This window comes from Pezoporus wallicus, unplaced genomic scaffold, assembly GCF_028554395.1.
Source record: "Pezoporus wallicus isolate ANWC-B61680 ecotype Strahan unplaced genomic scaffold, APGP_CSIRO_Pwel_v1 contig_6488, whole genome shotgun sequence".
NCBI lineage: Eukaryota > Metazoa > Chordata > Aves > Psittaciformes > Psittacidae > Pezoporus > Pezoporus wallicus.
Genome location: NW_026641738.1, coordinates 4,044 through 76,132, shown reverse-complemented (window position 1 = coordinate 76,132; position 72,089 = coordinate 4,044). Strand labels below are relative to the sequence as shown.

The following is a 72,089-nucleotide window of genomic DNA, read 5'->3' as shown; positions in this document are numbered from 1 at the left end:
AACAGGCATTCACTTTGAGCGTGCCATTGACTGCTGACAAATATACTCTAAATTATGCAGAGAGCAGTAATCCTTCTTTACATAAATGTTCATAACTAGAATTGCTTTTATAGCAGTAACTCTTACAGAAACTGTGTTAACAAAACCAATGCCATATTAAAAATTGGTTGACTACCAAATTGTGTTGAACAGAGTTGCTTGTGGCTGGGGATGCTGCATTTCTGTGAACAGAGGGTAAAACATACGTTTAGTCTAAATTTACTCTTATTTTATAGAAAGGAAAAAGACGAACAGAGGGACGACTCTGTATCTGGGAGCATGTCACCATCTAGTGATGGAGCCCAGAAATGACTGTGAATCAGAACTGTGAGTTTTAACATGTAAGATGAATAAAGCACATTCCTGATGGCTGCACAAAGCATGTTCACACAAGGACACATCACACAAAACCACCAGGTGATGGTTTCAGTCCTTCCTCAGATATTGGCTTTGGCTCCTACAGGACTGAAAAATCCCTCAGAGAAGTTATGTTTGCTGGATAAATTGGTGTTGCCCCTTCCCCCATCCTTCAGAGGTTCTGCAGAAGTTGCTGTTGGTGTTAAAGATGTGTCTTTTCCTGTGTGATGAGAGTGTTAAAGTGCAATTCAACAGCCAGGTGGCTGGGTAACAGCTTTGTTCCCCAGCTGAAATAGTGAAACAATCACTGAAACTCACAGGAAACTGCAAGCAGTGTAGCATGAAGGCTGATAGCATGCAAAGGGAGGGTGAATGTCCTGCTGCCCAGTGCCTGCTGCTGGCTTGCTGGTGAGTTGGGAAAGTCACAGGCAAAATGGAAAACTCAGCCACAACTAGGAAAAAAAAAAAAGACCAAAGCCAGCTTCTGTACTTCCCCCATTAGTCCTCTGGGGTCATTTGCCTGAGGTGAAGGGACCCACTCCTGTGCTACAGGGGTTAGCAGGGGGCACAAGTTTCTGAGCCCCTTGCAGGGGGCTGGACCTCTCTGCACAGCCACTTTTTGGGGTGGCAGATCGTGATCAGCCACAGCAGAGCCACAGTACCCCTGTGCCTCCCCCAGCCTGTCCAGCACTTCCCCACTCAATGCCCTCTCCACTGGTGGCTGGTGCCCAGGTCTGCCCCAGAGCGCTGGCTGCTCCCCACCTGGCACTCATGCTGTCCCCCACACTGCTGCCTCTGTTGTGACTCAGAACAAGCGGCAGTGCTAAGTTCTAACACAGAGCCTCCATCCTGGTTCCTTTGTTATTTCAGCCAGTTTTAGCTGTGAACTGTTTTTCTCACTCTGTGAACATTATTCTCACTCTAAATGTTAAGGTAACAAAAATCAAAAGAAGAGGAGCAATTACCAACTGTCATATCCCTGACCCACAGCAAACCTGAAAAGGCAGCTTCACACTAGTCCCACCATATGTCAGCCCAAACAAGAGTCACCTCCACACTTGTCCTACAGTGTTCAGTCTTCTCAAACTGAGCTCTGCCCTCTCCCAGCTTCAGGTGCCCCATTCTGCACTGGTGAACACAGCAGGCAGAGTTGCTGGGGCTTCCTAAGACCCTGGTTCCCACTCAATGGCTCCTGACTGCCAGTGGGTTGTGCTGGGAGATAGTAGGTACACATGGGCCAGCAAGCCCCTCTGGAGCAAGGTGCCTTCTCTAAAGACTGCTAGAAGGAATGGTTTCTTTTTATCTTTCTAAAATATTCAAAGTCCTCTTCCAGAGATGATTTCCTAACAGACCACAAAACCCCACTCTGGTTTTTATCCCAGCACATTTGCTTCCCAGCAAATCCCTCTTACCTGAGAGTGCCAGGGGTGCCAAATCCATTCACCTGTGTGTCTGGGAGACTAGGCAGAGGAGCCACAAAATCCAGCTTTCAGAGAGAGCCGTCTGGGCACGTCCTCTCCAGTGGGACCCCAGAGCTGTGCTTGGCACGCAGGTGATGAGGTGCAGGGGGGACTCAGCTGCTTTTATTGCTCCTGTCCGCCCGCTCACGCACCTCTCGGCAGCAGCACCGGGGGAGCTGTGGGATGAAGGAGCTCTTGCCAACAAAGCCCATCCTCATTAGTTTCCCCACTCCCACGGCTGGCTGGAGCCACAGCCCACCCTGTGCCGCTGCCGGGTGTCAGCAGGGGGAAGCAAAGGACCCTACGCATTTGTGACTGTACCACAGGAAGGAAAATAGAAATTTCTTTTAGAGAGTCTTTTATTTTGGAAACGAAAATAATTCATTTATTCAGAAATCAGTGCTGAGTGCAAAGTACTTGGTTCTTTCTTCACGCAGTTTCCCCCGTTCTTATCCGTGTAGCTGATAGAGCTCTTTGCAAAGTGCCACATATGTAACGTCAATTGTTGTCTAGCGTATATGTCTTATGTCACCCTGGCAGAGATCTCTTAGGTGGTTACTTGCTAGGTCACCAGCCCATCGGCAGGTGACAATTTGGTACCTCAGGTCTAATTATAGGTGTGACATCAATTTTTGGAAAGCCCTTGCTCTGAACTGGGTGAAGTGGGTTTGAGGGAGAGCTCCTCTGTGGGAGGAGTGACAGCATTAATAAAGACTGATGTATGCTTTGAATCCTTTTGGAAAGGCCCCACACAGAAAGAAAAGGTTATATGCTGTGTTAGTCATCGGCAGGGAGCTGACAAAGTGCCTGCTCCAGCTCAGGAGGAACAACTCTGCCTTCAGCTGTCAGGTTTGCACAGTTCAGTGCCAGTATCATTCCCAGTGCTAAAGGTCTTGCGTTAAGAAAAGAGCATCCACACTGGGGTCAGCCAAGGGAAAGAAATGATAGTGTCTGATGACTAACTGCGTGCCACCGGCTAAGCAAAATGTATGTGCGTGTGCACAGACACAAGCACATGCTGGTTTTTGTACTCTCCACGCTTTTCCCTGCTGCATGGTCATCTGCACTGGAAAAAGCACTGACCACATGGTTATGTGACTGCCTGTTTTCCATAGCCTAGCAGAGTGACAGAGGTGAAATACTAACTCATCCCTGCTGTTGCATCCCTTGGATGCTCCTATTCTGAGCACAGGTAGCACCAGGGTCAGCAGAGAAGCTTGTACCACACCTGCAGTGCTGCCTGTTCAATCCCTACTCAGTCCAAACTAAGGTTTTAATGTATAAACCATATCACAGTCAAAGTCTTTGCTCTTCTGGTTTGATTCTTTAGGTCACCTTTCACACACAATGTGAGGCTTCAGAGGTGGCTCTGTGGCTCAAGGAGATGCACTGCAGGGCATGGCACTGTGAGAATGCCACCAGATACTGTTAGATCTTTTGGATAAAATGGTGAGAAACATCATTGAGCACTGAAAGCAATGGATCAGAAAAGAGGTCCAGCCTCCCACACCAATGGCTTGGCACTTTCATGAGCCTTCAGCTCCATGGAAGAGGTAGCAGTAGCTCACAGGGAAGGTGTCAGATGCAGAATGTGAGGTGGCAGCAAACACTGAACAGGGTAAAATCTCAACTGTGCCCACAGGTTTTTTCTACAGGAAGCCAGGCTAAAACAAAACCCTGGTGCGTGAAAAGTTACTAATGAAACTATTTATTTTCTTAGGGATGTTTGCTGTTTCTTACAGGGAAAAAAAAAAAGGCAAAAAAAAGAAAAGCTTTATTTAATTTCTATTGAATGTCATTAATCAGAGATTGTCTCCCACTGGTAATTCAGAGGTGACCCTGTGTGTGCTTCTGTGTAAAAAGAATTTTCCTTGAAATAATAATACATTGATTTAAACCCAGTCCTCTGTTTCCTTACTTACCCACTAAAGTGACAAATTGCCCAAATTAAAGTGAGCAAAATTTATCCATAAACCCAGAATATTGACCAGGAAATTCCAGTGCTCATGAAACTTGTGATAAGAGAAAGTGGAATTACTAAAAGTATAAAAGCCAAAGCCCCCATTGAGGTCTATGTATTCTTCGTTTATGCCACTACAGAGTGTGCTGGGCAAACACGTAGAGTTTGTAAAATCCTTTGGGAATCCCTGAAAAATTAAGTGGGGATTAGCTCCCCACACAAGGGCATAATAAAACTACTGAACATTTCTGTCTTAATTGTGTTTTGTGCTAGAGTAAAGGGAAAGTTATCACAGAGGAATAAAATGCTGAACACTCCTAGCAGCAAAATGCCTCCTTTAATGTAATAGCAGGAATAAACCTCTCACTTCTAAAACACAGTTGACAAAAAAGGCTAATAACTTGTAAGGTTTTACATACAATAAGAAAAGTCAAAGTGTATAAAGTTACTATAATGAAATATGATAATCTAAATCAGCAGTTTAATTTGCACTTCTGCAGACTAGAGCTAATACTCCCATTGCACACAGCCATAATAAAATTCATTGTTCTACTAACAACAGAAGGAAACATTGTGTGTTTTCATTTATTTATTTCATTTTCTCACTCATAAAATACGCCTTTTGCAACCTGTCAATGCATTTATCCTCTGCTGGAGAATAGCAACCCACACATGACATGGTATCTGTTCAACAGAACTGAAGATACGAATACTCCAAATGTGAGGACCAAAATCCCTACTTGTAGCCTTAACTCATGGGAAACAGAACCATACATTTAGTGTAGAGTAATTGTGGTAAGTGATAATGGGAAAAGCTGCAGAGGGGATTTCAAAGCAGGAATTCTGCAGTACAGTGAAGTGACCGCGGATGGGTTAGGATGGAGTTCAGAGCAATACTGACATGCTTGGAGTTAGGAGTTGTCTACCCATGAACTACCTATGTCATCCTAATGCAAAGAGCTTTTTCCCTTTGCTTCACTAGACAGTGGATCAGGTTCCAAGTTTTCCATCATCAGTGTGCAAATCTACTATTTGAGAACATGAATTGTAATATGTACTGAGCTTATATTTAATGAATGTAAAGCTTTGCTGGTCAGTCTTGCACAGTGACATATCAGTCATTTAATAGCTGTGAAGCCACTTCTCATCTGTTCTTTGATTCTGAGCTGTAAAATAGAGGTGTGGTGCACTTTTCCCCTCTATTGAATGTCTGTTTAGTTTGTTTTGGCTAAATTCTCCAGGGTGGTCACTGTCCTGTTTAGTACAAGCAACACTCAGCCTGAGCTCCAAGGCTGGTGGGGCCCCTGTGGGTCACTGTCATGAATAATAGTAATATTATGTGATGGCTTGATTAGTTCCCTAAATGCTGTAGGTATCCTGCCTGGCCTGCAGCCACCAGACCAGGAGGGTGTTTGTCTCCTGTAGGTCTTGTCTCATATCTCCTAGCCCTGGATAGATGTTCAGGGTAATCGAAGCACCTCTAGAAGCCTATATTTATCAGAACAGCTCTTGTATTGGCTAGGTCTGCACTAATGTGATGTGTGGCAGGGCACCTGCATTGTGTGTGTAGTTGCCCATATCACTGACAGCCTCTTTCAGTTATCTGCAGTCTGGATCACAATGCCACCTTTGTAGTCTGTGTAGACAGGAAACGCAGGATTTGGTTAAGTTTGTGGTTATTTCTTCTGTAGGGCTGTGTCGGGAAGTATGTGCTAGAGCCCCCCATGCACGGAGAAATAACCCTCCCCTCTATGCATCTGTATATATGTACGTTTATGTAACACATTCAAATCTCTGTTTTGGGAGATGAAATCTTGCCTCATGCAGTGCATCCCATAAATTAGGACACACCCCACTGGTTCCTGATCCCCATCACCTGCTCAAAGGGACCAGGTTGTAGCTGAGAGGTTTGAGGTGGGAGCCCAGACTCATGGGATGCTTATGAGAAAGGAGGCTGTGAGTGATGTGACATTTGGCTGCACGAGTGTCTCAAATCTCACCAGATGGCACTATGTTCAAAGGTTGACTCTGGATGGCTCAGGGGAGGACAAGGTGTCCAAGCAGGAGGGGTAGAGGTGTTCATATGGAGTGTAGATATACAAGCAAGTTCCCAGGACCTGCCTTGTGAACTGCAGCTCTTGGTGCTCAATCTTAGCATGCCCCACATGAAACTCCACTCATAAGAAAGCATCAAAGCTAAGTCATGTTCCCTTGCAGGTGGGGTGGGCTCCAAGTGCTTCCAGCCCAACATTTAGGGGAAGCACCAGGTCCTGTGCACTGAGCACCATAGATGGCAACCCCATTCACAAGGTGTCTTGTGTTTTCCTACTATCTCATTGGGGCAGTATGTCCAGAAGACCTCTTCAGCTGAAATGAGCAGTAAGGCTCACACAGGTTAACACATGAGGTGCAGTGGCTTAGTGCTGTCAGAGCACTGCCACAGAGCTCTGCTCACAGCCGTGCCCCTTGGGGTAAATGGGTATGAGAGGTCTGAACAGAAGTCTCTGCACTGGTGACAGTGCTTGTCCCAGTAGATGGTGCTTGTAGGCACCATCGGGAGATTGCCTGTCCTGCACCGCAGTGGCATTGGCCAGCTGGCTGCAACTGTGCTGTAACTGCCTGGCCATGAAGCTGTATCCAGCAGGCCCCTGGTTGTAACCAGCCATATCCAGATGCCCTCTGAAAGACTTAGGAAATGAGGAGAAGGCTGAGAAGGAGGGGATGGGACTGAGGAAATGCTGTGCTGAGGATCTACAGTGATGCTGAAACAACAGTGCGTGTTTGATGTCAGATGGCAGAGCACTTACCCATCCCTGTGCTGCCCCAGCTTTCTGCACATTCCCCTCTGCAATGAGAGTTTTGAGAGCCTTCATTCCCTTTCCCGCATGGCACAAACAGAACAGCTATCTCAAGAGTGGTGATTCTCATTAAGGAAGAAGAAATCAATCATTTCAAAATTCAGCAGGATCCTTAATTTGTATGGAGAAATAAAAGGTGAGAAGAAGGAATGGGAGAAAGAGCAGAAGAGATGGGGGCATGAAGAAGAGGTGCTGGACATGTTGCTGTTAATACTGCTGTTCTCTGTAGCTGCTTGTGGTTTGCTTTTTGTTTTGGTTTGAGAGTAAGTAGAAGACTGAAATAGCTAAGGTGTTAATATATCTTGGTCCTTATTTATGCTTGGAAAAGAGAAAAGCTGCAAAGAAGATACTTGATATACCTGCTAGTGACTGCAAATAGCACAGTCAAAGCCAGTTTTAAGGGTTACCAGGTTTGATACAAGCTTCAAGTAAGGTCACCAACCATAACCCAGCACAGAAAGATGATTTCAGTGTGCTTTTGCTCTGAGACAGGATAGAACCAAATTTTTCTATTCTATTCGGTATTACTCCCTAGACTTCAAAAAGAGCGTGCAAGTGAGGCCTGAAGTGTTGATTTGCAGGAAATTGTATGTTCCATGCCATTCCTTTGAATTACAGTTGGGGTTACAGGATCCTCAGATCTGAAAGACCAGGACCTGGCAATCTGAGAATTAGCTAAAAATAATTTAGGACTAGAGTTTCCATTGCCTGTAGCCAAATCAGTTAAGAAAGCATGTCACAATATGGACTTACTATCGCTGGGGGATAGGAAAGGTGCACCAAAGACAAAGTGTGATACTTTTGCTGGCTCTGCTTATCTCTGTGTAGTAGAGAGATGCAAGCAGTAATTGAAAGAAGAGGTCTTTGTGCTTTTTGGAGTCTGCTCAGCTCGAACCCTTCCTTGTGTATAACAGGTACCTGGCTGACCTCAGCCTAAAATGATGTGTGGGGTTTTTTAAATCTTATCATTCTGTGTGTTCACCTTTGAGGTGTTACAGCAGAGCAACTGCTTTGGAAGATGTTCACAAGGATGGTCTCATGTGGTGGGTCACTGTCTGCAGCCTGAGGTCATTTTAGTGATCTTCTCCTGCAGTTCATTGATCACCTCAGGTTACTTACAGCCTAACAGTTAATACTTTATTTCTAGGACAGCTCACCCATGTTTTACTGGACATTTCTTCTGCAGGATGTACTGATTGCTGATGCTTTTCTTTCACGTGTGCCCAGTTCATTAAGCCATGCAAGGTGCTTCTTGCTGGCAGCAACAGAAAAGGCCAAGACAGACGTCACAGCATCCTGCTCTGAGCAGGACAAGACAGCTCTCTCCACTTAGTGTCTCCTCTTCCACACATATTTAGCACTTGCTGGTGGAAGAGAGGATGATGATAAAATTTAAAGATGCCCATCACTTTTGCAGACTATTTGGAACAAATCAAGGGTTTTACGCTAGGGGGAAGAATGCAAAGAGCTTTTTCCCTTTGCTTCACTAGACAGTGGATCAGGTTCCAAATTTTCCATCATCAGCGTGCAAATCTACTATTTGAGAACATGAATTGTAATATGTACTGAGCTTATATTTAATGAATGTAAAGCTTTGCTGGTCAGTCTTGCACAGTGACATATCAGTCATTTAATAGCTGTGAAGCCACTTCTCATCTGATCTTTGATTCTGAGCTGTGAAATAGAGATGTGATGCACTATTCTTTTCTATTGAATGTCTGTTTAGGCTAAATTCTCCAGGGTGGTCACTGTTCTGTTTTGTGTAAGCAACACTCAGTCTGAACTCCAAGGCTGGTGGGGCCCCTGTGGGTCACTGTCATGAATAATAGTAAGAAAAACATGTGGTGAATGTTTTAGTAAACACTGATTACTTGAATTTATTCATCATTAGGAAAATAACAATATTGATATTTGCTGGAAGGTGGAACAGATTTTGCAAATCTGTTTTACTATAGAAACAGTAAAGAAGAAGAAACTGAAAAAAATGGGAGAAAAGCCATTAGAGAAGACAGAGATATGGGGAATCTGTTTTTTTTAGATGAATTTACAGCATTCAGCTAGCTTAGCCTACTAAGGCCTATATACCAGGGATATATTTACCAAGAAAATAATTACATATACAAAATAAATTTAAATTAAAAAAAAAAGAACAAATCAGTATAAAGGGGCTATGAGATAAAAGTTGTTTTCTAACCATCAGAGCAACAAGGGTCAGAAACATCTCCTCACTGTCTACAGAAAATGCCTTTTACTAAGCAGGAGAACTATCAGACACTCTTCATCTGATCTGAAACCAGTCTGAAAATTCAGACTATTTACAGTTTCTCTGAGCTTAAATTCTTTAAATGAATCAACTGAAGGTCTTTTGGTGAGGGGGGGTTAGGTTTTTTGCTGTGTTTGGGGTAGGTTTGTTAAGATGATCCCTCACTATTTCTGGACATGCATGGCTGTACAGCATAGGCAGGGCTGAGTGCAGTGGTCAGAAGGCTGCCATGGAAAGGCCTCTGCACCATATTACTGCTTTTATAAGGTGATGACACGATGGAGTATCTGTGATTGAAGAACACTGAAACAGAGAAGTCCAGAGAGCTTTATTTTTTGCTAAAGCTGAGTCTTACAGAACGGAATTGTAACCAAAACTTGGCTTGATTCACTGGAAGGTGCCACAAAACATATGGTATATATCTCATATGCAGAGCTTTGCTTCAAGTTGATAAAGATATTTTGTGATTCTGTAACTCCTGCCATCTCATTTTCTCTCTAAAAATGCCTACTTCCCTCAGCACTTGCAGCAATAACAGATGGTCCCTTCTGTGCATAGTAACATTTCCAGGAACACAGATTCTCCCTTAACAATTTATCTCCACGTGGGCAGAAATTAAAGCCTTTGGACAGGTGAGGAAACCTGGCCAGACAGCTGCAGCATTGGTCAGAAAGTGATTGCTGCTATTTAGTGACAGATGAAGGACCACTGGGGCAGAGTACTTAGCAACCCACTTTGAAGACCCTGCTCATTGGTACACAGTGGAAATGGCAGTGTCACCACAGAGCAAAGCCTTTCCTCTCTCTGGGACAGCACACACACATGCGCACATACAAGTTTAACTGTTGCCATTTAATGAGTGGCATCTAATGATATATGTAGGGCATGGGCTCAAGTCCCACCTCTGCTGGACTTCTCTGGGAATCGCATCCAGATTGCAGGCACCAAAATGATGCTGCTCAGTGTCCCACCTCTCATTAAGGCCAGCGGAGAGCTGCTCAGTGGGGTCTGTGGTGGGATTCAAGTCACTGTAAAGTAGCACATGCCTTTGCCCAGCTGAATTGCTCTCCAGACGTTGCTGGCATGTAGACAGCAGCACTCAGACATCTACATGCAGTCTGAACCTGAACTGCACCCCCATCTCAGAACTTTGGAGGTTGTTACTGGCAGGAGTGATGCTGAAAGCACTTTTGAATAAAATCCATCTCCACATTTTACCAGGAAATTTGTATTGAATGGCAAAGGATGGGGAATTGAAAGCTTTGACCTCTTTGGCAAGAGAATTTACTTTGTGAGGAGGAAAGAGGCTATTGAAGAAAATCAGAAGAGAAAGAAATAATATATCCTGTTGTTGCAACTCCATGGATTAGTGGAAAGAGCTGGAATGTCAAATTTATACCCAAAGGTTTCACCATATCAGTGCTTCACACAGTGTTTATTGTGCTGTTTGCTGCAGTTACATCACAAAAACTTCTTGTTGAGAAAAACAGTGTTTTCCTTAAAATTCAGAAAGCACTTGACTAAATAGTATTCTTTCCATCATCAGTGTTTTACAGCTATAGTGTCAAATAGGGAGCTATAGCAGGAACATATAGCACATAAAAACATTCTGGAAAGAAGAAACAGCCCCTGGAGGTAGGGATGAACCAAACTGAGAGAAGGAAAAACCTTTCTACAACCCAAGGCAAAACCTTTCTACAAACCCATTTGCAAAGAGGGAAATATCTCATCTAAGAATAAAAGGCTCCCCGGGCAGGAAGACCTTCCTGCTGAACGGGATTGTATCTATCTGAACTATTCCTATTAAAAAAACAAACAAACAGTAATTTCTGAACTTCAGACAAAAATGTCAGAGCCATCCCACAAGGAAGAAGTGCTTTGGTAGAAGCTCCTTCTGGCTATAGCACCGTGACCTTTGAAGGTCTGAAAAAGCCTTGAAACAAAAAAAGCTGGAACAGATTTCCAAGGGTTATCTCCTACCAGTCATGGTGCTTTTTAGTGTTGGTTTCTCCTACATTCCTCTCAAAGTATCTCATTCTTTCTGCCTGTCCTCAGTTGCTAGCTGAATGGTTGTTTTTTACCATCAAGCAAGCTGGGTTGCTGAGGCGAATTTGCATCAAGGCCTCGCAAACAGAAGTCGCTGGGACAGCGCTCTACAGCCAAACAGAAATCAAGAAACCTCTAAATTTTAATACAATTTACTTTGTATTACAGTACAATACAACTTTGTCTGTCAGTAAAGCACCTCTTTCATATCCTGCAGTGTCAGTGGCTAACTTGCACTAATGCATTTCCAGTGTATATAATTAAACACTTCCACAGAGTAGAATTTTGACTGACCAAAATTTCAAAGACTAGGAACAAAAATCCGTGTTAAAATGCCTATTATAAAGGCAGACCTGATTTTCAAATACAGTCATCCACCACTTGATCCTGATGACTTTAGGAGGAGCATCCCATTTAAAAGTCAAACACCTCTTCTAAAGCAAGCTTTCAGGTAGATTTAGGATCACAGATTCACTTCTGAAAACCATCTGGTCTTGGCTGTATCTGTGCTCAGCTTTAGCTTCATCACTTGCACAACACAAGATACAGTGGCACTTACCTTGAGTGCCAAATTTAGGCATACAATCATAACAACATAATTTAAGCGTCTGCCTGATGCTCAGTGTAAGGACTATTCATGTTTTTCAGACAGTAACCAGGAGGGGGGCTGGTGAGGGTGGTATAATCCACAGACCGGTGTTCCTCAGAAACAAGCATCATGAAAATGAAACAAGCACCAGTTGTGGCTCATACTCTGCCAGGAGCCCAGGGACTCCTTCCAGCGTCACTTGACTTTCATTCAATGGTTTCAGGCTTTGTGAAGTTATGTCACTGCAGGTGACCAGTGGATCACAGTCACCAGTGGGCATCAGAGACCCAGCTGCCATAAGGACTGCACTTCTTTAAGTATTGCATGTCTCTGTGACAGAGTTTTACAAATGCTGACTTTTCCAGTAGCATGACCACAATTACTAGATCGCTTTGTTTTTTTTTTTTCTTTCTGATGGTAGAGATGGTAAGAGCAAGAAGAATACCAAGAACTGTACCAAGCAAAGACACAATTTTTTCAGTTTCATTTTATGTCTATACATAAGACCTCACTCTAGTAAGAGAACAGACCTAAACCAGCATCAGTCTTGTTGGCCATTAGTTCTTCACTCCGAGATATATCTGCAGAAACCCAATGACTATTATTTTGATGACAGTTGAAAGAGTGTTTGCAGACTTGTGGAACAAAATGATACAATTTAGTCATTTTCTGTGAGCTAGTAATGATGTTCTAATTGAAAACCATACTCTGGTATAATTATCCTACATCTTTATAAGCCTGCCACAGGAGCGCGGTAAAAGAACAAATGGGAATATTTCTACCGTGCCATGTGAGAAGAGGCTCTCAAAGTTTTATTTGTATCACTTGATGCACATTCAGGAGACAGAAGACTCATAAAAGCAAAATGAGTTTCTGATTTGGTCTGGTAACCTCTTGAGGCAGGATCCAGAGGAAGCTTTAGCCACATAAATCAGAGACAGATTTGAGGTGGGCCTCTATGGGTGCCCCGTGCCCTGGTATACATTGGGATATCTCCCCCAGCTTCCACCCGCAGCTCCTCAAAGTCTCCTGTGTGTTATCTTCCGCCAGACCATCTGCAGATAGGTTATATATTCACGAGTGTCTCAAGTGCCTACCCTGTCACATTGCCCTGAAGGCATCACGCAGGCACGGGACACTCCCTGCTCTCGCCTTCCTCACGCAGAGCAGAACAATGTTGCCACTAGCAGCATTGCATTCGCAAAACCCTCTGGGGCCTTTTCTGACTACAGCAAGGGATAGGCAAGCTTGTAATATATTAATAATCAAGAGGTTTTTATTTATAAGACAACCTGCTCCCTGCTGTGGAGCTGGAGGCACTGTGTAGTAAGTCATAATAAATGTAATAAAACTGTATAAATAAGTAACCAGCTTTAATCCTAGCTGTGGAATTATCAGGTAGATTAGTGAACGGAAAATTAGGTTCTTGTTTTCTCTTCATTGCTGAAGATTTGCATGATTCTGGAAGCTGTACATTTCAGGGGGGATCTGTGAAGGGGCAAGAGACTCAGCCAAGGGTCAAATTGATGAGAGCGCCTCGAGCACCGGGGCAAAAGGGCAGAGTTTGTCCTCAGATTGGCACCTGCTGACTGGGGCTGGTGGAAGCAGTACAGTGCCAAAGGCTGGTCCTGGCAGAGCCACTCTCCAAACCAGCAGCACCCAGAGTCACACTGGGAAATGACTTAGGGAAATGCTGTCCTTTGGCCTGCATGGCACAGGCTGACATTCAGGTGCCATTGCAGTTCACGCTGGCTGAGTCCTGGGCAAGGGTTTTCTGGTTTTCTGGCCACCTCCACAGGAGTCATTGGAAAAGCCATGAGAAAGTGAGGGCTTGCTGGCTGCTCAGAGCAGAAGATAATCTAACTCTGCAGTTTCTGACAACTCAGTCAGTGCCCAGTAACGCACTGATAAATCAACCCCTCAGATCCCCCATTTTTTAAGAGTGACACTTAATATTCCTGAGTCTTAATGAGACAACTGGTGCTGTTCCACCAGGTTTGGGCTTTGACTTCCCATTTTACTTCCTGCTGCTCTTGGAAGCATGAGGGGAGCATTTACCTGCTTGGGGGAGCCCCCTGCATCCACTGTGTGTCTGAAAGCAGTTTTGACCTCAGCCTTGCTGACATGGGCAGAAGATGGGGAAAGAAGTGGGAAGGATTACAGAAGTCAGCAACATGTGGGAAAAGATGCATGATGGAGGGAAAGTTGGCAGCAAGTCCCTCAGCAAGGGGGAAATAAACTTAGCAGTGTGGGTGTGGGGGTGTGTGTGTGTGTGTGTGTGTGAGAAGAGCAATGGAGGGCTCACACAGGGACTTGGATTATTATTCACCTGCTGAGGTCCCATTGCAGGCGCAGTTACAGGAGCTTCTAACAGAAAACTTGATAACTGCAGTGCAACAGGTGGTCAATATTCAGCAATATTTTATGGAAGTGCAGAGCTGGTTCCCTCTGCTGAGCTGTGCCAGAGGAGCTGCAGATTTTCTCCCATCTTGTGGAACTGAGCTCAGATGCATCACGTTTTTCAAGGCTGAGCTGTAAAGGCTGATCTAGAGGCAAATCTACATTTGACCCTCTGAACCATCCAGGAGTGTGGGGGGAGAGGAGCATAGTGAGAGGCATTCATCTGAGTCAAACCAGGCACTGAATTTTCCTGTGGTATGCTAGCATTAGTAACTCATTCTCCTTCAATACAGGATTTTAACATTGAAAAGGCTCAAGGACACAATGTAAGAAGCCTTTACAATTGCTGTTGAAGAGTCTGATGACTTTTGCAACTGTCAGGCATACTTAGGCTGTCACTCAAGCCTGTCACTCAAATTCAGTCCTTTGTGATCTGCTGTAGGATAAGTCTGCCTGTCCTGTTTAATTTCGCTCAAGTGAAATTATGTACCATGTCTTTTCTAAAAAACTCCATGAATATTTATTGCTCAGTGAATAACCAGTTCATAAAAAAAGCCAGATGATTCAGACGGGGTAGGAATGCTTTGCAACCTCTGTTATCATTATTCTATTATTACCATGTAAGCCAGAGATGAGAATGACCTATTAGACCATTCAGTGCAACTTCCTGCAAATTCAGGACTCTTACCCATTAGAGCTTTATCATTAGATGATAAAGAGAAAAGAACCTTTCAGAAAATAACAGTATGCAAAAAGCAGTCGTCACTTACTATATTTTAATGTCAAAAAGCCAATAATGTATCCCAGTTATTCAAATCCACATGTCAAATTAACATTCATTTAAACTAAAATTAGGTGCTCTTTCTCTTTCAAAGAACTTGAAGCACATGAAATGCTCTTAGGAGAGCTCCTAGTCTTTTCTTCTCTCACAGCAGAGCAGAACAGTGTTTCCCTGGTGAGAGTGCTGTCAGTATAACACAACTGTGAAATTAAAGCATTACAGGATGCAGCACAGAGGAGCCAGAAGTTTAGCCAGAGAAATGCCTGTGCCAATATGGGTTTAGACTGTTGGCAACTCCCTTGAAAATACTCCATTCACTTAGTAGCTTCATAATGGTCCCTGCTTGGGTGCACTGCTGGAGAGAAACCACATGCAAAAGGCTTTACTGAGGCTGGTGGAAGATTAGAGGGCACCTGCTCTGCATCCAGCAGCTCTGGACCAAGGATGAATCCCAGTGACAAAGCAAATCTCTGCAAACTCTCTGTAGCAGTAAAGTAACGAGGAGAACAAATAAACCTCTGTAAGGAAAAGCTGGGTTACGTTTATCCCTTCTGCAACATGCACATGGTGGCTTTTGAGACATGAAATTCAGAGTGAAAAAATATATAAATACATCTACTGGAAAAGCAGGTCTGCTGATCTGGTGTAGGTTGTCTGTCGGGACCAGGAAACAATAGGGCATCACTGAAGAGCTAAAGGGTTTTGAAGCATGGATTCACCTGGAGCTGGAAGACCTAAAGAAGCTGCTAAGGCCATGTGTGCCTCAAAAGCATCCATAGCTGTAACGCTTAGTGCAAACACTCCTCTGAGCTGTTCTGATTAATTCCTAGCACTGTTGTTGCACAGCCACCACTTTCTATCTAGGGCTTTACTTATATTGGGATTTTTTTTGTGATGTCTGAGGTGAACCTCCCTAACTGCAGTTTTGAACTATGTGTAGTCCTATCCACAGTGGAGACAGTGAATAGCTCTTCCATCTGCCACGTGTGTGTCTGTCTGAAGCTCCACATTATCTTTAACCAAGTCTCCCTGGACTACCCCACCCCAACTCCTTTTAGCCTCCTTCACTGGCCGAGTGCTTTAGGTATCTGAAGGCTTCTGTCCTCCCTTCTGGTCCCCCTCAAAAAGATTGAAAAATCAGGGCAATTTGCAGCATCCAGACACAATCCCTGAAGATGCCAGAAGTCCAGGTTGCAGTGCTTGTTTCTCAAAAGAGATTCAGCCGGGAGTGAGGCAGTTGAGCCCTTCAGACACTTAGTATCAGTGCTGAACTGCACTGTTGCCTGTGTGTTCTTCTGCAGACCAACGCCACCACAAGAGCTCTGTTGTGGGCCCAAGAGCGTCTCAGCCCCATGTGCATGGAGAGCGAACGTGGAACTTAGTGGCACAAAGTCAAGCAGAACAGGCACCGTTGCAGCTTTATACCACAATCAAACTTCCTGTGGTTGCTAGTCAAATGAAGAAGCATTAAAGCAGAACAATTAGTGTAATTTCAGAGTAAACACAGGGATAAAACCCAAATACAGGGAAACGTGGTGAACCTGAACAAACGTTATATGTTGGCAGTGCAATTAATTTAAAGTCAATGAGGTATGTGTGTTCAGTAAAGTTTTGAACACTTAGCAAGTCCTGCACAGAGTGATCTGACAAAGGGACACAGAAATCTGATGGACTGGCTGTGCTGCACACCCAGAGATTACCCACTTTCTGCTGCAGGCAATGCACTCCTTGCACTCCTTCCCTGGGCAACATTACAGAAAATGTCTGTTACGGCAGAAGGGTCCCACTTTATCTATAGTGAAAGGCAGCCCTGGCCTCAGGCACAAGCCAGTGAAGATGCCAATCAATCTGATACTCATATTTCTAGGTGATACTTAGGAGTCTTTTCTCTCCAAGTTTCTGCTCAAGCGACTCACAGCAGGCTATTTTCTGCTCAAGGCCACAACAAAGGTGGAAATTATGGACTGCAGCTTTGTACTAGAAACATGTAACAGCCCAAAGCCCAATGTGTCTTACACTTGCAAGTGTAAGTGGCAACTCCCACGCAGAGCAATAAAGAGATTGAGTCAGTCATGCCAAATCAGCATAAACATTTGAGTGGGAGAAAGAATTAGCTCCTGAGCTCACCTGCACATATTTAAAATGCAGCATTGTCATCAGAAAGCATTCCCAGGGCAGCCATGGAGCTAACTCGTGGGAGAGGCAGAACATGGAAAATGGTAGAGTCATTTAAGTCAACTAAACATGTCTACGTGTGTCATAAACCGGAATGGTAAGAGTGACAGGAGGAAATCTAATTTACTCAGTATGTGTATGTGTATGTGTGTGTGTATATATAGCTGTAATTTCCTATTCTGTGTGTCAGTCATTGCATAGGAGGCATGTCAAGAAGCTGGGAGGCAGGACTGTGACTCATGCAAATTGGAGGTGAGGAGAGCATGCAGCCACAAATGCCGATGCTGATGCTGTTCTCCCAGGAAGTTTGGCTGAATTCTTGAGAAGTTAGTACAGAGGGTTCTGTGGAAATTGAAGAAGGAGATAGAATCTGTGACTGAAAATATCAGATGGGGGTAAACAACCACACTTTCACCCATCAGATTAGTGTCTAATGAGGGTCAAAGGAGAGAGGAACCGCAAAGAAACTGTATTTTTAAAACAATTCTAGAATCACATAAATCCACTAGACCAGATTGCTCAAAGCCCTGTCCAACCTGGCCGTGAACAGTGCCAGGGATGGGGCAGCCACAGCTTCTCTGGGCAACCTGTGCCAGGGCCTCACCACCGTCACAGGAAAGAACTTCTTCCAAATATCTAATCTGAATCTACTTTCAGTTTAAGCCCATTCCCCCTTGTCCTGTGACTACTTGGTCTTATAAAAAGTCCCTCCTGAGATTTCTTGTAAGACCCTTTACACACTGGAAGCTGCTCTAAGGTCTCCCCAAAGCCTTCTCTTCTCCAGGCTGAACAAGCCCAACTAATAGTGTTGAAAATCAATCTGTTTCTCCCTTTCTCTCTCTGTCTCTGCCTTCTTTTCTTCTTTTCATTCCTTTCTTTTTTCATCTTCTTGTATTTATTGATTAACCAGCAGCATGATCTGCAGAAAGGGAGGGAATTCCAGATTCTTGACATTTGTGGATTTGGTGGAAGGTTTTGGTCCTGATCCAGCAAATTTTTTCACTCTGTGCTGTCCCTCAGAGTACTAGAAATGTTTCAAAGTCCCATAGAAACCCATGTTTAGAATGAAAAGAGGGATTCCACTATCATGGTTCACAGGCAGTATGAGAAGCAGGCAAGGGGAGCACTCAGATGGTGAAGTTGAGCACAAGCTGACACGGTTGATGATGTGGGCTTTGTCAAAATAAAATGAAGATTTGTGGCTGGGATCTTCAGAAACCCTGGTGGCAGTGCTGGAGTTGTGAAGATAAACACAGCTTGTATTTTGGATCTTTGGGTTTGCAACACAGGACACAGGACCACCACGCAAGCAACCAGCTTGGCTGCAAATTGTCCTCTTTTTGTGATATCCATGTGTGTGCCAGTGCATGTGTATGTTCACACTGACACGTACTGAGAGAGAAAAGGTGGCCAGGAACCGGTCCGTGTGTGCAGTGTAGGCAGAACACTGTGCCCCTGCCCTAGCCATCCCCTGCGCTGCCTCTGCTATTAGAAACATTGCTTCAATCACTAACAGCAGGAGCCATGCAGTAGCAGGCTTACCACAGTGTTAATGCTGTGGAAGCAAGTGCCCTCACCGTGGGGCTGTGATAACATACTTCTTATGCCATCACCTGCATCAGCATCTCGTGCCTTGCCATGCTGCTCAAGAATAGGATGGGAAAATTAATTAAAGAGCATACTTCTTTGGTCTGAATGGAAACACAACTGTCCACCCTCCACATTTTTAACGTGAGTTAAAGCACCATGATGTTGTTATCCCTCAGCACAGCTTTCTGAGTGCTTTGGTGTGGGAGCTTTGCAAGCAGAATTACCATTGTTATTATTATGATTCTTCGTGTGAAAGCCACATTTCCAGAGCTCTGGCTCTTAGCTAGCCTGAGAACACTGAAATAGAAATTGGGTTGAAAAGCTGTTATTTGGCTGCTCACCCTGCCAGTAAATTTCCAATTTACATATGGGTTTTCTTCCCTGTTCTTCCAGATCACTCCGAGTGTTTGTGGCCTGACTGCTGTACTGCAGGTGGGAGGGAAGACTGTGAACCAAAGTAGCATCTTGCTGGGAGCACAGCGGGTGCCGCTTTTGTGAACGTGCTCTCTCCCTGCTGACTCACAAAAAGCAGCTTTCCCTTCAGACTCTGTCTCAATTTCAAGATGCAACCCAAACACGTGAAGTCCCACTGAAGACAGGGATACATCCCCTGGTTTCTACTTACCTGTCATACATGCACTTAATTTTTGAAGTGACCTACACTGGCTTTACATCATATCACGGTACACAAAATCTTCTTCTTCTCAGTGGCACTCAGATTTGAACCTATGCAATTAGCAGCAATGTTTGATTTAAAAAGCCAGCACGAACAGCAGCCTGATGGGAGTCGTTAACACTGTGAAATAATTGAGAGGTGAAGAAGAGATTCTATGACCTGACCCTTTGTGCTGATCAACTGGGGAGCAGCGTTTCCTTGGGAGCAGATGCAATCAAGGACTGATAGAGGTGGAACTGATTAATTGGGCAGATATCGCTTGAAGCACCCAAGGATGAAGAGAGGGAATTTGTGTAAACCGACCTTCTTTCTAATGAAAGCATACATAACAGAGCCTGAAAGCATCCCTCCACAGGGAACCATCAGCCCTGCAGCAGCCTGCTGAAACCCAGCAGCAGCAGGGTTCTTTGCACTTCTGTGGTACTTCTATATTTATGTGGTATACATATATGGTGTATGGTGAATAGGTTCCACAGGTCAATAGGTTCCACCTCCCTCCTTAGTCTCATGCTTAGACATTAATTATGGCATATACTTAATTTCCATTTAAATAGGCCAGTTTCTTGCTAATTCAGCTTTTTCATGAGACTGAATCAGTTTTTCAACACCTGGAATTTTCTCTTGCCAGTCCAAGGGTGCCAGATAACTGTAGCCCACACTGGAGTCATGGTCCATGGCTTTCCCTGAGGAGTCTTTTGCAGAGCCCTGCTCTCCAGAGCACAGATCTCTTGATCCTGAGGGAGTAGTGATGCTTTCCTCCTGCAAGCCCAGCTCTGGAGAGGACTGTAGGGTTTTTCATGTGCATCCATGGCTGGGTGGGTTCGGGGTGGTGAGAAACAGCTCCTGGTGCTTTTTTTCAGGTCTTCACGCTTAACTTGCCCCACAGAACATACAAAAAATGTGCTACTCACCTCTTGGGTTGTGTTCCAGGGGATCTTAATTGTCATTTCAAGACCCCAGCCCTTGCACTGAATCTACACTATAAACCTTAGGTCTGGACTGAGGTCCAGAGCTTTAACTGTTGATATTCAGGCACCAGTGTGGTTAATGTCACTGTGCATGAAACTCCTACACATGTCCACAGGTCTGGGCTGGGGTGGCCTGTCTGACAGCAGACAAATGTCTCTCAGAGGCATTTTGGAGGCATTTCTCAGGGCATGACCATGGTCACCTCCACTCCTTGGATGCAGTCACAGTGGAAGCCACAGAAACAGCAGTAAGAGCAAAGCAGTGCTGTACAAACCTCTTAAACATGACACAGTGATTTCCGATTTCCAGGCTCATGTCTGACCAAGTGATAACCCCTGACTTCAGACACCTACACACCATTAAACCATACACTTAACACGTTCACACATGACGTGCTCATGTTCTTACTGCCAGCAACGGGGCCAACGTCTCTCGTGACAACCGTGACAAGAGGAATGCTATTTTTAACCCCATTACTGTTGATAGCACACTGTTGATTCCCATGTTATGGGAAACCTGTGGGCTGGACTTCCTACAGAGCAGCTCAGTCATCAGGCAGAGGGCTGTGCTCCAGCAGCAGGATAATCTGCTCTCACCCCTCTGAGACCCACTTTGGCAGCAGGAGCCACCAGCTTCACCCCCATGGACCCCCTGCTATACTTTGTGTCCTGTCCCTGTCCCATCTCCTCCCCTTGCTGGAGCTGCCCAGCCTAGCTCAATTGCAACCTTCCTCCTCAATGCATGGCAGGCTGCCTGGAGGCAGCAGCAGGTTATCATACAACCTATAGATACATGCTTTGAGAAACAGAGATTAAAAAAAACAACAAAATGAAGCAGGCAGAAGTGCTGGCTGGAAAGGGAGGACACTGCAAGGAAAACCCAAATGGGTGTCAGCTACGGTCAGTACAGCCTTCCTCACTGTGTGCCTATTTCCCACTGAACATCAAACAACAGTGACAAAAACATGTGATGTTTCATTGCTAGAATGGCTTGTGTTTTAGGTAGAGACGTTGGACTCAGTTTAATGCTGGCATGTGAAATTACCAGCTTGCAGCCTCGAGAACAGAGACAATAACTGGTGCGGCACGCATTGCCAGTGCTGCTTATTTTTAGACTCTTGTAGGCGTTTGCAGTCATTTCAAAGTGCTTGATGATTTTTCACGTGTTTTCCCAGCAGGAATGAAGCTTGCTTCCTGACGTGGGGTGTAGTAACCAGTGTGCAAAAAAAAATGACCAAGTGACTGTGTTTTCCCCCCAAGTCAGGGCAGATTCTGGGGACACAAGAGCAATTCTGAAGCTGCACAGCCATTTCTTCTGCTTTCTCTCTGAAGGGCTTTGTGATATCAGACAGAAATACTCTGCCCATTTTACCATGTTCTCAAGCAGGGACATGCTCCTCGGGGGTTGCAGGAAGGTTTCACTCTCAGATGTTGAGGCAGGGGCTGGTTTACTCCCTTGCGTTCCTTGAAGGCGTGATGTCACCGGGACAGCATCGATTGAACCCAGATGCTTTAATTTCACTGAATAAGAAAACCTGTGAAATAATGCTTTTAGTGGGTAGCAGGCTCACAGCTCCTATGAGATCTGTGCTGGGTGGTTCATGGAATGATGCTGGTCTTCCACAGGACTGTGGCAGGGCTGAGCCAAACTCTGAAGGGACCGAGGAGCCGTGTGAGAGCTGGAGTGTATAATCACACTCACAATCAGATTCAGACCTGCCTGACACATATGCTTTGAAAAGTGCTTTTTACTCAAAGGTCTCTAAAATATGGATGAAATTCCTAGCACCATCTCCTGCAGTGCTTGGATGCTTTTCGTGGCCTGAATTTGGGCTCCTTTAATGGGACGGGGGGAGAGTTCAGGAGATACAGAGGGAAAAAACAAATCATCTTTTAATAGAGTAAATCAATTCTTAGACCAAACATGCGTACCTGGCTGTGAATGCACATTGTCCATATTTATTTTTGTCTGGTGCATAGAGAGCCCTGGGCTTTAGGAAGAGCAAGATTTCAGGTGCCTAAATTGGCCTGTGCAGAGCAGCTGGCACTATAAAGATGGAAACATGTATGTGCACAGGGTTACAAGCACTGCATTTTCACTGCATTGTAATTTGATGGCTCCAAAAGGTGTGGCGGCATCATTTAACTCTAATCAACACTCCCCACCCAGCCTGTCAGTCCACCTCATTTTTGGCTCTCTTGGGAGAGAGGGCTGCCAGCAATATGGTTCTGATCACTTCTGTCAAGGTGGTTTTACTGATATGAAGTAAATGTGCCCTGTGATGCTTGGAAAGGGCTTGGACATTGTCTGTATTGGGTTTGGGTGGCAAAATTTTGGTAGCAAGGAGGTTACAGGGGTGGCTTCTGTGGGAAGCTGCTTGAAGCTTCCCCATATCTCATAGAGCCAGTGCCAGCTGTCTCCAACATGGACCCACTGCTGGCCAAGGCTGAGAACACCAATGACAGTGGTACCACCTCTGGGATAACTGATTTAAGAAGGGGGAAGAAACCTGTGCAACAACCTCCAGTGGGAGAGAGGAGTGAGAATATGTGAGAGAAACATCCTGCAGACACCAAGGGCAATGCAGAAGGAGGGTGGGAGGTGCTCCAGAGCAGAGATCGCCCTGCACCCCATAGTGAAATTAAAGAGGTCTGTGAAGTCTTGAGGGGCACAGATGTAGCAGTTGCCACTACCACAAAATTCAGGCATGAGCAGTATTCCCTGGTTTAAGTGGTTAGCATTTCCTGGCTTCCAGAAATCTAGTTTTAATCAGTAGCCCTTTCCAAGTCTTCAGATGTTTGAAGTATGTGACCATGAACACAATGTACCAGAGAAAACCTTAATTCCCCTTTACCCAAGCTCTGCTGCAGGGTTTTGCTCTGAGTGCCATCCCACCGGCCGCTTCCAAGAGACTGGAAGTACCTTTTAGGTTACTGTACTGTGAAAATCCTCCCACACTAAGGGATCATTTCTGTAACTGTGAGGGACATCAAACACCACAACCAGCTCCACTGTATGCCCACAAAAAGAAAAGCCAGCACAAAACAGGAAAAGAAGGAAGCATCCACACAAAATCATGCTACTGCTGTGCAGTACTGTGGCCACATCACAGCCCCAAGGCTGGCATGAGTCACCGCCATGCAAGGACATTGAATACAAGAAACACAAGAAACTCATTATGGAATCTGAGTGTCCAGTATTGCATTTGTAATCAAAGGTAGAGATCATCCGTAGCATGATTTTTCTCTCATTATCCAGGGTCAGCCAAAAGAAAACATCAATGAGAGACAAAATCACCCTCTTGCTGGTTTTAAACATCAGCCACAGCCTCCACAAGGAGCTGGAGAAGCAGAGCTCTCTTTATTAAACTGTAAATTGCTGGTGCCATCTCTAAGGGATGACATTGGGCTGTTTACATTTCACTATATTAGATTGGCATTATCCTTTTCTTTTTTTCACCCAGTTTGACTAAAGAGCTGGATCTGGACTGCTTGTACCAGTTAAAGTCTTCAGCACATGAGGAGAATGCCCAATCAGCCATGCTCACCTGTCTCTGCATGATAAGGAATCGCTGCAGAGGTGGGATCCCTTCCCTACCACAAAGCACTCTCTAGAAGCCAGGCTGGAAGCTGGTTACTACCCTAACTAGTACTGGTAGCTTCTGCTGTTGTTGAAGAGCTCATAGATGTTTTTGTTTGTAGTGAGGGTTAGGAGGGAAGTGCTTACAAGTACTTACTGTGTGGGAAGGTCCAGATTGCAAAATACTACATCAGCTATAAAGCCTCAGGTGCAACATGGCTATCCCATAACACAGTTAACAATACAGTGGAACTGGGATCTTACGTTTTATGGGTTTTCTCAAATACCTGAGAATAGTAACTATGGGCACAGATAAAGATTCTAGCAGGGTTTAGATATGACCTTAACCTACTGTTTTTTTCTCATTATTATATTCATTCTTAAAAAGGACTTCTAGAGGATTTCAGGAATACTTAAGTGTTTTCAACACATGCACCATCTGCCTGCAGAAGATGCCCTGAAAATCTGCAGCAGGCATCCTGCTGTTCTGGCTGTGCTATCTCAAGATGATGCCATCCCAGAGTTGTTCTAGTGGGAAAGACCAGGGGAAGAGACCATTCAAAAAGGGAAAAGCTGCCTAAACACTTTCTAAAGCAAAGTGTGTGGTTGCCTAGAAAAAACATTTCTTTGCTAAGCTGGTGAGTGTTAAAAGAAAGCCTGCACTGCTCATCATGGCAGTGTCACCTCATGTGCCTCTACATTGTGGTGGTCAAAGCCCAAGCCCTTCTGGGTTCTGAAACAAGGATGCAGCTGGGTGATGTGGCAGAAAGTGGGCTGAACTGCACTGTTTAAAGGCAAACCAGCACATTCAGGCAGCCCTTAAGTAATGCCCGGGAATCCAGATGAAGACTGAGGGGCTGCACACTCCTCCTGGTGGGAGAAGCATGGCTAAGCTCTACCATTACCAAGCTTTCAGGAAGCAGGTGTCTCTGCTAGAAGTGTGAGGCCTCCAAGTGTGCTGGAAAGAGCAGAGACAAGCAGGTCTGTATCACTGAGTGCTCCCTCCCACCACTGTGGTGTCTTAACACATTACTCTTTCTCATTAGATCTTTCTTAGCAATGAACTGACATGGAGGAAAGCTGGTAAATGTTGGTTGACATTCATGACCTTTTGTCAGTTCTCAACTTCTGGAGGCAGGGACAAGCAGCACATTCCTGTATGGCAACAGAAGTGGCTTTGGGAAATGCTTATTCCCAACACAGTGCCACACAGTCCCAGGCACAGGACCAGTCATGATGATAATAGCACATCTGATGTGAACAGAAAGACATGATGTCCACATGAGCTTTTGTGGCTGAAACACATTCCCCAGCTTTCTGAGGCCATGGGGAATGTTGGTTCCTGCCTCTGCCTGTAGCCAAACCAATGGAATAGCCATCTCACACCTCCCTGGTAACTGCTTTTGTGGTAAATAAAGTTGGGGCTGAATAACAGTGATAAGGATAGCTTTCCTCAATTAATTACCTTCAAAATGAACTGGGATTCAGCCAAATGTTAAAGTCAGAGGGAAACTGGAGCTGGGCCATGAAGCAATGGAAAAGCTTTATCAGCACTTTAAGAGCTATATCATTTTCTTCACCAGATGTAACCAGATGGATACATCTTTCTGCAGCCATTTGCAGTCATTTCTCACACCTGAGCCCTCTATTTCTTCTGCAATTGGTATCACCTAAATCCTGCAATGGTATTTTAAATAGAAACTAATACAAGATGAAAAACTGCCATGCAGTAGGAAAGCCTGAGCCAGAACTTGAAAATATTAATAGAGTGAATGAGAAATAGCTTGTTTAGTCTGAAATAACTTGCTTTGTGTGGAAAATAAGATGGAAAGAAAGGCAAAATGGAAAGAAACACATGCAAGATTGACTGCCTAATATTTTTTAAGCACCGGATAGAAAAAGAGATGTAGGGACATCACTAATGACCGGTTGCCAACTAGATGTGATACCATTTACCACCACTCTCCGGGCTCTGCCATTCAGCCATTTTTTAATCCAGCAAAGAGTCCTTCTATGCAGGCCATGAGCTGCCAGTTTCTCCAGGAAAACACTGTGGGAGACAGTGTTAAGTGCTTTACTAAAGTCCAAATAGGCAATGTCTACAGCCTTTAGAGGTGGAGAAAAGGTTGTGAAGGTATGCCATGTAGATGCTCATGTATCCCAAAAGTCTATGAGGTTGTTCCAGAAATAAGTCCCATTGTCCGACTGAAACTGGATGACATCTTCCAATGCCATCCCAAGTTTCTAGGCAGAAAAAGAAACCATGTGGGAAAGACCCAGGTGTATGTCAGCCACTATTACATGGCTGGGACTAATATACCTGACTCCTGCTCTTCTGAACAGTGCACACTAGTCCACTTCAACCAGAGCAGGGTGGAGAAAGGGGAGATGGATCTGAAGTCAGTGCACAGTGTCAGCGCCACATGGGACTGGAAAAATAAACATGACCCTGTGATCTGCTAAAAGTGCACATCATGCACTGGTGATGGTGGAATCCACCTGGAGAGGCAGCACAGGAGCTTTTTCTCTGTTGTTAAAACAAGAGAGATGGTATGAGACCCTGATGACTTAGGCCTGGTTTCTCCAGACTCTGCCCTTGAGCTGCTGTGTGTGGGGCCAGTTTTGCTTCCACACATGAATCCCAAAGCATGTTACACACAAGACACCAGCTGAACCTGCAGGGGAAGATGAGAAACAGAGAAGTCAAGTACTGGCACAAGTGGCAAATTTAAATGACCTATGTGCATTCTCTTGCCAGGCCAATGGCTTAAGCTTGGGGTGGCCTTATTACGTAAATGGAAAGATAATTTCCTTTCTAAGGCAATAGAAGACTCTCAGCTGAGAAGAAACCATGGTCATCAAAGCACCAAAGTCTGTAAACAGGAATCTTGGGATCAATAGAAAGGCAGGAAGAAAACAAAGAGCACTAACGTTCTTTCAGAGCAACAGAGGATAAATTGGGATAGCAGCTGACGCAGGGGAAGCAGCCGTCAGGGGAAATGTGCTAGCACTTCCTAGCTATCGCTTTGGTACTGCCCTGTATGCAAGTGATGGTGGCCAGAGCTGGAATTACCTGGAGTACCATGGCTTGCTTTGTGCCCCAGTGCCTACCTGAACAACTCACCAGAATAAAGGGAATGTATCATTTGCCATGGTTTGCCATTTCTGTCTGTTTTTTTGGTTCTTGGATGTTAAAAGCCCTTTTTTGCTGAAGCCAGCATATGTGTTGCAAAATCTCTGTGGCCATTCACAGCACCAAAGGTGTGTACGCACAGCACCAAATGTATGTATGCACAGCACAGTTCATGAAAGGGGAGGAGTGTTAATAATGGTAAAATTCTCAGTACACCTACTGACATTTCTAAGCGTGTTTTAATTAATAAAGAAGTAAGCAGAAGAAGAGTACTCAGAGGAAGCACTGTCATCAGCTCCGATGGGTGAATGTGACACACGGATAATATACACACCTTGGCAGAACTTGTAACCTGCTCTTTTCATTACTCTTCAAGTCTCTTATTACATTTTTCCAATGTGCCTCTTTTCTGACTTACTCATACAAGATGCTGAACATGAGCTGGTGAGAGTGGAAAGGGGGAAGAAGTTGTTGGGAAAATAGTCATATGTGTCTGATTCAGAGACCATATGTGTCTGATTCACCTGTCTGCTGGCGAGTTATGGTTTTGGTCATTTGTTTTTACAAATCTAGAAGTGAGTCCTTTTAAATTCCATTTTAATTTTGTTTTTTTCACAAACAAGCCAAGCAATCAGGAGAACAGGGGAAGACGGTGGTGAAGAGACATGGATGAAATGTAAAACATCTCAGACCTTGCTGGGGTCAGAAACTGCTCAGGTCACTTCACCTGTGCCTCAGCTCAGCCTCTTGTAAGATGCCATCAACGCTTTCCTTGTGGAATTGGCTTGATGTTTTGATCACCTTTATCTCAGGGTTTGCGTTTAATAAATGGTCAGGGACTTAAGCAACAACATCAGTGACAGTGTTACCAAATCAGTGGTGCACTTTTCTGTAGAGTTTGGCACGTTTCAAAGGAGGAAAAGAGGCTGCTTTGGGCTCAGCCTTGATTCACCTTTGTCCCCAGCTCTCCCTCTCAGCAATGCCATAGAGGCCCTGCCCAGTGTGGGCCAAGATCCCAGACTGAAAATCTCTGAGCAAAGCTGCTTTGTTTGTTACTTTGAAGATCTCTCAAGAGCAAGGCTCTTTTTCTGCTGCCTTATATTTGTTCAACCTGCTTATTCTTTAAGTAAGAGGGTCTTTTTCTACATCTTAGTGTGCTCAGAAGCGTGCTCCCGTTTCCTTCCCTCACTTTAGGCACATGGAGCTACTGCTGTAGTCATTAACTTGTTAATGGCTTCTGCAGGAAAAGGAACTTCATCTACCACCTCTTTCACTGAGGAGGTGCTGTGTGGAACCTGCCTTGGGCTTGACGGTTTTGGGGTACTCCCAGCTCAAACCCCAGCACCCATCTGAGTGGCTGAGGCTTCCCACACTCTGGGATCCCCCAGCAAAGTGCCCTGGTGGTCTGAAAATCTGGGTGCCTCCTCCCTACAAAAGCAACCCTCACATCCCAGTTTCTCCTTCTGTTCATTACAGGTCCTGCTGAGCAGCTCCTACCCTCTAAGATACCTGTGTGCCTTGCAAATATTTCTTCTCCTTGAAGTTTCTATTTCTCACCTTACGCAATAGCACCATATAAGCCCATCTTTTATGGCCCACAGACCACATAAGTCATACTTTCCTGGCTACAGAGCGGTCATCCATCACAGTAGTCATGACTGAAAATCAGGCACCCTGTTTTCAGGATAGACAGGAGTTGCCTCATGTCCCCAACCTTGCCAGTGAGGCCAGACCAGGCTACAGCAAACCTGCGTGGAGGAGAGAAATGAGTTACGACAAAATAGCTCTGCTCAGAGCATCCCTCAAGGAGTGCTGCCATGGGAGCTTACACCTACCACCCACCGCTGGTTTTCTCAGCCCACCCATCCCAGTGGTGAGTACCTACACTGTCGTGGTTTAAGGCCAGCCAGCAACCCAGAACCACACAGCCACTTGCTCACTCCCGCTCCTTCATCCCCCGGCTCCCGAACGGATGAGGGGGAGAATCGAAAGAATGTAACTCCCACGGGTTGAGACAAGAACAGCCCAGTAGCTAAGGTATAGCACAAACCGCTACTGCTACCACCAATAATAATAATGATAAGGGAAATAACAAGGGAAGAGAATACAACTACTCACAACCCACCGACCAATACCCAGCCCACCCGAGCAGTGATCTAACCCTTCTTGGTAACTGCCCCCAGTTGCTATAGTGGGCATGACGTGCTGTGGTATGGAATACCTCTTTGGTCAGTTTGGGTCAGGTGTCCTGTCTCTGCTTCCTCCAGGCTTCCCCTCCTCCCTGCCAGAGCATGAGGCTCAGAAAGTCCTTGGTCAGACTAAACATTACTGAGCAGCAACTAAAAACATCAGTGTTATCAGTGCTGTTCCCAGGCTGAAAGTCAAAAACACAGCGCTGCACCAGCTACTAAGAAGGAGAAAAATGACTGCTACTGCTGAACCCAGGACACACAACAACAGAGTGCAGGCCTCTCCCACCAAAACTTCCCTTTCAGCACTTCTTGCGAGCTAAGGGTACACACTTTCTCACTGCCATATGGCCTTGGCCAGTGTAGTGTTAGCCAGGTCACCTTTACAGCCAAAATCTGCCTTTGCCATGGGTGTGAAGCAAGCAGCATACTACCCAAAAGCGTTGCCTACCTCCCCTCCTCCCTAAGATGGTGGTACACTTAATGAGCTACATGGTCTGTAAAGAAAGCAACCAAACAGCAGCTTCTGAGTAAGTTCCTTGTGGCACGAATATATTGGCAGGTGTATGTGTTTTCTTAATCATCTTGCTATAGTGAGAGGATAAAATTCCCAACACAAACAGCAACTCTGCAGCAAGTATCTGACATAATTACAGTAATTATATTGTCTCCACACTCTCTTGTAAATCAGTGACAGTGTGTATTTAATGAGCTCTTTCGTGTTCAGCAGGTTGCTCCCAGCCACTCAGATTTGCAACTGCAATGCAGAGCTATCTTAAAATAACACTAACACCTTTCGGGGGGGACACAGGGGGTCTCTTGGAGCCGGACCTGACTCTGTACACCCCTCCTGGTGCCATTGGCAAGCACAGGTAGGCTTCAGAGAAAGCCCCTGTACAGGTCTGATTTGCCCTGGTGAGTAAAATGTTGTCAGTTCTGCCCGAGTGAGCTGGATGTGGTCAATGTGAGCACTGTCAGGACGGAACTTGCTTGTAGCCTTGTATCTCAGCCCACAGTGGTTTATACTGTACAGTCTAATTCCATGCCCTGTAGGATAGCCAAGGTTTTCCTTGTCTCTTCACAGCAACCAAGTACTTTTGCAGCCCCTGGATGTCCAGAAAACTCTCAATCAGCTTTGCCCATGCAGAGGCACCTCTGGAGGCACAGCAGGACACGTATGGCAGTGCCTATGCTCTCTGTGCATTGAGTGTGCACCTGGCCTGGGCTGCTCAACACATCCCCCACATCCTAGTCAATAGAGAGGTCATGGGGACATGACACATCTGGACCATATAAAAATCATCATTCTTCTGCAGAAAGCCTGTTACATTTTCACTCCAGCGGCAGAGTTTATTGGAAGGTGTCCATGCCATAGCGGGGGGGCTGGAACTAGATGACCTTTAAGATCCCTTCCAACCCAAACCATTCTGTGATTTATCATTTCTATCACTGGGAGCACATGATGAAGCAATCCCCCACCTGGTAGGAAAGCCAGCACAAACCCATGCACTAGAACATTTGCACTTGATCTTCACTGCAAACTCAGAAGTCCTGTGCCTCCCTGGCTGAGACCCTTGTCTGTGTTCCTTGCTTCAGCCCCATAAACCATCCTGCTGACATGCAGGGACTTTGTAAGCCAGCTCTAAAAACAGAAAATGTGTGACACGAGAGGACCACACCACTCCTTTGTACCCAGTGCCCTCTCACATGAGGCTTCCCCCAGCCTTTCCCAGCAGAAGGCTTATCACCAGCTTGGCAGGGACATGCTGGGTACCCCAAGGGGCCTGATTAAACCCACAGGCTTGAGCGTGGATGAGCAGACCCATGACTAAATCCAATTAAAATCATCACGGAGTGGCCATTCTATCTGCCTCCTTGCTGCCAGCCCACACCATGTGTGTGTTATACATCTGCCCCTCTGCACTCCCTGCTGCCTGCTGGGCAAGCAAAAAAGCCTCAGAGCTGCAGAACAGCTGGGAATTATGAGCTTTGCTGTACAGTCCCCTTGTGTTTGCTCATAGACAGAGGAGATCTTGCCTTCCACCTGCCACACATCCCAGGGTGCCCCCATTAGCCCTCACTCTAATTCTGTAAGAGTAGAACAGAGGTGAAGAGCTTAGGGGACATGGACACTCAGCCAGCTGTTCCTGAAAAACAGGAATATCTAAAAAATAATTAGAAAAACAGAGAGAAAAATGATAATTTTAAAGCAATTTGCTTTAAGAAAACGTGCCACAAACCATCCTCTACCAAAGTAACAGCATGGGTCATCCCACTGATCATTGATCCCCAAAAGCACTGGTCCAGAGCTTCACCTAATGGGTGCCCCAAGGCCTCGCATTGCCTGGAGACTGCTCCTTTTCATCAGCTGGTATCACCTCACAGCTCCTCATCTGCCAGGGACTGCAGCACCAGGGGAAACTTGAGAAATCGTCCTTCTGTGCATGAAGATAAACAACTGGTGAAATCAGATCACTGCATGGAAAGCCTGTGGATGGGCCATGGTTATCTGCAAAGCCTGGGTGCTTCTAGCTCAAGACAAGGAGAGGCATTAATCTGCCTCCTCTTGTGTTTGTGCCTGTCTGAGGCATGTGAGCAGCATGCTTTGAGCTTCACCACTCCTTCTTTTGTTGTGACTCTCAAACGATTTCCCACTGAAAACCAACATGCTTGCTGTTGACAAGTAGAGAAAATTCAATGCAACATGTCGGTGTTATCCGGTTTCCCATCCCTGTACACTATTGTATAATTTCACCACCTACTCATTTGTTTTCTTTACACACAGGTGCATTTAGAGAAAATATAATCCATGGAAGAATATTTAGCCAGAGAAAGGTTGTAATCAGCTTTGACAGAAATCAGACAGTTTATGTGCTTAAAAATGTGGTAAGGGAGGAGGAAATGAAATGGAATAATTTCTTTCCCATGAACCAAAAAAATTTATGGCAAAACTACAGCATGAGAATGAAAAACTTGACAGGAAACACTGCTCCTGAGCTATTGTACTAAAATAACATGAAAGTCAAAGATCAGATTCATTAGACGTCTTCTGTGTTGTTCCTCCAGCCCTTTTACTGGACCTGGCTCACAGGTGCTGAGAAGCATCAGTAACAGGCCAGCACTTGGCTCTGCCAGGGACTCTGTAGGCAGATGGACATGGTGAAGATAAGAAAAGTCCATAATTACGTGATGCAGAAATGCAGACGCTGTCCTCCATCTCATATGCCACTCCAATGAATCAGCTCAAGTTTAACAAGAGCACATGGTCACAAGTCTTACAAGGAACATCTGAGGAAACTGGGGTTGTTTAGTCTGTAGAAGGGAAGGCTCACGGAGGACCTTATTGCTTTCTACAGCTACCTGAAAGGAGGATGGATTGAGGAGGTGTCTGGTCTCTTCTCCCAAGTAACAAGTGATAGGACAAGAGGTAACAGCCTCAAGCTGCACCAGGGGAGGTTTAGATTGGATATTAGGGAAAATTTCTTCACAGAGAGGGTGGCAGGCACTGGAACAGGCTGCCCAGGGAAGTGGTGGAATCACCGTCCCTGGAAGTGTTTAAAAACTGTGTAGATGAGGCCCTCAGTGACATGGTTTAGTGGTAGACTTGGCAGTCCTGGGGTAAAGGTTGAACTTGAGGATCTTAAAGGTCTTTTCCAACCTAGCTGAGCCCATGATTCTATGTTTCGAAGTGTCAGGACTCGCACTTATATTTCTTTTTTTTTAACTATGTGTAGCTGTTCTAACTACCTTACATGCATTTATGCACATTTCACAGTAGTTTACAACCTAAGAAACTATGCAAATACAGTTAGGAAATCTTAACATATTTTCTAGTTCATTTCAGGATGTTAAATAAAGTCAAATCCAATCTTTCTTCCACTTCTTTGGCACCTCTTTGGAGCAGGACAGTGTGATCAGTCCTCTAATTCAATAGTTTCACAGTTCATATTACATTCACAGAAGTAAAAGAAAGCCAGGCTGGAGAGAAGGTCAGTAGATTGTCCAGGTGAGCAGCCTGCCCCAAGGCAGGATTCACCTCTGGCCTAACACGTTGTGCCTGTTTGCCATGTGCTTCTGAAGAGCCTCCTTTTCAATCTCTTCCAGCACTCCACAATCTTTCCTGTTACAGGGTTCCTCCCTAGTGACTAATCTAAATATTCTTTGATTCAATAAGCTTATTATTTCTTGTTCTAGCCACCACAAACATAAGAGACACTGGAAAGATGAAAGGAATCAATTGTTCTCTTTGTGTTTGGAAACTTGTACTTCAAGTATTCTGTAGGCAAACCTACTCAAACTCCTTCCATTTATCTTCTTATATTTCTCATTCTCATGTACTTACATGCTCAGGTTTTCTAGATTTCTGTTAAATCTCATTGCTCTTCTCTGAACTGTTGCCAGTTTTTCCAGACAAGCATGACACATAGAAATAGACCCGATACTCTAGTTGATGCCTCTTCAGATCTGAACAGAAAGAGGTATTTCATGTCATGTGGATGATGCAGTCTTTGTAAATCTCACTCATTGTTTCTGTCCATTTTGCAGCACCACTTCTGGTTAGAACGGGTCACAAAATGAATGCCAGCCAACTATTTGACCTTTTTCTGCCAAGCTTTAATTCCTCCCTTTCCTGTTTGCAAAGTTTGTCAGTTCTGTCCAATTTCTCAAGACAGATTTTGAATCCTAATTCAACAATTAGGATTATCTATTTGCACCTACCCCAACATACAATACAGCCCTGTTTATTTTTCTTTGCTATATCTCCTGCCTGAAATAAATCACAAAGCAAAATCTCTCTTGTACATGTATCCTGCATTCCAACAATCACTGCTTCTGCTTTCTTTTTTGTAGCTGCTTTCTTTTTTGCTATACCCCTCCAAAAACAGAAAAGCAAAGACACAGTGTTATTTTCTTATTTGTTTGGTTTTTTTTTTTAAATAACAGCATTTTTTCTGTGAGCACTGGTAAGAAGACATAAAACAGTGAAACAGTAGACCATCTTCCCCATAGGGACATGTATAGGTACCTATGGCATATTTGAAAAGCGTGTGTGCTGCAAAAGTAATCTCTACGCATATAAAGAGATTTTACAGTTTTAAAACTGATTTGTAATTATATTTAAACAGTGCTGTTGAAGTTTGCTATGGAGACCTCAAATATACCATGAGGAAGAGAGAATAGAAAGACCTGCCAAATGCTCCAAGCAGTTATTTTCCTCTCTGACTTGTTTTTCATTTTTACATCAGGAAGAGCACAATTTGAACACATGTTGGAAACAGCTTTATCTTTAGATCAATGAAAATAAGTGTTTATTTCACATTGTTTAGCATAGTAATTCCTCTTTTTTCATTTTTTTAGATTAGACTATAAAACTCTGGTCTGCTTAATTCAGAGTCCCGCAGGTGAGCAAAGCAGCACCCTGGGACTAGATTCAGTGCACCAAAGCCATTGATTCCTACTGTCCTAACTCTAAAAGGTGTTAAGGGATGAATTTGACAGTGATAAAGTTACTGCAAGCTTTGGTAAATATGCTAAAGTGAAAACAGGGCTGTTCAGCACCTTAACTTCTTATTAAACTAGAGCAAAAAGGGAAATCAAAACAAATTCAAAACATGAATACAAATTTACAGTAAAATTCAAGCTATTACAAATCTTCTTAGTTTAAGTCCTTTTGTCATCAGAAAAGGTTATTTATATGCTAGTAAATAGAAGTCCCACATTTTAAGGCCCTTTTTCCACCATTACCATTTAAACATTTGTCTCCCTTTTAAGCAAGCTGGGGTTAACTTACGCAATAAACTCACTCCATTCAACCATCCTTGGGTGACATGGTTTAGTGGGAGGTGTCCCTGCCCATGGCAGGGGGATTGGAACTAGATGATCTTAAGGTCCTTTCTAACCCTAACTATTCTATGATTCTATGCTGGAGTCACACCATGGTAGTGTTAGTTCTGCTCTGAGTCACACCATGGTAAATACCACCTTTGCTCGCAGTAGGATAAATTCTTCACTCTGTCAGAGGGAAGAGACAGGCAAGTGCCCAATTCTCAGGAGCTTCATGGGGTCCTTCAAAGTATCCACAGGAAAATGATATGCTAATTTGGATCAGGAATTTTGTGGACTTCAATATGAAAGGAAAAGTTTCTGGTGACTTAAAGAAATTTGTCCCAAACAGGATTATCTGTAAACATCGTAATAACTCATAGAAGATACCTTGTGCAACAATAGGGGAAAAAAAGAGCTTGCATGGAGCAAAAAAGAAAATCTAGGAGAGCAGAGGGAATGACAGAACAAGTTCAGAAATGCAAATGTGCATCAAACAGATGCAATAGTTGAAAACACACAAAAATCTTTGAAAGAGACTATTCAGAAAATTATAGTCAGCATTTTTAGTCCAAGGAGATGCACATAAAACCCAAAGACAAAGTGCTCTCACAGTGACGTGACTAGTTAGGATTCAGTGAAAAAATACAGCTTCCTACCAGAGAGCCACTTATGCCATGTCTGTTTTCATTTGGACACAGAAATTATTATTTGGCAGCTCTGAAAACATTATTGCTTCAGATGCTCTTGAAATAATAAAGTTAGAAAGAATGAAAAGTATGAGATTTTGTGCCCAGCAAACACCAAAGTCTAGAAGAAAGAAACTCTTTTAGACCCTGAAAATTACAATTTTACATTATTTCACTAATTGCTGTGTGCAAAGGAGCCAGTTCATTATAGAGCCACAGATCCTTTCTGTGACGAGAAATAACTGGTGACTTGAAAAAAATCCACAATCCAACATTGAGCTGAGTAGCAATTATTTTATGAGCTGAAGGAATGACTTCATTTGAAGTCTTGAAGTTCTTGGTGAAATAAGTCAGTCCCTGCCGTCACTAGTGGGGAGGAATATTTCCTCCTGTACTAAGAATACAGTGCTTCAGATGTACTGTTCTTCATCTCTTCCATTTATGAGCAATGACCACTTGTCCCCTTCTTCCTCAACAAACCCATTATGTTTTGGCAGCTTGTCTGCCGTCAAGGAAGAGAGAGATACTTGGCTAATCTGATCCCGAGGAGCTGATCTGGATGAATCCCTCCTCCTATCATCCATTCCAATATGAACACTGATTTGGGAAGGAGTAAGTGGCTTCATGTGGCCTTGAGCTTGTGCTTCATAACTTTCTGTGTCTGGCTTCTTATAACTAAGAAGAGAAAGAGAAAACATATTTACTACCAAACGATGAATGTGTAGACGTGTCTTCACATCAGAACAAATCAGAAACTTCTGATAACCCAAATGTTACCTGCACCTCAGACACAATGTCAATGACTAAAAGTACTGGTCATACAGCATTAAGACATTTCAACAGTAGAAGAGAGGGACTCTCAAAGTGAGACTCTTTAAGAGTTTTTATGAGTTTGCTGAATTATGAAAGGGCTCATAGTAGACAATTGCAGAGGAATGGATTCAGTAACCCAAAAAATCACTTTCTGCTTCAATGTGTTCTAGGTCAAAAAAAAGCCCAGCAATGACAAGTATGCATGGTCTTCTTCATATACATGTATTATCTTGCTCTTTGGAATCTGAAGCTGTGTTCAGCTGATGTGAAGCTTCAAGAAAGATTATTGTCCCACAGAGTATACTGTAATACAGCTTCCGTAAGTCTGAAGCCAAATATGTTTTGGGGGGTTCTCAATATCTAAACACAGTGGAGTCTGATAGTTATTGTACAGCACAAAATCAAAAGATTAATCCTTTCAATGAAATTTCTCATCCTTTGTATAATCACACACAGAAAAATTTGAGGATTAAAATCCTGTAGTGGTAGGGCTGATTCTGCAAACAGACATGAGTATGTATGCAGTTTTTATTCTAGATTGCCATCTCATTGAGCATTTGCAGGATCAGAAATATGATGCAGCAACAGATTTTGTATATTAGTTTATACTATACTACACTACACTATACAGAGGATGCCAGCTACAGCACAAATATGTGGAGGCTTGGACTAATTTCAGACACTGTGAAAAATCTTTTTTTTTTTTTTTTTTAAGATGGCTACTCACAAAGCTGTTAAAAACAGGTTCACTGTAACTGCAAAATGGGTGCCAAAATGGGCACCCAAAAAACATAGCATAAAAAAATTACTAGAATTGCTAGGAGGTTTTTTTTTATAGTTGAGAAATTGTGTCCCTTCCAAAAATACAGAGCAAGATATTTTATCTGTAGCAAGCTGCAAAAGAATAAATACACTGCTTCTCTCTCAGGTGTGGTGTCCCTGTCCATGGCAGGGGGGCTGGAAATAGATGATCCTTTCCAACCCTATGATTCTTTCTCTCTGGCTAGATTAAATAGACAAAAAAATAAAATCAGGTACAAATCTAAAAAAAAAATCTAATGCTACATTATGGAGAACTATCTTTTAAATTATTTTTTTTCACTTGATACAGCAAAAACAGTGCTGATCATTATTGCACTTCCTGTTGAACTAGATCTCCAACACAGTTGTCCACATGGCATCCAGTGGCACTTTTAGCTGCTAGTTAAGGAATACCCAGTACTGTCTTAGTCCAGGTGTGTTCATAATAGTGACACCTGTCTCTTTTGGAGCCAAGGATTAGAAAGTACAGCCCCAAGCTAAAAGACTGTCACATACTTCTATTTGGACAAAGCCCAAAGTAATATTTCACTTGAGGCTCAGCAGCAGTGCTGCCTATGGTTCCCCAGCTGATGAATATAAGAGAACTTGCCATTTCAGCTGCAGGGAAGACAGCACGACAGACACAGAAGAAGCTGCCATTGCAGCTGATCCCATCCAAGGCTGAAGCACAAGGCCAATAGGCATGAACACACCTAGCAAAAAAGCATATATGGACATGAGTCAGAACCACCTGTCTCAATACAGACATTTCTGTCCATGCATATCATGGATCAGCAGTTCTACAACACGACTTGCTGAGACCTCCATAAACACAACTGGACTGATATACATATATTCACTTGTTTTAAAATATGTCCTTTTCACTTCAGAGGATGACCTTTGCACCAATTCAGCTACAAGATAGCGGCCACAAGGCAGGACTATTTGTCCCTTACAGCTATTCTGCACATAGGAAACAAAGCAAAAGCAATAGAAAGACAAGGTAAATGCCCAGGCAAAGCAGGAAGAAGTTAGTCATAAAGAAAAAGAACTCTTGAAGTAAGATTTAAGGAGGAATTTGGAGCATATCTAACAGAAGCAGAGAGAATGCAAGCAGTGGGAGAGAAAATGTGTGATTCAATAAAAGAGGAAACACTAGGAGTGGAATGATACCTCTGGTTAGAGCTGTGTTTGAATATACAGAAACTAATCCCCAAGTACTGCTGTGTGAAATAAAAGCATGCTTTTAATTTCATCATATAAGAATTTATTCCCAAGAGTTTAAAACTTGGGGAACAAAGGTTATTGGGTGTTTTTTTTTCCAAAACATGTTAAAAAAAAAAAAAATTTTTTTGTCCTCCTGACAAGGTTTAAATACTCTAGGATTCTCTTTGGTTCTTTGAGCAGGAAATCCCGTGAGAGGCACCACAGAACTCAACAGTGCTTCTGTCTTCAATAAACTGAGCTCTGGCAATCACATACCTGCTGCTATGGGTATTCCAAGCAGATTATAAATTAAGGCAAGAACCAGATTTATTCGTATTCTCCGAACTGTTCTCTTTGATAAGTGAATACTGGCAACTACATCCAGCAAGTCATTCTGCAAGACAGAAGAGCATTGAAAGTTTTCCACATGCAGTCTTCCAAATACAAAATCAAATATAAGAGTGTCAGTAATAAAAGAGTACAGGCCAAGACTGTAGTGCTCACTCGGATAAGAACAACATCGGCTGCTTCAATCGCAACATCAGTGCCTGTCCCAATTGCAATTCCAACATCGGCCCTGGCTAGTGCAGGAGAATCATTGACTCCATCACCAACCATTGCAACCTTCACCCTCCCATTTTGGAGCTCCTGGACCTTTGCAACCTTGTGAGAAGGAAGAACCTCAGCAAAGACTTTTTTGATCCCAACCTATGTATAAAGAAAGAAACAAAGAAAGAAAGTTGGTGATATGCTTCCATGCTGAAATGAATGTTCTGTTTGAAGGGAAAACAAAGATCAACCAAACTAATTCTGGTGGAGACAACACTTGCAAGCTACACGGAAAGCTTAAGAACAGCATGCCTTTGGCACAAAAAAAGGACTGATTACACCCCCCTCCATCTTTACTGCAGACATGCTGGCAAAACATGCTCTGCTATTAGTGTCATACCCCACAAGGCATGTAGAAGTAGAGCTTCTGGCTCTACAGCGCTGACAATAAAGGTTTAATGGTTAGAAAAGCCAGGTTTCAGCTATACATGTTGCTTAATCGACCAAAAAGTTTCAGTGAAATCATAGACTCACAGAATTATTTAGGTTGGAAAAGACCTTTAAGACCAACAAGTCCAACCCTTAAGCTGGCACTGCCAAATCCACCACCAAACCCTGTGCCCAAGTGCCCCATTTACGCGACTTTTAAATATCTCCATGGGTGGAGACTCTGCAACTTCCTGCACAGCCTCTTCCAATGCTTGATGACCCTTTCAGTGAAGAAATTGATCCTAATATCTAATCTAAACCTCCCCTGGCACAACTTGAGGCCATTTCCTCTTGTCTTATTATCTGTTTCTTGGGAGAAGAGACCAACACCCACCTTGCTGCAACCTCCTTTCAGGTAGATGTTTCCCCCTAAGCTGAGTTACTTCTCCAAATTCACCAAGGTGAACAGAGTTTTAGAAAGTCACCATGGTTTTGGGGGGCTTTTTTTTTTTTTTTTTTTTTTTGCAGCACAGAGAAGCAAATACCTGAGTAGCAATGGCTTTTGCAGTTTTTCTGTTGTCCCCCGTTATCAGCACCACATCTATGCCCATGTTTTTCAGTGTGTGCACAGCAAGTGCTGCCTCCTGCTTGACAGTGTCTGCTATTGCAATCATTCCACAGAGCATGCCTGCATAAAGAAATGTCCTCTGTCAGAGGGAGCTGTGGAGGGAAAGTGACAGCAAGAGAGCAGGACTTCCCCTCCATCTATCACACCATGGCATCTTGTGAAATAACACATTCTGGCCAATATTGACACTCATAAGCCTAAAAAAACATCTACAGTTTTCTAGGTTTTGGGCTTTTTCTTGCACATGCATGCATACTTTGCCATTTATCTCTTTCAGATCAAACAAACACCTTTGATACCTGTGCACAGGGAAGAAGAGGAGGAGGGTATCCTGTAAGCATGCCTGCCTAGTTTTCATGGTATAGACAAATACAATAGCGGGCCAGAGAAAGTTCTCGTTTCTGTGCCCAGGTCAGATGTTGAAGCCACTCCTCCAGGAGGAAGCATATAGAGTATCTGCTTTTATGTCCCCTAATCTTTCAGGGTTGAATCTCTATTATAATTAAGTACTTTCATACACAAGTGTTGTACCTGCCTTCCAATGCATTGATTCAATAGTGCATCCACATTTCCTTTATATGACTTACAAAATCTCCATTGTTTTATCACTGCATGTTACCTATCAAAAGTAAGTACTTAACTAAGTTTTGTACCCCATATCTCTATTTGCTGTCAATAGTAGCGATGGGAACACCAGCTGTATACCAGGGCCCTTATTTCCATGTTAAGAGGACTTTATTTTGCTGGCCTACTAAGGAAGCCCAGGCTGAGGACATGCAAACACTTCTCAAAATTGCTCTCTAGGAGCATCAGGAATATTTATTCAGTAGCTGAATCAGAGGCCCCATTTCCAGATCACGGATGCACTGGCAATCTATCGTCATTACTGTGGTGTCTCATAGTAAGGTATTGTCTGGGATCTCTTTCTGTTTAGCACAGAACCCCTCTGGCAGAACTCATTTAGTCTAATCTATTATACTTGAAGGATCTAACGAATCATCATGTTTAGTCATGAAATGTTTTGAAATCAGTGATGCAATAGGTTGTCCTGTGATCCTTGAGCAACGTAAAGTTAGGATGGGACATGGCACTGCTTTTCTGAGCAACAGTCCTAGGCAACAGGAGATCCATAAAATAAAATTAAAAAAATTTTAAACTACCCAAAAAAATCTTATAAACACTGTTCTGAGTTGAAAACTTCTTTTAAGAACACCTTAATACTTGGCAGTTCACAAGCAGTTCTGCACTAAAAGATTAGTAATTTCTTGACGCTAAGCACCAATGAATTGCTCCAGTTTGTTTTTATCCATTCCATGGTAGGATTAACTGATGTTAGTAAGTCACACCAAAGAAGAGCAGTTACCATCTATAGCCACTAGTATTGCAGTCTGTCCTTTTGTTTCATGATCTGTCATTGCATCATTTATGTCATTTGCAATATGCAAGCCATTGCGTCGCATCCACTCACGATTTCCAATCAACACCGAGTACGTGTGAGAAGCTGATGGACCTTTGTGCACAGACAGAAAACAAAATGAGCAACTCAAAACAGTGAACGCGAGCCAGAGATGTTTGAGGATGACAATGTCAGGGTGCATTATCTAAGAAAACCTCTTCTTCAGGGGTTCTTTTGTGTGCCAGATTGGCATGGTCACACCCTGGACACAAACAGAATTAGTCTTGTTCAAGTGCTGCTGTCATGGCCAAACAGAAATGCACAGGCACTACCTAAGTGAGCCTCATAAAACTCTTCTCCCTCAGGCTTCAGTCTGTGCCTGTTTATACACAGAACTGCATCGTGAACTTAATGGAAGTATTTGCGTTTGCCTTGGCATTGTTTTTCTGAGTAAGTGCAGTATTCATGGTTTGTAAATGCAATGCTGCTTTGTTCTCACAGCTAATGGCTTCTTTCTAATATAAAGGCTATTTCTGGTAAGAAAAAAAGTAGTTTTGTTCTAACAAAGAATGAAACCATACATAGGGCACCTCATTATGAATTCAATCCAACTTCACAAGAGCTGTATGAAGCAGGTGAGAAAATAGTACATTAACACCATTCACAAATGGCAGAGTTCTAATGATTAAAGTTCTTCTTTCATTTACTTCTTCTAATAGCTTTCTCAAAAAGGTCAGGAGAGCCACAGCTTTCTGAAGAGAACTGATGAGCTTCTTAAGGAAGGCTTTAAATACTTTTTCTTTCCCTTCTACACTACAAAAGTGGCTTCCACAGAGCTTGAAACAAAACCAAATGTATTGGCCTAATCAAAGCCATGAGGTACCGAAACTCAGTTTGCAGATAAATCATGCTTCATTGTGCATCTGCTGAAAAGATTATTATTTTTTTAAGTGCCTTGAGAGATATATGAACAGAAAACAAAAGGTCCAAGTTAATATGGAACTAAAGGGTAGGATATAAAAAGTTGCAGCGAGATATATGCTAAATATATGCTAAATGTAACTGCTATAAATGGGGAGATAATGCTAATTGGCCAACTTTGCTCCCTGCTGGACAATTCTTCTATCCGAAAGGAACACTGCTGAGTATGCCTTAGGGCCTGTGTATTGTGTGGACTTTTTGAGTACCTACCATTGTAGCATCTAAATTCTTATTTAGGTTTCTGAATTGCAGAGAGATTCAGAGTAGGGGAAAGAGAGCTTTGATTTTCGTTAAGGCCCATTTTTGTGCCACATGTTGTCTCCTTCTGCCATAAATCCACCTGTCTGTTGTTCCTAGCCCTATGGGATTGTTTTACAGTGGTCAGCACTGCTGATTGACTAGCTCTCCCATTGTGACTGGCAGTCACTTTGGTGGCAGACATACCATGTGATTCTGAGAGCATGACCAGCATGTTGTCTCCCAGAGGAGCACTGCTGTCCCCACTCCTGTTAGTGTCCAGCTTATCGAGACCCTCCTCGGCCATATCCAGGACAGCCTCAACACCTCCGACCTTGCAGCTGATGCCACAGCCTGGGACTGCCTGGAAGTCGGTGCAGTATCCCAAGCTCTGAGTACCAAGCTCCTGCAGATGTAACCAGAGTTCATCATCAGTCTGTGCTACCCACATGGGGTACAAATATTAGATAACCCCTGCTGAAAAGAGGCCTCATTTGTCCTCTTGACAATGACTGACTGACTGAAAAGCAGTATGGAGTATCCAGTAGCACAGAAGTTAAAATAAGGATGTTCTGGACATGCTGTGGTTTAGATTTCTAGAAAGAGGCAGCCATGCAGGTCACATCCAGGTCTCAGCCCTAGCACCAGCAAACTATAAAGGGCAGCTTTTCCTCATAGCTGAAAGATGAAGCAGTTACATTGGGGGTACATGGCCTCAGACAAGACTAGGAACTAAAGACAACCACTGTAACCATACAGCCACACAGCTTCTGAAGAGGTGTAACTTCTAATTAACCTAACAGACAACTGGCTGTGGGGGATCAGGCCTTTTATATAAAGGTGATCTGTCTGGATTGTAAAGGAACTGGGTTTTTCTGTTGAGTTAGAGAGAGAAGCCAGTGAGAACTTTCAAGATGAGAAAAGGGATTACCAGGATCCTATGAATTAGCAGAAGAATGGAGAAAATCATAGAATCACAGAATGGTTTGGGTTGGAAGGAACTTTAAAGACCATCCAGTTCCAATGCCCCTGCCACGGGCAGCGGCACTTTCCACTAGACCAGGTTATTCAAAGCCCCATCCAGCCTGGCCTTGAACGCTTCCATGTATGGGGCAGCCACAATTTCCTTGGGCAACCTGTGCCATCACCTCACCACCCTCACAGTGAAGAATTTTCTCCTAATGTCTAATCTAAATCTTCCCTCTTTCAGCTTACAGCCATTATAAAGCTTAAAGCCAAAATATTTATTTATAAACAAGTTATTCTGGGTTGTCTCTGGAAGCTATAAATACAACACTGGAAGCTGGAATATCAATGGTCTTCTTACAACACAGGGATGATAAGGCAGGCACTAAGAATATTAGCAAACAGTAATGCTGAGCAGCTTTGCAATTCATATAAGCCATGACCCAGTAATAGCTGGTGCATGGAATGACTACAGAAATGTCAGGGTACTAAGACAAATTTGAAAACAGAAAATATAAAATACCAGAAAGGCAACTGAAACATTACCCATATTCTCTTCTTCCTATTGTTAACTTCTAAATTTTATCACTGAAAGATGTATCACTAATAAGTTTGGTATGTTCTTGCCAATAAATTTTTCCATAAATCAATTAATGACTTGTCTTTGCAAACCGAAATTGTCTATTTAAACCACGCTTCCTATTTTGGTTACTATTTGTGCTTTCATTCTTCCTGAAACATTTGAGGTACACATGCAATATATAAATGACCTTTGAGGATTTGCAAAATTTGGGAAGACTAGAGTAATCTATTAATTCATTTGTGAAACTCACAAGTATCAGTTGCATAGTGAGGATTTAAAGCTTTTTGCCTAATCTATCCAGATAAGCAAGCAACTAATAAAAGCAATTAGTCGGATAACACATGAAATGTCACCACACACATTTGCTTCATGATGCTGTTTAAAGCATAAGTATTCCTCCTGCACATACATATTCCACAGTCCCTATTTCCCTACTAGTTCAGGAAAAATTTTGTAATATCTTGTTTGAGAACTCCACAGCATTATCAGAAAAGCAAAGCTTAGAATATGCTTTCTGGTATTGTCCAGACTAAGATGCACACTCATAAAATCTCCCAGCTTTCCAGTCTGTTACTATTCAGGCAGGCCTGTCCGTCTGGGACTTGCTCATTTTGTACAACATTGCTGCATTTGCACAGATCCCTTCAGGCCTTAGTGAATTGGAAGGATAAGTACCTCTTTGCAATATTTAGTAACTGCCACTCCTAGAGGATGCTCACTGCTGGCTTCTGCAGTGCCTACCACTGCCAGCACCTTCTTCAGAGAGAGCACAGCTGTGTCTCCCAGCAAAAGCACCCTCATGACTTTAGGAACTCCACAGGTGATGGTCCCAGTTTTATCAAACATTATAGTCTTGATCTGCAAAAAATAAACCAGAGTTACCACCTAAGTCCTGCAAGCATGGAGATGCTCATATGCTTTAGGCACATAAGCACAGGCAAAACCTTAATAATCATTGGATTATACCCACACCAAGACAGAATAAACCTGCAAAAGTAGGGATTCGTGTATGTACCTGGAACTATATGTACAGTAAGTCTCCTTATGCTTTCTTATTCAATCCCCAAACAGTGATTTCACCAAAGCTACAACATCATCCTGTACCTATACCAGGATCTCAGAAAACACTTATTACAGGACTTGTACTGTCCTCTGTGTGAGCGTGTATGTATCTACATGCAGGATTCACATAATCCGCCTTAATCACTTTTACCACAAGGTAGATGATCAAAGGAGGGCTTTTACAAGTACTGTTCTAAACAGTTAACAATAGCACTGGGAAGAGAGGACTCATTAATTTATTTGGTAATAGAGCAGGTGGGAAGAGTGCAAGAAGCTGCAACAAGTTCTGGAAACAACAACCTAACCAAAATCAACCTTGTACTATTCACCAAATTCAGCAATCCCTTGTTAGCCAGCCCAAGGGGTCTTGAGAATCGGGAATGAACCAAATAACACAGCCCCAAATACAATGAAACCCAAAGCTGAAGTCAATTCTAACCCTGAAGATAACACAGCACAGAGAAACGCAAGAACCAGAAAACTCAACAAAGTAGTCACTAATTCTATTCCCAATTATTCCAACCCACCAACTTTGCAGAATCCAACAGTTCACCTGGTTTTCCAAGCCCTGATCCTAGTCTTGCTTAGATGCAAAAGGTAAAAGGTCATGACACTAATCAGCAGTCAGTTTTTGTTTGATTTTTTTTTTTTCCAGAGACTTGGGAAAACCTCTGGTCTGTGCTTTATAATGTCCAGCAAGAATAAGAATTACCATACCGTTTAACTTATTCGTACCACCCTTTTCAGTTCAAGTGTTTGCTGTGTGTCTAATCCAGCCTACCATAACATGGTTTAAACACATTCTTTTGACTGGCTGTGGACACGTCAAACCTGTTCCTCCTTCAATCTCCCCGTCTTTTCATCAGTTTCCTTCCCTTGAAGGGCTTTTTCTAACTCCTTTCTATCTTTTTTCTCTGTTCTAAACCAACTTCAAATCATTCAGTTTTTCTCTTACATCCTACGTTTTAAACTGCTGATCATGAACAATATACATTTCATGACAGCCCTCTGAGGAAAGAAGGAAAACACTGGATTAATACTGGGCTCTTCTGCAGAAGAGGTAAAGAGAGTGCAAAATGCAGAAACTTCTGTGATCATGCAGAAGATTAGCAGCCTCACTTTTATGAGATTACAGAAACGGCTGACTCTCAACATTTTGCTATGGCTGCTTTGAAGAAAGAAGCCCAGATCTGTCTTCTTTCCCTTCATGACCAGCAACCAATAGAAAACAAATAATCAATATTCTTCAGTCTTTCTCTAGACCAGCAGGATTTTCTAGGAAATCCTTGCTGTGTAGCAAAGGTGGGTGAGCTGCAAAAGTATAGAATGAACTATTAACCTTGTGTGCCATTTCCAGGGGTTTTCCACCTTTGATGAGGATACCATTCTGTGCAGCAACACCTGTGCCCACCATCACAGCTGTGGGGGTAGCCAAGCCTAAAGAACATGGGCATGCAATGCTCAGCACAGTGATTGAGGTTTGAAACGCAAACCTCAGTATTAGTTCAGCTTTTGAAACGTCTTTGTTCTGATTCTGCAAGAAGAGAGAAGGGGCAGGGGGAAAGAAAGAGATGTATGATCGCTGATAGAAGACAACATAGTTGTACAATGAATCCTAGTCATTTCAAAAAACACATCTGCATGGAAACCTCCAGTACAGGAAAGCAATATATTATTGTTACTGCAACAGTACAAAAAGGTCAATGTTATGAATTGTTTATGGCAATATTTTCTATATGGTTTGCTGCTCAAGTACACTTATGTTTGACTCTGCTCTTGAGCTTCTGGGTGAAAATATAACTTTCCCTTATAGCTTAGTAAAGGACAACCCTATTTCTGGGTACACAGATTCCCACAGTTTCTGAGCATAGCAAACACACATCCTAAAGATAACAGAAGCTCATCTTTCTAAAGCTAAACCCACTGTCTGCCATCAGGAATAAGGATGTCCAAAAAAATTTAGGCACGATAAAAATGGCTCAGCTCCCTGCAACGCAGCTATAGATAATGTTTAGTCCACAAAGACTGCCAGTAATTTTAGTTTGTAGATACCACATGCAGAACTAAGGGGTAAATGAAAAGATATATTTATACCTGCAGACAGATTTTTATTAGTGTAATTATTTGCTCTGTGTAGAAAACACCATATTGTATAAAAGTATTTACCAAACTGCAACATCAAACCCTACACACAGAAGGTATGTTAATTACACTGGAAGATATCCTAACACCCGAAATCATCTCTTACTGAAATTACTTACAGGAAAATATTTTTGAATAACTTCAAAATTTATAAACCCAATTGTGACCCATACTATCAATGTCACTGTTGAAATGATGATGATAAAAGGTACAAAATATCCACTAAACTTGTCTGCCAGTTGCTGGATGGGTGCCTATAAGAAAGAAAAAAACAGATATTTGCATGTTTATGGTCAAAACACATAAATGTGCAAAGTTCATGAAGATGTCTGATTGATAGTCTATCTCATTCTTTTTTGAAGTCTGGAGAAACACAGTTTGCTGAACAAGTAAATATAGCAAAATATAGAATCTTTTTCTTATTTTATCAAAACCTATGAATAAAGTTTTCTTTTATTTTCACCTTTGACATTTGAGCTTCTTCCACTAATTTCACAATCTGTGCCAGAGTGGTATCATTACCAACATGAGTTGCATTAACAAGAACTGAGCCATGTGCATTTATAGAACCAGCAATCACTGTGCTCCCAGGCTTTTTAGTGACTGGCATAGCTTCCCCTAGAAAGAAAAGGTAAAATAAATAAACAAATACTCCTAATAACAGTGAATATAGTCCATTAGGCCACAGCTCATTGTATGCTAGCAAAATCCGTATGAGAAGCAATAATGATTAGAAATCATATATTATCTGTCTCTATCTAGTCAAGACATGTTAAGCGGTGTAATATTTTCATAAACATTTTTCTAGGTTTATTTCCAAAGAAAATGTTGTTTCTTTGGCCCTTTGGTCCAGTTCATCACCCTTCAAAGAGGCCAGGAGCAAATTGGTTGTAAAAGGAACTTCTAGGAATTTCTCCAGGTAATGCTTTGCATAGCCATGGGTAATGGAAATAAAGATATAAATCTGTCTTTATTTCTACCACCCTCAGTTTTCAAAGACTAGAAAAGTTGCCTTTGTGGCAAAGCTCCTCTTCTCACACTGCCTCTCAAAAAAAAGAAGCTCTATACAATCTTTATTTTCTTTATTTTTAGGGTTAGTGATAATGACTGGTTCTCTTAAACTAAGGGTGTTTTTGCTCCCCAGGCAAAGTAAATACAAAGTAACTAAAACAAGTAAGCTAATACCACTGTAAAGTTTTCATATCCTTTACTTATTTATAAGAATTGAACAATGCAGTTAATCCTTATTACATTTATAAAATGAAATGAAAATTTCAGAGGCTGTGAAAAAAGTCCCAGGACCTTTAATGAGCATCATGTTGTGAGGCTTTCTTTCCATCTCTGCACTGGGAGAAGTCCTGTTCAGTGCCCATGCATACAGACCCCAACATCTCAGCAATATTTCCCCATCACCCTTTAGAAGTTATTTGTGAGAAGGTACCATCTCTACAAACACATTCCAGTGGAAATTCCTACAAGATCTTTGGAATAATGACAATAGTATTTAGACTCTACCCATCTAATCACTAAGTTATTAAAAGTAACAAAACTGAGCAGAAATTCCTCAGTTTTTTAGGCTGTGTGCAGACACAGATTTGGCTTCAAGCTCACAAATGCTGGGCACAGCATCCATTAAGGTGGGAGGTTATGCACACAGCAGCTTTTGGGTTGTGTCTGCTCTATTTTCTTGTAAGAAATAATTCTAGAGGATTCCACTTCTTTGTGTAAGTGTAATGGAAGTTACCAGTAATGAGAGACTCATCTGCCATAGAAGTGCCTTCAATGACCTTTCCATCCACTGGGAACTTTCCACCAGGAACAACCTTTACGATATCACCCCTTTGAACCAGCTCAACAGCTACCTGCTCCTCCCTACAAAAGACACAAGTAGAACAGGCAGATTATTAACCCATCAAAAGAATAATGATGCTTTCACACTGACTACATCAAGCCTAGTCTTTGCACCGAGGCAAGCTGAAGCGGTTTTGGTTCACAAATAGGTACCTGATGATAGAGTGGTCAGGTCCAAGAGTCACCACAGTGGCTTCTGTGGCTTGAAGAGATATAAGTTTAGCAAGAGCTTCTGAGGTCCTACTCTAAGAAAGAGAGATGAATGTTTAAGATATATTGAGATATATAAATGCTGATGCCTAATTAACACAATGAACTCTAAATGACCTTGTATAATACAAGCTACAGCAGAGACATCTGACTCAAAATTCCCCTCAATAGCTTTGTTCTATTCTCATCACAAATACACAATAATTAATGTGAAGCTGAGTTACCTTTGCTATGTGTTCCAGCCATCTCCCAAGAGCAATGAATACGAACAGCATCGGAGGAGTGTCAAAGAAAGTGATGGGGCTTTTCTCTGCCTTTTCAACTATTGCTACCATGAGGATAACACAGGAATACACATAGGCAATCGTTGTGGCTAGTACGATGAGCACATCCATATTGGCCATCTTGTGCTTCAGTGACTTGTAAGCTTGTACGTAAAAATACCACCCACCAAGAAACTGTTGGTGTAAGCATGGACAGATTCATATTTAGATCACAGCAGTGAAAACAGAGTACATAATACTGCCTACAGCAGAATTATAAACACATAGTAGGTAAGGGAAAGCATTGCTGTCTCATGCAAATTTTGTATTGACATGACTTCAGTGAAGTAATCTACTAGCAGACTGACTCCATTGTCACCTTTTCACTTGCCTTTCCTTGTTCTCAAAACAGCTCTGCCAGTTAAATGTCATCCTTTCCCTCAGCAATGCAAGGTAAACAAGGCACTGAAGTTGAAGGTATTTTCCTACAGATACCCAATTAGTTTGCAGCTGATCAGGTATTTCTTCATTTTAATACTACCTTCACCACTTGGATAATTATCTGATGCAACTTTGTCAGAAGTAAATACTGCAAGCTATTACAGAATGGATAACTTGCAGAAAAGTGCCACTTTGTTCTGCATAGGTGGTACAGATAAGACAGCAGGCCTAATCCACTAAACCCTTCCAGTCTCCTGTTTTTATCACATCAGATTATATAAATGAGAGATTAAAGAGATTAATAGAAAGTAAACCCCACGAAGTCTGTGGACATACCTGAACAAAAGTGCACAGGACAAAGAAGAGAAGATTTAAAACAGATAATCCAGGAATGATGTTCTGTTCCAGCACCATAGACCCATGGTGCTCACCATTGGGTATTAGCATATAAATCATTAGGATTAAGACAGGGATACCAAACAGCAGGCTGCACAAGAAAGATTTCCTCCACCTGAAAAGTAGAAGCTGTAAATGCCTGGTTATCATACACCCCACAATACCAAGGCCTGTGCCAACACTGTGCTCGCTGAGCCAGACAAGGAGTATTAGTAATGTACTAACAGCTTCAGGATATATGGGAAAGAACCAACATTTGGGACAGTTTCAAGTGTCTCTTATATGTTTAACTGTATAGACTTCTATCAGTTAAAACCCAAAACTAATGAAAGTAATAAAAGTACTTGAACCAAGTAACGAATAGTAAAATTAAATAAGCTAAATTAACTGGGAAGGGAGGGGGAGTTACAGAAGATGATCTATACACATTCATTAGTGAGAGAGAAAGAGAAATACTTACTGCTGGATTTCCCTTTTATGATCTAGGTTATGTGCATTTGGAACTCTTCTAGCCACAGAAGCATGAAAGCCGATTTCCTTTTTATTGAAAGGGAGGGAAGATGAGTTAGTTTTGATTAAACTATGCATATTACTTATCACACACTTAAATGATACTACTTTTAGAAGAAATGCCAGAAAGGGACACTATTTCGTATTTAATAAATGCCAACTTCTTATTTTTAGATCCTGCCAACATGAGAGGATATTTCAGACAGTACTCAAAATGTAGACTGCAAAGGCTTTCCGCTACCTATACATAAACACAGTGTATAGAGGCAGTGAATGTCACAGTTTCCTTAGGCATAGGAACCTCCTACTGACAGCTGGAGTTTCACTGCCCTCCTCATCCAGGGATATTTATGACCTTTCATCTCCACCGGAAAACTATGAGAGATTGGAAAAACCACAAAGGAAGGTAAAAATGTATAAGCCACTGGGCTAGTCAATCTTGTGAGCATCTCCTTATCACTATCACAAAGTAGGCCAACCTGAAGTTGAACATCAAAGTGGCTAGAATTTGTTTAAACCTGTAAAACAACAAACTACAAGGCAAAGCATCCCCAAAACAAATAAAAGCAAATAGCCAGTTTTGACAGATGGTTCAATGTGTTACGGCAGTAGAATCATGCTCCCTCTCCCTAACCCCCACAAAAACTCCAAAGCATACTTGCAAGAACGATACATTTGAACTTTGTACCTGCACCATGAGATGCTTCTGCGACAAAATACACTTTACAGAACTACTTTGCCTAAACAGTCTAATAGTTAATATGTTAACCACTGCTGCCCCACCAATTCTGTGTCTTAGGAGCTTTTTCCTGCATAAATACTGTAGAACACAAATGGCAGTTTCTGCTGTCCTCCTGACTACTTAATCGCATGTTCCTCACACACATGCACTCTTCTGGTGGGGCAGAGAAAGAAAAAATTTTGTCCACAACTTGGCCATGGTAATAACAGATTTTGTGATGTGTGGTTACTGTTAAGCCAGGATTCTTTTCGTTTAGTGGCTGTATCACAAGTTCTTTCAGTTTAAAAAGTTCTCCTCTGAACTGCTGTGGGAATAAATGCCAGTGAAAACAGAGATGTGTAATACTTGTGGTATGAGCTGTTGTAAAACTCTTTTTACAGCCTCTTTCACTGGCAAGAGAAAGTAGTATTTTTTTCTGAAGTATCAACACTTCACTGAAATGACAGGGAATCAGACACACGTGATTTTACACACAGAATTGCAAAGAATGAATATATGACACTTTTACCAGATATAGATAAGAAAGGTTTGGTTTTGCAGTTTCAAGGGTATGTTTTCAGAGTAACAACCTGGGTGACTATGCACTAGGGTGGAGCACAGCTGCTTCACCACGACAGCATAAACCATATGGCAATAACAGTCATCTGCAAAAGTCAGTGAAACCTCTCAAATATTAACTGCTTTGTTTCCTTTTTAACTTCACCTTACAATTGTTCTTACATAAAATATTTCTAAAGCCTACCTCAATTATTTTTATAATATCTCGAGGTCCAGTAATCTCAGGATCAAATTGGATGTGAGCTTTGCATGTGGCAAGTGCAACTGAGGCGTATAATATGCCATTAGTTCTCATGAGTTTGGATTCAATATTGTGAACACAAGAAGCACAAGTCATCCCTGTAATCTAAAGAAAAGACAAATTGAGGTACAGTTAGCAGTCCCCAACATTCATCTAATATTTGTGGATGAACATGAGACTCACCCTCCTGGTGTCAGAAAGGTACTAATGACTACTCAAGCTCTGCTGGCACTGGCCCAAGCCCTCAGAATGAAGATTTTTATAGAGCTGTCTTAAATGAAACAAAGCTGAGAACATGACTATATACTTTTATCACAAAATTCTGGAAGCAGCAGTTATAGTCACAGCTGTATATCTGTATAGCAGCACTTGTACACTGCATTAACTGTCACAGTATTGCTAACATAGTTCTATCAGCAGCTATATTAACATTACCAAAATCAAACTGCATGTGTGACTTTCTCGCTTACTTAAATTTTCCTGTGGCTTCAATAAGACATGTTCCTACTTCCTTCTCTGTTAGCACAACTGTTGACTGTTGCTATCTGTCTTTTAGTAGGTATGTGTCAGAGACTAAAAACAGACTTTTGAAGGATCTGTTCTTCATAGAAACAATTTACTAATTTTACCCAAAGTACTCGGACCTCTATACAAAGCCCCAGGCATTATTAACACGTATTTGGTGCTACATTCTCAGTTACTCAGTCTGTAGTGTTGACTGAAGTGCTTTCACAGAAAAGTTCAATTTCATTTCTCTTTTCTATGGAAAACCTATTCTGTACATACAACTATCACTTTTCATTTCAACACCTTTGGACAGGTTCTTCCAAGAGGAATTGATTTTGTCTTTTCAGCAATTAAGAAAAAATAGTGTCACCAGCCAGACTGACCTGCTGTAGCCACAACTCCTTAACCAGAAGCATTTGCAAGAAAATTATTTTTCCAGACCAAACCCAACACATAATTTCAAATATGCATGACTTACTAGAAGTTCCACATTCCCTTCTGTTTCTGCATGATCTTCTATGACAGTAGCACCAAAACCCAAATTCTGGATCAGCTGTGCTATTTCAAGAGGCTGTATGAGTTCTGGCTTGTATTTTATCTCTGCTTTACCTGCCATCAGTGCTACCAACACTGAAATAATCCCTGCAGTGGCAATAATAAAAAATATTAGATAATGTAGCTCCTTTGAGAGGAAGAAAAATAAAACATTACCAGTAAATGTCAGCGAGGGCTGTAACAACTTAACAGATGTTATAAGCCTAATGATTTCTCTCTGCCTCCTAGTGTTGCTCCCTAGTCACAACAGCAGTTTCCCTTGAGATCCAGCCACACAGCAGCTCCCTTCAGCAATGAGAACTGCAACGGTTACACACAGAGGGAGGTGAGCTTTGCTACGATCTAATGAGAAAAAAAAAAAAATGTACAGAAGCAATCTTTACACTCATTGCTACAAGCTCTACCCTGGACTCTCTAAGTCTGGAAAGCCCTAAACAAACCCCACAGCACAACGCTAGGCCTTTTTCTTTACTTATTTTTCCCTTTAAATTGTTTTTTCATCTTCTTTTTGGGTGGGCTTTTTTGCTTTTTTTCTTTTTTTTTTTGTTTGTTTTTTTTGTTTGTTTTGTTTTTCCTGTTTATCTGCTTTTGGTTGGTTTTGTGTTGTTTTTTTTTAATAAATCAACGCACAGAAATCTACACTTAGAATTGAAAAGTAAAATACAAAAATCACAGGCAAAAATAACTGTTCTGGAGTGCTAATGGTTTCTTAGATTTTTAAATCAAGGCAGTGAGACCACCACTGGGAGACTGAGGGCACAGTAATCAATAAGCAAAATCCTCCAAAGGCATCCCCACACAAATTAAATCAGACATTGCTGGGGCTCACCTGTTCATCTTCTATATGGCCAGAGGAAAGGCAGCTCCAGTGTGCAGACTTCTAACCTAATCAGCTTTGCTGTGCCTAAGTTAATATAATTACCCAGGCACTGGAGCCACACATTTGCTTATACCTGCTTTAGCAAATGTGACCTGAAAGGTAAGTTTCACATCACAAACATGCCAGAGCTCTCAATAGCTCTGGAAGAGATGGATTGATTTGTAAAGCAATAAAGCCCTGAAAATTAAATGAGAGCCATTTTCTTGCCTTGTGCCTTAGTTGAAATTTTTATCACATTGCAGCAGCTTACTGTTACAATATAACTATGCCCACTGGGTTTGCCCACCACTGCAGTAGGGTAGTTAAACAGTGATACAGTTACATTAGCACTAAGAGAGAACTTAAGCCTGTTTAACCTTCAGATGTTGTACCACAGCCTCTTCCATTAATCACATGGAATACCTTTTCCATCCTATAGTCCCTTACAGACTCATTATTGTCATAGAATCATAGAATGCTTTGGGTCAGAAGGGACATTAAAGATAATCTAGTTCCATCCCCTTGCTATGGGCAGGGACACCTTCCACTAGACAAGGTTGCTCAAGGCACCACCCAACCTGGCCATCAATTAAGATTACAGGAAACTGAAATTTATTACCATCTTGTTTCTGTAAATTCCTCTCAATGGTAGACACACAGGATGCACAGGTCATGCCCGTGATTTGTAAAAAACACTTCCCAGCTGTCACTCCACTGGGCTGGTTTGGCCCATCAGGATGTGGTCTGTCTGGAGCAGCATCCGAGGAACAGCCTTGGAGAGAAGGATCTGGAGCTTGAGGCTGCACAGAAGCTTTGCTGGTGCCAGGCTGCTGCTTATGTTCTCCAGTGGCAGTATCTTGAATAAATGCACAATACACTGAACAAGCACTATTTACAGTGAGATTGGGTGATGCAAAATTACAAACAGGTCACATTTATCAATCATGCAAAGTCTCTTGGTTGTTTGAAAGGTGACATAGTAATCTTGGTGTCTTCATGGAAATAATACATCTGTGTAACAATATATATTCACCAGTAGCACTTGCATGACCATTTAACCCTACAGAACCAGTTTTCCACTTTCAGATGGCAAATGACTCCCTCCAATTTCAATGCCTAGACCTGACAGATACCTCCACTCAACAAAGATATACTGCTATCTACAGGGTCCTTATCCAGCACAGAGAATGCAGTCCAATCATATCCCTTCTGTCGCTGCTGTCATCTGTGCACAACACGTAGCACTTCATCTCAAACAAGGAAAAGGACAAGTTTCTCAACATGTTTCTCTTTATGGCACAATATTTACACTGCAAGTACTGCCAAATGAATAGTGGAAGGATTTGCAGCACCCAGATGACCTCAACACATACAGGTCTGTTGCACTAATTTTTGTTCTTTACTAGATACTGAACAGACAACCAACAGCTCCAGCTGTGTTCACAAACTGCCTCCCTTTAGCAGAGGTTTGTATAAAGGAGCAAGAGTTGTTTCTGAACACATTAAACACAGGGGGTCCCCTCCTTTTCCACAGATAAATCAGGTTCCACCAACAAATTATAAACCACACAAATCATAATGAAAGACCACATATGGGCTCCTCCTCATTTGTAGTAGTACCACAGATTCAGAGGGATTGGACCCATGAGAAAAGCAAACAGGATGTGGTCTATTGTGGTCAAACTAAATCATTCTAGGTAAAGTACATCAGTACCTGAAAGCAAATCTGTTGAGGTGAAGCAGATAAATATTGCCACATCTGAAATTCACTAAAGAGGAGATTGTGCACCATAGCAAGTTCTTAAGAATTGAGCACATATACAAAACATACAAACTGTGCTGTAGCTACATGCTACATGTGCCACAGCTACATGTGGAAGCACCTGCTCCCACCGAAGAGTACCTGCATCTTGCTACTAACCTCACTTAAAGTAAGGCTTAGTAAAGTAGGGCTAGTAAAAATAACAAATAAAGGTCAATGAATTCTGTCTTTCCACAGTTTAAAATAATAATATGGACTTGTATACAGAAAAAAAAAGGTGATTTTAAATTAAAGGGATTTCAATAAGTTTGTGAGGTTTAGTATTTTAGAAATGAAATGAACATAAATGAAAACATTTGGTTTGATAGATCTACTTACAGCATCCTGTAGACATAAGAGGAAACCTCCTCCAGTGGATTAGGGGATCAGCTATTTAAAGACCTTGTACCAACTTTCAAACCTTTGGGTTCATAATTTAACTTAACTTTTCCACCCACCAGTACAGTTATTAAGGGCTGAAATAAGGTACGCCACAGCTGAAAACTCTCTCCCTTGCTAAGTGAGGTCATATCAGGTCAGTCCCTTAGAAAAAACAATGCCAAGAGTTTCTCTCCAGAAGAGAATCTCAATACGGGTGTCTCATGGAACAGCTTGGCACGCTACCCATGGAAGAAAGAACACTGTTACCTGTCAGTACAGAAGCATCAAACCCCATGTCTTCTATGGCAACTCTTAACACTTCTCCGTTAGTGACAGATGGATCATAATGTATGGTCCCAGTTCTGCCGGCTAAAGAAACTGCTATACGTTGCACTCCTTGTCTCTGTGATATGGTCCCTTCTATGGACTGTACGCAAGAATTACAGGTCATGCCATCAATCCTAATGACAGCCGTGCACATCGTGTCCTGCAGCGGCTCTCTGAAAAGGTCGCGTTGGGAAGCAGGTGATGGAGATGCTCCTTTATTTGTTTCTGAACCATTAAGGAGGCATACTTTAAAGTTTCCAGGTGGAAGGGATTCAATAGCTTGCTGCAAAGCTGGTAGGGTAATTAAATTTGGGCTATACTGTACCACAGCACATTTATGCTCCAACGACACTTTAATACTTCGTATGCCAGGAAGATTAGATATGTTTCCTTCAATGTTTCTGACACAGGAGTTGCAGTGCATGCCTTCTACCTGTAGAGCCACCGTAGCTGTGCTACTCATCTTGATGAACCGCGGATCTACTCCATTGCTCTCAAGACTTGCTGGTGTCTCCTTGGGGTTTGCATTCTGCAAGCGCTCAAGATCGAGGACACCCAGCTTCAAAGGGGCTGATTTACTTTTGATGGTGCAGTCATACCCCAGGTTACTTATATGGCTCTTGAGGTCGTCAGGCTGAATAATGTAAGGATAGTACGCAATAATAGCTTCCTGGTTACCAAGTGACACCTTGATTTTTGCCACACCATGCAGCTTCCTAATCTTTCCTTCAATGTTGGTGGCACAGGACTGGCATGTCATGCCTTCTACCCGAAGCTTAACTACTGCTTCTTTCAAGCATGACAAATTTACAGTTGCTGGTTTTGACCACTCTTCTGCTATGTTGGCATCAAAGCCCATATCCTGAATTTCTTTGCAAATCTGCTCAGGACTTATGTCTGACTGCAGATACTTTACTACAGCATTGTTCTGTTCAAGGGAGACTTTAATACTCACAATGCCCTTCACCTTGGAAATTCGGCCTTCTATAGACTGCACACATGATTGGCAAGTCATTCCCACAACATTGACTGCTACAGTGTGTTCTAGGGAAGATGAAGAGGGCCCAGTTTCAAAGCTGTCCTCATAGCCCATGTTGTCAAAAGCAAAATTGTGTTTCATTGTAGGCTCCAGCTCACAGCCAGGGGGAGAATCAGTGGTGGACAAAGCCTAAGGAACAAGAGGCAAAATAAAATATCATGAGCCCTGTGAAAGCAGCAATATTCTGCATGTCCTTTCAAGTCAGGCTATACAACCAAAAAGCTTCACGACGTTAACTTACACTTTGAATATATTACCACTGACCTATGCCTACAGTGATGAATCACATCTCCGACACTTCTCTTGAGCAGCAATTTAAAAAATATTCACTAGGGACATAAAAGCAAAATTCTCTCAATATTTCCACCCCAACACAATCATTTAAAACCTGAGCTTTCTGCAGCCACAGGGCACTTTCACTATCCAGCCTGAGCCTTGCTCTCCAGGGCACATTGGCACAAAGGGTCATAGCAGAAAGTGGGCTGATCATCTGTCCACAAATGTCAGAAGCTGGCTCAGTCTGGCCAACCTGCTGCTGCAGGAGTTCAAACCAAACCAAACTGAAATGCCTACAGAAAACAGAATCAAGGATTTCCCAGAAGCCTGAAACAAGCTGGCACAGGGAGGACCTGTTGCCTGATATCTGAACAGCTGTCTGCCTGCAGATCTTTGAAGTTAAAATCTGTACCTGACAAAGATTTTAAAAGACAGAACAACATTCAGATATTTCCACCATGGTTTAGTTTAATCTACCTCCTTCTGAGGCACCTAAGGAAAACCATATATGGAGATACAAGAACTCACTGATTTGATCCAAGACTCATTTTCAGGATGTAGTGGCCAGTACTGAAGTAGATCAGTCACAAGCGGACTATGTCTCAGTGAGATCATGGGCTCTGCCTTACTGGCTCTCTACAGTTTAATGTACTCAATTTAATTGAAAATGAATTATTAAATTAAAAAAAAAGTTATAAAGGCAATGCTTCTTACAGAATAGGTAATTGGAGCCCAGAAGCTGTTGCCTAAGGAAATTGCTAGCACAAAGTGATGAGAAAGATTGAGAAGGAGATGGACAAGTCCCACATTGTCAGATTTCATGGAAAGAACATAAAAATTCATGTCTGTGACTTAAAGTAGCTTTAATTACTAAAAATTCAAATGCAAGCTACTACGACAAATCTATTCTCTTGCCTGCAAAGTCAGGGGCTCTCCAGCATTCAGTAAAGCGCCTGATGCTGGGCATTCTTGCAGGGAGGGGCAGGAGAAGGGGCCACTAGATCAGTCTCAGTACCACAAATCTTGTTCCTACCACTGACAAGAAAACTCCCTCCTTGGTACCACAGAGCAGATGAGAAGCATTTAGGCTGCTTATTAACACTAGGCTGCATCGAGTTAATTTGCTGCAGTATTCAAAATTCATTAACTTGATTTTGTTTCATGCTTGGACAGCTTGAGAATAATGAGGTCTGGGGTCATGACCAAAATGGTAAAATATTAAGACAAATTTGCTTTCAGCCTTCTCTGTATTGTATTTATTAAAACAGACAAGGAGAAAATAGAGGGGATGTGGGTATATTAAAAAGAAAAACGCTTACTTCCCTTAAAAAAAAAAAAATCACCCCCCCCCAAAAAAAACAACAAAAAGCCAAATCATTGAAGAATTTACCTTCCAGAAAACCCAGAAATGTGCACAGGTTCAAACACAGTGCTTGCAAAGCCTTTAGTATTGCTTAACAGCTTAAAAAAAAAAAAAAGAGAAAAAAAGAAGGCACAGATACATCTATGTGGGACTTTTCTAGAAGGGGTGTTGCTACACTAGATCAGAGCAAAACAGCAGGTTCATGTGAGGACACAAAGATGACACATGCAATGCGCCCATAATTTGCCTCAGGGCACATGGTAGGTCTCAGAAGAGGGTTTCCTGATAGCAGCAGACACCCACACATAAAATGGTATCAATGAAGCTGTATAGGAATTGAGGGACACCATCTGCAAGAGGATCAGAGAAGCAATTGCCTTCAACAAATGCCAAAAAAAATGTGCCTGGAATTCCCAGGAATTACCCCTCCTGCTTGCTTCTACCTAGAGAGAAATCCCAATGAAATAATGAAAATGCAACTGACTCTTCATCCATAAGGGAGTGCAAAAGAACCAGATGCATTTACCAGCTATTTGTCTTACACACAAAAGGAGGCCTGCTTACTTTGAAGGGCAGGTGTACTCCAAATCTGTTTGCTCTACCAGTCTCACACGTATTTCTACAGTGACTATACAAAAACTATGTAAATAATGAAAGCATGACATTATGACAATCCTTTTTCTCCCTTGCTCTGCACATAAAAGTTGCAACTGAACACACACAGCAGAGTGAGGCTCTAGTCTGAAAGCTATGAATTCCTGTGGAAAGCAGTGTTATAGAGCTCATTTAAACAATATAAAAATTTAAAAAAAGAAAAAATTGATAAGAAACACACTGACACAGAAGCAGTGGTAGCTGGAGAGAGCTTTAAAGGAAGCCCTAGAGCAGGATCAAAAACATTTGCATCTACAGAAGACAGCTCTGAACCAGACCCAAGGTGAGCAGTAACTGAAACTGCTGATGTGCATGAACATGGAACCTGAAGCTCAGCTCCCCATATGGGAATTTCAGAGCATGAAGAAACAGCATGGGGAACAGCCCTTGATGTCCCACGTAGGAGCTGGAGCACTCATGCCTGCCTTGGGGCAAAGCAGGGCTTGAAGAAGAAGGAAGGGGCAGAGGATCCTGTTTGCCATCCTGACTGCCTCCAGCCAGCATGAAGGAGATCATTCAACAGGATTGTGCCCTGGGGCTGGACTAATTCTGTGGAAAGCGTTGAGGTGGAGAAGGGCAGGGAAAGATTGCTGGATTGGGAGCACCAAGTCTTGAGCCCCAGCTTGGCATGCAGCTCTTGGCATTACAGCATCGAGAGCTCGGCAGCTGGTCTGGTAGGAAAATTGGACATGGTCCATGGCCTGTGCAACTGGTCAGCAAAACCACCCCACTGAGTCCTGCCCTCAAAGGCCTAGTGCCCCACTTTCCCCACAAATGGGCTATTTCTTCTGGGTACTCCCATTCAGAAGTGTAAAGGCTGAGAGTTTAACACAGCAGTGAGGGAATACAGAATAAATATGAGAAAAGCAACTGAAAATAAAAAACAAAACAAAACAAACCCCAAAACCAAACAAAAACCCAAAAACAAAGAAGAAGAAACCCCAGCATTGGGCAAGATATATGCACACATGATGACTGGTGTCTTGATGATGGATGGAATCCCATGGCTGTCAAGTCAACAAGGTTGGTGCCCTCGGCTTCATGCCCTGGCCATCAGCTGCCCCTGGCTGAGTCCCCATGCTGCCTCCATCCCTGTGCTCCATGGTCACCTCACGGAGTGGCTTGCCACCAGGAAAGCTATCCCTCTCCCCCTGAAGGGGTGCAGCCACCTCCAGAATACCAGTGTAACACTCTTGGCCTCTGCAGCTGAAAGCTGAGGCTGTGGCAGGCGCACCACACAGCTCCCAGAGCATCACACACATGGAGATCCTACACAGCTGCTGCGCCCCTCTGGTGGTCCACCAAGGCTCTACCCCAGGGCTGGCTCTGCTGCTCTCCATCTCCTTCACCTGGCCTACGGGGATGCCAAATTTAACTTCCTGAAATTCAAGCACCAGACTCCTCACCGTGATGCCAGGCAGTCAGCTAGCGAGGAGACAGGGCCCAGCCCATTCACAGAATCATAGAATAGCACCTTCCCCTCTGCCTCTCCCCAGCTGCTGATCCAAGAATGCACATGTCACTGAATCTCATGCACAGTATCTCCAGTGGTTTTGGGCTGCTCTTCTCCCTTTACATCTGCAGACTGAAAGGAGCTATCGTCCTCTCACCTTCAAGCATTGCCAAAGAATTGTCTTCTCTGTGCCACTGTTTTACCTTTCTCGCTTTGTTCTTTCACAACTCACTGATTCATGGCTTTGGATTCAGGTAGGCAGTAACACACAACTGAAAAGCCACACACTATTAATTAAAGGCTTCAGATGCTTTCCCAGTTTGTTATGGGCGGCCAGTGAACAACAAAATGAGGACAGAGCAGACTCAGGAACATCAAAGATCCTGAGTCTTTGATTTCATACCTGCACTTCTGAGTGGGCAGAAATTCAACCCTCATCCTTCTTAACAAATTTCTGTGCAGCTTGTCCATTCACCTTGTTAGCTCATATTGTTTAAACGTATTAAATCTTAACTGGTTATTCTTCCTTCCCTCTTCACCCAAGTTTAGTGAAGATTAACAAGTGTCTGTAGCTACTATTTTCAGTAACTACTTGCAACACAGCTTGTTATTTTTCAAACAGTTACTGAGTTTTGAATGAGGGAAAAACCACCCTCTCCACCTGGATATTGAGATTCAATGAAAATATTACTTTAAAGCAGCCTTTATGTGCTTCTGTTTTCAAAATATTACATTGGCTCCCTAATGCTTCTGCCAAGTGACTGCTATTCCACATCTGAGAACAAGTTTCCGTAACAGTGATGAGGAAAATATTTACGCAGTTGCAGCTAGTCTTAGTGAAATGAAACCTACACCATAGTTTAACACACCTTAGAGACCTTAACAGGTACTTTCAAATTAAAGGGAGCTATGTAAACCAAGCTCACTTTAGTGGGAAAGGAGAAAGCCTTGTCGTAAATGGATTATTTCCAGTTTAAAATTAAAGCAGAACACTTCATGATATTCAGGATGACTCCAGTTCAAGCAAAATGCATATCCCAGTGAACGGAACACAGAAGAGAGATCCTTTGGTAGGAAGAAGTCATTTATGTCATGATTGTTTTCTAGCAAACGTTTATAATACAAGTAACTCAAGTCAGAAAAAGCTTTCAGCTATATTTGGTCTGTCCTGGCTGTTGTTTTATTCCAGTCTGACACTAATTATTTAAGGTATTCTAAGCACATGCAGTTTCAAAGGATACAAAATTTGTTCTGAGAGTTTCTTTTCCTTAAATGTTCACAATATTCACTGATCCAAACTACACTGCTGTCATTTACAGGTCTTTCAAATAACAAAACCTCTTTTTAAAATAATAAAACTCATCATGTTTTTATCCGCACTGATCTTTCTAAGCCTCTTCACAAAAGTTAATCTCCAAAAATACGACAGTTATATACATCAATGAATTTAAAAAAAAACAAAGATGTTGCCACAGATGTATTATCAAGAACTTCCACTAGCATCCACTTAGTAGCTATAAACTACTTACCTACAGTTAGGACCTTTTAATGTTTCTGCAACTTCTGTTATTCCAGAGAATACCTGGTATGAGCTGCTGTCAAACTACTCAAGCAATTGCAGTTCAAAAGGAGAAATACTAATAGGTTTCCTTACTAAGAATCCCCATGCTGTATTATTAGAGGTGGAGCTGAAAAAAATGCTCATTAATTACTACAGCATAACCCCTCATTAACACCTGCTTTCAAAGGTTACTTTCTGAGGACTTTGCATTTGTGTACGGCTTCTTTTGGGGCAGGCATCCATGCTGGGGATTGAGACAATTCAGATAAAGAAGGTTTAACCTCCTTTAATATACAATCCGCATCCAACATTCTCTGTTTTAAATTCTCCAGTTCAGAAACACTTCTTTCCTCCCAACACACACACACACACACACACACACACACACCAGCTCACTGACCTGTCTTTCAACTGCATTGACTTCTGGCATTCCCATGGAGTAACTCTGCAAAACTTTCTCTTCTTTCTGCAAGTCACTGCTTGCTTTTATCGGAGATCCTGTCTTGGACTTTTCACCAATAATCAGTAGTTCAGGCACATCATGAGCTGCCTGCCGCTTCCGAATAGACACCAGGGTTATGTTTTTGTTGTTCAAAGTAGCTAAGCAGGACAGTTCCCTTTTCATTTTATTGTCCAGCTTTCTCTCCATTATCTTTCTGGACTTTAAATATTGCAGCGCCAAAGGAAAGCTTTACGAGAGTGGTTATTCAGTGTCTTATCAGCCCCGCTTCTTTCAGCTACATTTACAACGGCTTGAAGAGTTCTGACAGTCTAATCGACGTGCTCATTAGGCATTCATCACGAAATCCCAGATGTAACCTGTGATCCCTGTGTACACTGCTTGCTGCACTCAGCCACCTGCTCTTCCTGCCAGTTTAAATGCTTCCCACCAATTGGCATCCCTCGTGCTTACCAAATTGCGTTCTGCACTGTTAATCTTTGCACACGGCATTGCAGCAAGCTCAGCCAAGGCTGCCTTTCACAAGCTAGTCAAACATGACCTGTGTGCACCAGTGCATAATTAACTCAGCCAGCCAGGCATCAGCTCCTTGTGGCCATGTGCATAATCACAGCTCCTACAAAGGGCAGTGCTATTCCATTTCCTATGAAATTACCAGGGATTACTTGGATAAAATGTGGCTCATTCTAACACTGAAAACATGCCTATGATTATATCATTAGATAAGGTTCCTAGACCAAAGTTCTTTCACTCATTTAGGGCACAAGAACATTCATTCTTTGTTTCAAGGGGATGGGGGGGGTGGAAGAATGAGTACAATATTTGTACTTTTTGAAATGTGCCTCTTTACCATCAGCAAGCTTTATTAAAAACCAAACAACATTAAACGAGCTATTAGTGCCAGAAAGGAAAGAAAAAAGAAGATATTCCCTTTGGCAAACTCAGTTCCCCTTAAATCCTCTGGGCAACTACAGGAACATCTAGTTCAGACAGCCATACACACGATGGGTACAGCTACCAGTAGTGCCTAGAGCCAAGCTTGAATATATTTCTCTACTATAGCCCACAGCAAATTCACAGTGCTGTGTTAACCTGGCGAACACATCTCTAGTTCCCTAAGCCCACAGTAGCACAGCCCACTCCTGAAGACACCCCTGAACAGGGGCACACAAAGAATCGATATAATACAGCTGATGTATCAGCAGTTCACACCATCCCTGGCTGTGCAGTGACCTCACTGCAAAGGCAAGCCTTAAAATGATTGGTTTGCATTTAATCAGAATCTCTTGGATTTGTCCCAGAATTTAGTCCTATGCGGAGGTTAGCATACAGGGTCAAATCTGAGGGAGACAATGACAAACACTCCACCTGTCTGGCAGGACAAATTCAGATTCTTTTTACTTCCAAAAGCAGTACGTCCCTCACAGCCATGACACAAACACAGTAGCCCAGAAAGCCACCATGCAGGATATTGGCATCCTGCCTTGTTTTCCTACCATAACTTCCCCACAAGGATGAATCCTCAGCTCTGCTCACACCATCCAGTTCTTGACTTCACTTCAGAGTCAGGAACATCTTTGGAAAAATAAGGCTTTCTGCCAGTGAAGCAACCCTCAAAATACTGTTGTAGCACTATTTCGCATCATTATCTTAGTATATATGATTGGTGATAGCACTACACTTTAAAAAAGAGTTATTTTGAAAGCATTTTGAGAAATGGCCTTTCTAAAGAGCATTGCTACAAAGTGTAAAATATCTGTTTGTTTTGCATATATCAATGAAACTCTTAGAAACACACGTGTCTTCAGCTGGAACACTCTTCTGTAAAAGAAGACTGTGTTAAAGATGAAATATCTTCATTAATTACTGGTTTTGAAACAAGCAATTGAAAATCATATAATTTGGCTCACGTGAAAATATTTCACTACAGTGTCTTTAAATACTAAAGCTACAACTACATACTAAATACATATGTATATACGAAGTTAAAAACTACTTTCTGTCTTTCTAAAACAAAATCTGATCCCAAACCAAAGTTATTCAGCTCTGCATCCTAATTCCTAATAATGGAAATTTCAAATTCTAGATTGTCTTAGGGAAAAGAACTTCCAGTTTCTGGCCAGCTCTAAAATCTATGCCTGATCCATACATCTCTGACAGTATCCTTACTATTCAAAATATCTCAAACCCTACCTAGCATGTTTCTACAAGTAACTAGTATTCATTAAATTATTCTGTGATGAAACATACTGTAAAAACAAGTTAGCATTTTTTCTTCATTTCAGGTTCACCAGCAAAGCTCAGCTTGGGCTGACAGAATAAAGAGATATTTAGTAAGTATCTTCTCTACAATCCCCTTCAAACATCATCTTTTTTTTTTTTTCTTCCAGCTTCTGAGTAACTCTGAGGTAAAAATCTGTTTGCATCCAAAAGCAGCGGAGATAAGTTCCTATTTAGTGCCCCATAGTCCTTTGCCTTTGGCAGAGCCCGAAACACCAATTTGGAGGTAGAGAAGAAACATACAAGGTTCTGCTTTGAATACGTTCAGTCTTACAAGATACTTACCCACATTAAAAGAATTATTTGGCTGGGAAATAAGTTTGCTATAGCTCTTCAGGTGAAAGGGGCACAAGATAGATTTCAACCAGTCTAGCTGATCTGAAATACCTAGTTTAGTTGCAGGTTCAAGCACAGGTATATGGCAATAGCAAATGAAACCTGTGCAGCTGACCAAATTACAAGCAGCCCTTGGAGAAGAGGTACCATTCACAAAGCAGAAACCACTGAGCATCTTATAAAACTGAACCATTTCTATTTAACCTTAGTACACCAGACTGAAAGCTCAGAGATCCTGAGCCATTCCAACAACTCCACAACTCTCTCATGGTTCAGGAGGCAGTTCAGGAAGGGACCTGATGTTGGCACCTCAAGGGTGGCAATGGCTGTCAGGGCAGTGAGGCAGCTGTTGGGATTTAACAGCTTGCAATCACCTGGTGCTGAACTCTGACAGACTGCTACTGGTTTCCAAATTATTTTCCCCATTCTGGCTCAATTAATTGCCCCTTAGAGTTAACAGAGTTAATGTTAATTGTGTAACCTGCTAACTGGGGGAGAGCAGTTTAGTTAGGGCCTGTTGCCCTAAGTTAAGGCAATGTCACCTGTCTTATCTAACAGTATCATTCTCTGGGTCAAGGTTAGATTTTGCACAGCTTAGTTTTGCCAGGAGGAATCACTCAGGTTGGGTAACATGAGATTTAGGTGGCAAATAGCAATTAACGTCCGCTGCTTTTGCAGCTCTCTGTTAGCATACGGCAGAGATGCTCGCATTTCCATGTGAGAAAATGAAGAACATCCCAAGAAAATTGAATCCATTTGACTTAAAGTGTCCAGAGATGGTAAAACACAAGGTTTCCTCTTTACATTACCAGCTAATATCAGAGAATATGATAAACACACAAGAACTTTGTGTTTTCAGGTAATATTTTTCCTGGGTGCATTCATTCCTGGCTTTATAGGATGTTCTGGCCTGCGTTTAATCCCTCTGGCTCCTATTTTAAGATGCCCAGAGGAAGCATCTTAAAATAGCCTTAATAATACCTTGAAAGATGAGACACTTGGGTTCCAGGGAAAAACTGAGGCCTGAAGGTAAGAGGGTCATATTGCCTTAATCTGACAGACAAGAGGAACTGGTTCAGATAAGTGCACATCACATCAATGCAAAGAGCAATGTAGCAGCATCACTCTAGAAATCCAGTCTGCCCTTGAATGTTAACCGTTTTCCTACTCTCCTCCTCAGATATAATTTTAAACTACTGAAATACAATGAACCTTGAGACATACGAATAATGATAGGAGGCTAAACCCCCAGCAATTTCACATTTGTCAGTATTTTGAGTTCTTTTTAATTTGCCTTCAGGATGCAGTCAGCTAAAAGTTTTGAATTTTTCTCCCCCATCAAAACAGAGATTAACTTTGGGTTTTATACACATAACGTGACTGTAGGAACTGGAGCTTCAAGAAACAGAAAGGTGGGGGGGAGAGGATGGAAAGCAGTGCGTTGCAAAGCTCCTAGTAACATCACAAACAACAGTGCTGGTAACTCAGTTTTCAAGAAGTTGTTAACAGCACTGCTTGGGCAGGAATCCATTAAACACCCAGCCGTTGTGTGAACAACTATTTCTCCTTCATCAGAGTCCTCCTTAAGCCAGAAGAGAAGTAGCTTGTAAAGGTATGCACTTTTTCTTCAAGCAAATCTCTATCCTTGCTCAGCAGTCAGTTTTTAGTCTTGCTAAGCAACACAAGCCTCACATTTTCCCTATCAAGTCAATCAGCTGCAGCTGAAAAGTTCAGTGGAAGATTGGTAAGATTCATGGTACATAACTACCAGCCTGAATTCTCCTAATTAACTGACATACTTCTTACAGTACATAAAATAAAATAAATTTGTAGCATCAAAGAGACAACAAAACTGCCTCTTTACCTACATTTTCCCTAGTTTTGAGCCATGAAATCAGGAAGATAACTCTTTGGCTACAGTCGTAAGCAAACAGGCAGCTATCAGATACACAAGAGTTTCTACATCGTGACTGGTATATATATATATTTTTAAGAGATTAAAAAGCATGAATAAGAATATTATTTCTTACACTATAAGAAAAAAAGGAAACTGTGCAGAACTGAAATACAAGGAATCAAATTCCTACCTGCCACAAACAATATTGCTTCAAATCAAACAGTTCAGACTTTGGCTTCAGTTTTTCAGGAAGCAGCCTCAATCTTCTCTAAATATTTAAAAAAGCTTTGTTTGCTCTACACCAGCACAACCCAGCAGAATAGCACTTTTGTAACAGGGTCCCCAAATGCATACTAATTCTTTTTCATTCCACAGCTTCTAATATGATTTCAAATTGCGTGGACTTGGTACTTTGCTTTCAGTAGTGTGGATTTCATTATGATCCTTTCTCTTATCTGTCTATTTATACTGCAGGAATTTGTTGTCAAGAGCCTGTAAACTACCAGGCTCATCATATTACTACAGGAAGAGGCACACCTTTTGGGTCAGGGTTTAAGTGCAAAGAACAATTGCAGTCTGCATGATTAATTTGAGTCCAGGTCTCAGTAACATTCATTGACCTAGCAGGGGCAGAGGAATGGCAGAACTCATCAAGCAGTGCCAAAAAGAAACCAGTATTTTCAATTTTGTGTTTCCAAAGCAGGTTTCTGCTATTGTCTATGATTTGCTCTTGCTCAGAGCTGGGTTTTGGCTTGTAAGTTTGAGCAAAAGCTTTTTTGAATTCCATACAGAGAAAAAGGACCCATATTTTATCCATCTTGACTGCCATATTTCAAATATAACTTGAGAATGAGTAATATTACAGAAGTAACTTTTTTTAAAGATGAATTTTAGAAGGCAAAAATACCTATTACTTGTGAATTATATCAGTTGTTGTTAAAGATCATAGCTTTTGTCACCTACATTTGTTACCCACATTTAGAAATAAGACTCAAATTCTCAGTTCCAGTTTTATTTTGCAAATTTCTCAGTATTTGTTGTGATATTTTAAAAATACCTTTTACACTTCTCTTGAATAAATACAGTGGGAAGTCTCTGAACTGTGATTTAAGTAAATGGGAAGACTGATATTTTTTTCCCTCAAGTAAGCAGCCATTTAGTATGCAGAACGCAAACAAACAGCAGACTCTAAGATGCCCTGCCAAATCTACAGATCAGGAATGTAAGCCTATGTCTTAAGTGACCTCCACATGTTACAGATAACCTCTAAACTGTCCTCCACTCTGGAGTCCACACCATTTAGATATACTGTTAGTTCCTTGCCAGCACGTGTTTCAAATCATTCTTGTGGTCATGTTTGACAGCCAGAGATTTAATTTTGATGAGTCACTTGACACTATGTAAGTACCATAAAGCACATCATATTTATAAGCATGCCAAAAAAGAAAAATCATCAAAAAAAAATTAAAAAACGTAACTCCTATTTAATCAAGTATTTCTGGTTCTACGGCCAGTGATTAATCCCAAGTTAAACTGCTCGGCCTCTGAATAAAAGGTTGTGTAATCCCATTTAATTTATACACACCACAGTCGCCTTCATTTCAAGAAAAACAGACAAAACAGTAACTGGTGTTTGCATTAGAGATGCCATGTCTAAAATACAAACATAGTGCCTTTGTTAGGACAGGCTAGCTATGTAAAGGCAAGCCCAAATTCAATTCTTTTCAACTGAAGCGCACAGGGGAAGGGCTTTGCTGCTCCCAGTTGGCAGAGATCCAAACTGTAACATATGTGAGCTGCCGTTTAGCTAACTGATATTTGTACAAAAATGCCGTTAGTTACTTGCTTTTCAGGACTAGGATCTATTACAGTACTGCCCTGCCAAGGTCTAATATCTCTCATGAACTTACATTCAACCCTCAATCAAGATGCACAGTCAGAGAGGTGCCAGTTTCTATCAGCAGACAAAACAGATTTCCAAGTGACCATGAAAATACACCAAGTTTGCCTGGATAGAGCTGTACTGATTCACTGCAGAGGCTTACAGAAACTAAGCAGAGAGATTAAAAATAGAGATTAAAACATATTTGCAGTTTGTTTGTTGGTGTTTCGGTTTTTTTCTGCTGGAATACTCTGGAGACATTCAAAACCCCCCTGGACATGTTCCTGCGTAACCTGCTCTAGGTGGCCCTGACTTGGCAGGGGGATTGGACTAGATGATCTCCAGAGGTCCCTCCCAACCCTAATGATTCTGTGACTCTGTGATAACAATTCTCTGTTACTTCAAATAACACCTGCAGCCTGCAACAAGTACTGGGGAAGAATTCAGGTGGAAATGTCTGAATTAAAGTGACAGACAGAGAAGAAAGTATCAACACAGGAAAATCTGCCACTAATTTTACACAATCTCTTCCATATGAACAGGGAAAAGGCAATACAGAGTAAACCTCTTTCTGTTTACAAGCATTTTTATCTGAAATATTTAACATCTGAATTGAAACACACAGCTAAAACCCTGCTTTCAAATGCAGATGGGTTTTCTTGGGTTGTTTTCTGTGGCATGCATACTAGCTCATCAAACATAAACTCACTGTAAAAATAGTGTTTTCTTATTGCATGAGCATACAGGAGAAACTGGAGACATTTAATACCTAGAGTTCATGGGAACCTGCAGTTCTGAGAAAAAGCAAATACAAAAAAGCTTTCCAACAGTGCAATGGTATTTTTTTTCAGCTGCTGGAAATTCTGCTATTTCCAGAGTTCACCCCAGTTTGCTCTCCAGACAAAGAGTTTCTTCCAAGGACATGTTTAGTCAAAGCTGATGCATTCTGCAGTTCAGTATAAAAGAAGATAATCATCCTGAGAGTTGCTGAGCAACCTCCTGAGATTTCAGGATTCAGGCTCAGTTCATTTATCATTCCCCCCCGTACTTCTGCTTGTTGACAAAAAGAGGCAGCGCAACAGGGAACTACTTTTAAGCAGCCCTAGTTCACCCCCCAGAGGAGAACCTTTGATTGAATCGACCCCAGGGGAAAATCACCAACCGTTCAAGCTTTCTTCATCCCCTGAATAGAAATAAGTCAGAGGAGGTGATGAGGCACAGTGTCTGTATCTCTCACGTCTAGACTAGCCAAACCATCTCCTCAATAATCATAACTCCCTTCTGTTCTGCTTCAGAGCCAGTTTCTGGCTCCTTTCTCTTTCCTGATCAGTGCCAAGATGTGAGCACAGAATGCTCAATCATGCCTCATCCTGGACTCATGTGAAACAATTTGGATTTTCATTCAAATAGCATCTCCCTCATTGCCTTAAACATGCAAAGAGAAGCACACACAAACACATGGTCAAAAACGCATCTTGAACAAGTTAGTGCAAGGTGTTTCTTTTTCAGTATGTGAACCCTTTGAAGTCTGACGATGAAGGTACCTAACTCAATAAAAATTTCACACTGTGAAGTTTTGCAGCTTCCTGAACAGTTTCATAGTTGATTTAAACATATGTTAAGGAATTCCTGTGAAAGAGATAGCCTTTCATGACCCCCTTCATGTTCTAGTTAGGTGCAGATGGTAACAAAGACATTAGTATCTGCATAAGGGAGAAAGAAAAGCAGGAAGAGTCTGGGTCTGTTATTACAGACTCTCAAAAATAGCCCTCAGCCCCTCAAGAATCCCTGATTTTCAGCTGAAAAAGCTGGGATTTAAGGTGAGTCTATGTGTTATTTTGCAAGCTCAGCAATGTTATCAGTAGGGCTACACTATT

At 42.3% G+C, this 72,089-nt stretch overlaps 2 protein-coding genes across 7 annotated transcripts in view; both read right to left on the bottom strand.

Annotated features, from left to right (window-relative positions):
- Nucleotides 1-2,164, bottom strand: part of TMEM272 (transmembrane protein 272) — a 22,086-nt gene extending 19,922 nt beyond the window's left edge. The window contains exon 1 of the mRNA XM_057425056.1: nucleotides 1,809-2,164. The gene's annotated coding sequence lies outside the window, so the exon portion shown is untranslated. The remainder of the gene's footprint in view (nucleotides 1-1,808) is intronic.
- Nucleotides 2,165-35,856: 33,692 nt separating this feature from the next.
- On the bottom strand, nucleotides 35,857-64,274 carry ATP7B (ATPase copper transporting beta). Of its 6 annotated transcripts, none has more exons than XM_057425054.1 (21): nucleotides 63,758-64,272; nucleotides 56,952-58,179; nucleotides 55,122-55,379; nucleotides 53,567-53,730; nucleotides 52,525-52,686; nucleotides 50,991-51,067; nucleotides 50,471-50,645; nucleotides 49,655-49,888; nucleotides 49,374-49,465; nucleotides 49,114-49,241; nucleotides 47,833-47,987; nucleotides 47,489-47,623; nucleotides 46,567-46,761; nucleotides 44,841-45,023; nucleotides 42,824-43,022; nucleotides 41,366-41,512; nucleotides 39,920-40,062; nucleotides 38,901-39,104; nucleotides 38,673-38,790; nucleotides 37,801-37,903; nucleotides 35,857-36,251 (listed from the first exon to the last, which is right to left on the bottom strand). In XM_057425054.1, the coding sequence occupies exons 1-21, from the start codon at nucleotides 64,004-64,006 to the stop codon at nucleotides 35,987-35,989; spliced, it is 4,614 nt and encodes a 1,537-aa protein (XP_057281037.1). In that variant the 5' UTR covers nucleotides 64,007-64,272; the 3' UTR covers nucleotides 35,857-35,986. The 6 variants fall into 6 exon arrangements, with proteins under 6 accessions (XP_057281037.1, XP_057281038.1, XP_057281035.1 ...); XM_057425055.1 differs by having other exon boundaries at nucleotides 55,122-55,358; nucleotides 63,758-64,271; XM_057425050.1 differs by lacking the exon at nucleotides 35,857-36,251 and having other exon boundaries at nucleotides 37,575-37,903; nucleotides 63,758-64,271.
- Nucleotides 64,275-72,089: the final 7,815 nt, after the last annotated feature.

Bases quoted from the DNA above. Each gene is read 5' to 3' on its own strand.
- ATP7B (XM_057425054.1), bottom strand. From the start codon at position 64,006: ATGGAGAGAAAGCTGGACAATAAAATGAAAAGGGAACTGTCCTGCTTA. The intron at 40,063-41,365 runs GTAACTGCTCTT...TTCTTTATGCAG, and splicing joins AATACTAGTGGCTATAGATG to GCATGCTCTGTGGAATGATT. The intron at 39,105-39,919 runs GTATTTGCTTCT...CTTTATACATAG, and splicing joins CAAAAGCCATTGCTACTCAG to GTTGGGATCAAAAAAGTCTT.